Here is a 72,089-nt window from a genome sequence, read left to right as displayed (position 1 = left end):
TTGATCCTGTGCTCCAGCGCTACTAACCATGTCTTCCTCTGCACCGAACATTGACGAAATCCGTCTGAAGCAGGTAAAATTCACTCCTTCAACCGACCACTAAACCAAAGAGTAATGACAGGCTAACCCCCTTATCCTTTCCTTCTTATTTTGCCAGGCACAAGATAGTCCAGATAACAGTCTATTCTCCTTCCAGCTCGGAGTGACTGCTGCAGAGGATGAAACAACATCATCAGCAGAGAATCAGCGGCGCTGTCAGAGGATGTCAAGGCCAAGCATCAAGAAATTCTGCAATTTCTGAACCAGAGCATTGGCCAGCTCGTTAAGGATGCCAAGCCGATTTGCATCATCCTGAAGTCCTTGAAGGGCAACCTTCTAAAGTCACTTGAGGAAGAGCTGAATCCCGCCGCATATATCGAAAGTCGCCAGATACCAGTCCTCAAAGCTCAGAAACAACTTGCTGATCGGCTCCAGCAGGAGCAAATGATCAAACAGAGGGATGAATGGAAAGGCCTTATGGATGCAACCCGCGGGAAAATCGACTCTCTGACTCAGTCCAAAGCGGATATGGAGATGTCTAAAAGTGATTTGGAGGCCAAGCGCGAGCTCCTCATAAAAGAACTCGAGCAAGTGGATCAAGAAATTGCTGATGTGAACAATAGGCTGTCCCAGCTTGCATCGGCACTCAGGCAGCTCGAAGCAGAAAAACAAGAGCAAGCCCGTCAAGCCTACCAGCTTCATAAGAGTCTCCAATCGATCCCAGGTATAGTCAAAGCAGACAACAAGGAGGTCCAGGAGACTGATGATATTCGCCTGCGTGCAATGATGGTGATCCAAAATGCTCTTGGACCGTTTTAATGAACTTGATATTCTCTTTGCAACAATGTTGGAACTCTTCTATCGTGACGCAAACAATGTTAACTTTTGGCCTCACAACATTTGTCTTGTGACATACACTTCAACCTTCTCTTTGTATGTCTGGATTTTATCGCCCTAAGGTCGATACATATCATATCGGCCATTTGGTAATCAATGTTATCAAAGCACCATCAGTTTTCTTTTACACATGTTCAATTTTTTGCTCTAAAGGCGACAACTATCGTGTCGGCTATATCCTCAACACTAGCCGATGCCTACATCATCGGCCTTACATGTAGATGCTTCAGGATTCATCTGAAGATCTGACTGTCTAGCTTGATGGCAGCTCATAATCAGCATTTTTTAAGAACTCTGTTTCCCATGCTCCACCAGAGAAACAACTCACCCTCTCATAGCTCCATTCATAGGCTTCTACTGAGGCAATACTGAATGATGAATCGGCAGAAACAACTTCAATAACATCGCCGATCCATTATATAAGAAACTGATGCATAGTGGATGGTATGCAACAGTTGGCATGAATCCGATCTCTCCCTAGTAGCAAGCTATACGAGCCTTTGCCATTAATAACAAAGAAAGTAGTGGCAAGAGTCTTACTGCCGATCGTCAGGTCAACGCATAATGCTCCCACAATAGGAGACACAACACCCTCGAAGTCCTTGAGCATCATGTCTGTCTTGGTCAAATTCTCATTACTCTTCCCAATTTTGCATAGCATGGCATACGGCATTATGTTCACTACCGCACCTCCATCAACCAGCATCTTTGTAACAAGCTTGCCATCAACAAAACCTTTCAAGAATAGAGCTTTAAGGTGCTTGCACTTTTCATCCTCTGGCTTTTTGTTGACGCTCCTTAGCGCCCCAATTTATATACCGCAAGCACACGGGACCGTGTAGCTTTTCCCTTAGAGTATTCCCCCAAGGTTTATCAATCCGTGGATCGACAAAGAACTACCCAAGGTTTTCCATCTAATCTAACGGATCTATCCTAACATGAAGCATGAATTGCACATATAGAGTAACCTTTAATAGATATGAGTGTTGTGTAAAGGTTGATCTCATCCATGAGCATAGGCGTAACCATAGCAAAACCAAAGACATGACTAGGCCTATCGTCATCTAGTTGTAGTTCAAGCTAACGAGCAAATAAATCATGCATCTCAATCAATGGCATCTTTAAACCCAAAATCTCCAATCCGATCCTTCGATACCCCATCTACTTAAAGCAACGCCCTATCACGACGCCCCCCTTTGGACGAAAGCACCCTGAAGCAAGTCGAACCCCCTTTGGTAGTTCCGCCATGAACCTCTAGCCACCATGACTACAAGATCATGCTAAGCGATCTATCTCGATAATAGAAATAGGATGAAGCAAACCCAAAGAAAAGAACGAAATCGAAAGAGAGAACATGGTCGCTAAAAGATTCGGAAGACATGATTATCATTACTCACATAATAGATTTGTTTGGATCGTCACCACCGAGTACATACCATTGACGACTCCAACTAGCTCATGAACTCCACCATGGCACAACCATGCAGGGAGGCCATGGTGGCTAGGGGCGGCCTAAGCCATCTCCTAGACAACTTCGAAGACTTGCGGCGGCCGTCGTCTCCCTCCGGTCTTGGCCCTAGGTTTTCGTCGAGTTCTGGGCTGATGGATGCCGCGAGTTGAATAAGGTGTGAGCTATTTATAAGCTGAGGAAGCCACTGGTCGAAGGGGAGGCCGAACCGCCTCGGAAACAGGCTAGGCCGGCCGGCCCCATGGGCCTATGCCGGCCGGCCTACCCGCTTTCAGGCTCGCATTGGTCTCATCTTTCGCGTGTAGACTCCTCGCATCTTCTAGAGTTTATGTCCTTCACGATTGCACCCCTTTGGACGTCGTTATCTTGGAGATATCTTCGGGGAAAGGATAGGATAGGGAATCCTTCCTTAAATCTTCATTTCCTTTGCTTAATCCCGAAGTATCTTGATCTCATCTTGTGGGCTTGGTCCTTTGGGCTCTCTTGGAGGATGGATGTGCATGAATGGGCCTCGAATCAACATGGGCTTTGGTCCTTCCTTTGGGCTTTGGCCTTCATCTTTCTCCGTGTTAGCGCTCAATCACGGGCCTCGTCATTTCATGCTCCAAAATAGGCCAAAAACCTGCAAAAACAAAGTTCCTCCAAAATATATGTGCAAGTGTGAAAATGACCAATAATTAGGCCGGGGTTAGGACGGTTAGTGATTTTGATATTAAATTCATGCCATTATCAAGGATAAACAAGGGATAAAAGAGGTATTTAAGGAGCGCCAACATTCCCCCCATGCTTAAACCTTGCTCGTCCTCGAGTAAGTCCAGGAGCTTTGCTTATAAAGAAATCAGCGTTGCCCCTCAATGTCCTCTCTGCACTTAGTCATACATAACAAGACATATTGCTCTCTCAAGTATTTAGCATTTAAGTTCATGTTGTGACCGGCTACTTTTTCATTATGGAAGATAGACTAGCAATTAAAGAGCAAGCCACAATAATAAATAAATGCAATGCTCTCAAACTTAAGCGAACTTCAAACCTTTACTTGTTTCATCGTGAAGAGTTTTCAAAAGAATGCATATCAAACATAAGTGAGGTTCTCTTGCAAAAGATCATGGAAATACTCATCTCATCAAGTCTCTCAAGCCTACATTAGATTGTCTTCAACCTATTCTACTCATATATAAAAGTGGAAGGCTTATGTGGAGCTTGGTAGGTAAAAATAATCCTAGCAAAACATTATATCTGAAATATTGTCAAACTAAGAGAGAGATCTATTGGATTTACTGAGACTTGTCAAAAAGGCCATTGGAAAATAATGTTGGAGAGGGAGAAAGATGAAACACACACATTTAGATAGGTGGACATGTGCAAGTGGCAAATGGATGATCCCGAGACACAAATGAAGTTCTCTTTATCGGATTGCACATGGTTGGAAGATTTGAGTATGGAATAGTTCTTCAAAGTAACTTGGAAAATTAATGAAGCCAAAAAGAACTAAGGAGCATTTTATTCTTCTCTTTTTTCTTTCATTTTTCTTTTCTCCTCTTTTTTCATTTTTCTCTTTTTCTTTCTTTTTGCTCCTTAGAACTTTTGATAACATAGAATACTTACCCAGCCATCCCCCCATACTTGAACGAATGCTCGTCCTCGAGTATGAATAGTGGGAGAACCAACTAGCTAGGGTAAGTATGTCAAATTCACCTTCTTCTTCGTAGAACCTCTTGAATCTCTGGGGAGCCTTGTCTCCCAAAACTTTTCTTTATATGGTACCCTTGATTCTTTTGATTCCGTCGAAATGATAATCCATACTCAAATTGGGTTGTGGTCAAGGAGGTAATCACAAAAAGACATTTTTGGTTTAGGGTGGATATCCAGCGAGGTTTGCAAAATTCCCGAAGTAGAAACTCACAATGCATGGATAAATAGGCTAGCAGAAAGAAGGTTACACAAAAAAACGGAATGACCAACTTCTTAGTCTCATACCAAAGAAATCAATCTTAATCCAACTCATCAAAATATAAATTTGCAATCTAAAGGTTTCATCATGAAAGAATATGTATGTATAGGCTTTGGTAGGTAGAACTTTGTAAGAGATTCACAAATGTAGATAGCATAGGAATTAAGTTTTCAAATTAAACAACACAAGGTGTAAGGTCATCGGTAGACTTAAATCAAAGAGCAACATAGAATATGTGGATTTAGAATTTAGTCATTTAACCTCCACAAATAAAAGAGCCGGTATTTAATCATTTTAATTCCATTTAATTGAGAGCAAATGGTCAAGTCATACACAACATAGCGTAGGTAAAACAAAGCAGCAACTTTCATCATTTTTCCATAAGCAAAAGGCATTGCCAAAATGTATCAATGTGGTGAGCACAAATTATGGTGATCCTACACTTATGGAAAACAAAAACAAAACTAGGTTGTCCTCCTAGAAGCCATGTGATAGGTTGAGAGATATATACAAAGGTTGCATCTATGGTTGAAGGCATATATGTACAAGCATTTAGAAAAAGAGAGAGTTGAGGAAGAATTACCGTCCTTCTCGATGCTCGTAATAAAGTGTAGCGTGGCCTCCCCCATACTTAAGCATTGTGCTAAGCATGGAAGAAGAATCATGAGCATCTTGTGGCAACCGTGATTATCTTACTCCATGAGATCTTTCTTTCTTGTCCACGAAATCCTCCCCCATGCTTAGCATAATGCTAGGCGTGGAAGGAGAAGATGGACCATCTTGCAATTTTTGAAATCCTTCCCTCATGTGTATGAATATCATCTTCAATGTGTCTTCACTTTTGTTGCCTCAATTTCCTTCAACTTCTTCTTGTACTAAGTCATGGTCCCAATCATTGCTTCACATCGTCGTCGCCTCCTTCAATTCCTCATTGTCCCATTGCTACCTCATCTTCACGATTTTTTCTTTCAATTTCCAGAACAGAACATATACTGAAACATTGCTCCATTGCAAAGTGCACGAATTTTCCTTTCCAACGAGTCCTCATTCGCCCAAAATTGTTTCCGAACAAGAGAGTTATATCCATTTCATCCCAGCGCTGCAATCTGTCCCGACGAATTTCAGAACGCGCAACGTCCAATGTTCTTGCTATATCTCCTTATATGGGTCTTCAAATTCATTGATCTTAGATGCGTTGGAACGGGAATTTTATGAAGCTTCTGAATATCAATTTTTTCTTCCTTGTACGTCTCTGTCCATGTGCAAAATTTGATGAAAACAGCGGGGCTTACTCTCGAACTTTGGAGATGTTGATGAATTTGATTTCTTCTTTGATCACGAATTCATGGGGACGATTTGTCATGCCTGTAAAATAATCAAGTGCACACACTACCCCTGGGGTGACGGTCGGGAGTAGAGACAAATGAACAATGGAATTGATGCAAAGTACAGATGCAAAGTTAGCAAAAACAAGTGTTAGCAAGGTTGAAATGACCTTTTGATGTTGTTCCGCAACTAGCTTATTCAAAAACAATTGCTAAGAGTGACAAAAAGCCTTCGCGACACTTCATAAGAAGTGAGGCTTTTGTCAATGAAAAGGTTATTTATTGAAGAGGACCAAGCAACCGAGCTAACAAGGTTTTAGAAGTAGGTTTATGGGTTTCCTATATTTTTGGCTTAAAACAAAAATTTTGAAGAGAGAGTGCTGGGTATAGAAATTCTATCTAAGGTGGTTTTTTTAAAAAAAAACTAGAGAGAAACAAAAGTTAGATTTTTTTAAAGAAAAACATAACCTATGGTTTTAGGATTGCTCTATGAGTGGTTTTCCTAAGGGTTTTAGGATCTCAAAAGTGAGGCTAGTCAATGTTTTTAAAAAAAAAAGAGTTTTTTTTAAATACAACATGCAATGCAATGCAAGGGTGAGACGAACAACATGGTATGCAATGCAACACGGGGTGGGTGAACAAAATAATATGACATGATGAGGTGGTCTAAAACAAAACAAAAAGTTAGCCTAAGTTAACTAACCACAAGTTTAGAATCAAATGGTGGTGCAACACTTCATATTTCCCTCTAAAAGGACAAAAAGAAAAAGACTCAAAACACTAATAGGCACACAAAAAGGTCTATAAGTTTCCCAGGATCAAATAACAAAGTGCTCCCTCAATAACATTTAGAATGAACAACATGAAGTTGTGGTTTTTGTTAGAGCAATGGTACAATGTTACTTGATATTCCGATTAAAGAGTGCAATGTAGACGGTCATATTAATATATATAAAATAAAAGATCGGGTTGCCTCCCGCAAAGCGCTTCATTTAAAGTCATAGAGCTCGACTTTCTTACCTTCAAATTGATGCGAAGCCATGGTCCTTCATGCAAGAGGTGAAGGTGTTCCATGCAGCTCTTATTCCGCTTCACATATTGGACATGATCAATCACGCTTAATGGAAAACTTGCCCAATCGTCTCTCACATCATCGTCACCTCCTTCTTTGTTGTCCTTCGTCGCTACTTTTCTTTTCACGGATTTTCCTCTCTGTCTAGATTGGGAGTTGCGCCAACCAATTGATCCAATGAAATGTGTACAAAATCTTCTTTCCAACAAGTCTTCATTTGCCCAAAATGCATTCCAATTGAGGGAGTTATGCCCCTTTTTCCCGTCACTGCAATCTGCCCCGTGCTGATTTCAGCACGTGCATCTCCGATGTTTGAGACATAGCTCCTCCCGTGGGTCTTCAATTGTATCAATCATGGATGCGTTGAACCGAGGACTTGATGGAGATCCTGAATATTCTACTTTATTACATTGTAAATCTCTGGACTTGTGCACAAAATTGATGAGGCTTAGCGATGTCCGTTCTTGAAACTTGAAGATGTTGATGATGGTGTTCAAAATTTTGGGCATGGTTTCCCTCCTCATCATTTGAGTTTGATGTCCTGCATGGTTAGTGAAATTTGGGGCTTCTCCCGACATGTGATCTTTTAGGGTCATGAGCTTGACCAAGCGCAAAGCAAGATCGAAATTTGCAATTATTTGTAAACATATGCAACATAATCACATCCTCAATTAAATTTCATCAATAAGGCATGGTGTAATTAAATGCAGCATGTGTTTCTTGCATAGCGCGGAGCTCATTATTAGGCAGAGGTTCTTTAAGCATGAAATCAACATTCTCAAGAAACTCTAGCCTATCATCATGAAAAGAACAATGCATAGAATTTAAACTTTCATTCCGACTATCGGTTCGAGCATGAGATTTTTAAAAATTATCAACAAAACCAGTAGAAGCTTGAGAATTCAATGTATACCTTAGCCTCGAAGCTTTTTCATACTCATTGGAGTCGTGGTTCTTTGTGCGAGATGTCATCTTGATGCACTCTTCGTGGTCCGTCGTGGTTTGCTTCTCACGTCTCCATGTGTTGAATGTTGCGCTCTTGTAATCCGTCGTGGTTTGTTTGCAACATCTTCGTTTGTCGAAGGTCGACCGCTTGTGCCTTCATTTGCCAATGTCATTGGGGTTCTTCCTCTGCTCCAATCCTCTGAATTTTATCATGTACGCTTGATGAAAGCATCGCCCAAGCTCCCCTTCATTGTTGTCATCGTCATCTTCTCTATCTTGTTCTCATCGCATTGCTCCTGCCTCTTCTTTGTGGAATCTCTCCTGTATACTGAACAGAACATATACCAAAATATAGATCTATTGAAATTTTTATGAAATTACCTTTCCAACGAGTGGTCATTTATTTTAAACCGAGTCCAAACGAGGGAGTTATGCCCGTTTCACTTTTGGCGCTGCGTGCTGTCCAGAAATTTTCAGAGTGCACACCCTTCAATGTTTTGGCCATAACCGCTTGTAGGAATCTCTGATTGACTTGGTTCTTGATTCGTTGGAACGGGACCTTCGTGGAGCTTTTGAATATCCAAAAATATGCTGCTATTTTCTTCTGAGGTCGAGCTGGACATTGATGAGAACAATATCTTCTTGTGAATTCATCTGAAGATGTCAATGATCTCGATCATATGGTCTTTGGAACGTAGTGTCATGCGTCCCTAGGCTTCAAGTTCATCACCATTGATTACTAGCAAATATCACGGCTTCAATGATGTGTCTTCTCCATTGTTCTTTCTTTACCCAAGGTGTCGGGATTGGAAGATGCTCCTGTGCTTCGTGTTGATGATCCGAACGGTTTCCTTCCTTGATAGCATCACTCGATTAGAAGTATATCGAGCATCCCACTGGAGAAGATAGGTGGTGTCATGGTTCTTCTAATCTTGTTGCCTCCAGCTTTGGTCAACTTCAAATTATCATCTTTTGCGTACACAGCCTTCCAATCATCCTTTGACATCGTCATCACCTTCTTCGTCGGTTGCTACTGCCTCTGTCCTCATTGAATTCCCCTTCATCCAGTGTAGAACATGTACCAAACTTCTGCTCCATTGTAAGGTGCATCAAATTATCTTTCCAACAAGTGGTCATTCGCCCGAATTGGACTCCGGATAAAGAAGTTATGCTTGTTTTATTACGGCGCTGCAATCTGTCCAGAGGGATTTCAGAACGCGCAGCGTTGAAAGATTTTATCATAACTCTTCACACCGATCTCCAAAGTTGATGGTTCTTGATCCGTTGGAAAGAAGACTTGATGGAGCTTCAAAATAATCTATTATTTGCTCATGGTATTTCTCTAATCTTGGACGAAAAACTCATCACAACAGTAACACTTCATAGATGATGATGATCGCAAGATTTTATTCGCGGGCATGCTTCATACCTATTGCATGAACAAACAATTCTTCCCAAAAACATTAGTCTTTAAAATTAATTGACATGGCGGCGTACCTTATTTATCATCTTTTGCTTTGGGGAGTGGGGACTCGATAGCGGATGCTGGGCCACTAACAAAAGTTAGCACCTACCACTAAAGAGCGAATCTTGATGTTGTTGCCATCATGTCGATGTGGACGTTGTCGATGTTCCATGTCGAGGATCCTCGATCATCTTGTTGCCGATTGTTGAAATTTGTTGAAGTGGATTATGGACTTCTCGAAGTCCAAGTTTGGTGTCTAGCTTTTTCCACCTGCTTTCAAGGACACAAACAAGAAAACAAGGGTATATGCAATAATAAAAACTAGGGATAGTCCAAAAAACTAGATAGATCGCCCTAGGGTTCGAGTTGCCGATCCCCGGCAACGGTGCCAGAAAAGCTTGTTGACGCTCCTTAGCGCCCCAATTTATATACCGCAAGCGCACGGGATCGTGTAGCTTTTCCCTTAGAGTATTCCCCCAAGGTTTATCAATCCGTGGATCGACAAAGAACTACCCAAGGTTTTCCATCTAATCTAACGGATCTATCCTAACATGAAGCATGAATTGCACATATAGAGTAACCTTTAATAGATATGAATGTTGTGTAAAGGTTGATCTCATCGATGAGCATAGGCGTAACCATAGCAAAACCAAAGACATGACTAGGCCTATCGTCATCTAGTTGTAGTTCAAACTAACGAGCAAATAAATCATGCATCTCAATCAATGGCATCTTTAAACCCAAAATCTCGAATCCGATCCTTTGATACCCCATCTACTTAAAGCAATGCCCTGTCACGACACACCCCTTTGGACGTCGTTATCTTGGAGATATCTTCGGGGAAAGGATAGGATAGGGAATCCTTCCTTAAATCTTCATTTGCTTTGCTTAATCCCAAAGTATCTTGATCTCATCTTGTGGGCTTGGTCCTTTGGGCTCTCTTGGAGGATGGATGTGCATGAATGGGCCTCGAATCAACATGGGCTTTGGTCCTTCCTTTGGGCTTTGGCCTTCGTCTTTCTCCGTGTTAGCGCTCAATCACGGGCCTCGTCATTTCATGCTCCAAAATTGGCCAAAAACCTGCAAAAACAAAGTTCCTCCAAAATATATGTGCAAGTGTGAAAATGACCAATAATTAGGCCGGGGTTAGGACGGTTAGTGATTTTGATATTAAATTCACGCCATTATCAAGGATAAACAAGGGATAAAAGGGGTACTTAAGGAGCGCCAACACTTTTCAAAAGTAGCTGGCACAGGTTCCAAATTTAGTTGAGCCACAACTTTCTATAAACTTTGCCTTTCGTCACCATTGTCTGGTGCCATGAACTCACTGGGTAACATAAAAACCATGTTAGCACGCATAGCCGATGAATCAGGATCCTGCCGATCATCGGCCCTTGGCTTGACACGGCAAATTTCCGATTTGACTTCCTTTCTTTTGGGAGCCTCTTTTCTTTCCTCCTCCAGCAACTCTGTCTGATGAAGTCTCTGAACTCGCCCCTTCTGCGATCTGGTCAAACCCGCCGGACACCACTGAGGCTGATCAATATTGTCATGAACTGGCTCTCTCTCTCTGGATCCCTGCACATCGGCTAGTCATCTAGAACCCGATCGTTGGCCATCTACTCCAACTGCTCGTCTGCAGGAATCCTTCCTCCCGCAGCATCACGTAGCATGGTCCTGCCTCCCAGTCGATCATGCACTGAGACCTTGCCCCACAGCCGATCATGCAGAGGAGTGCGCCTCTCATCGCCTCTCTCCCTGATGATCAGCCCTCAAGGCCTTTGGTTGACATGTGGCTTCTTGTATGATCGGTCATCATGATAGAAACCGTTGCACTCAGGATAGTTATCCACTGTCGGCAGAGTCAACCTCTCCTCCCAATAGTACACAAAGAAAGGACACCTCCAATGCCCTTCATTGCGTCGTGCAATTTATTCTCTATACTGTCGCCTTTCGCGCTAATGCTGAAACTTGTTCAGCAGCGTTTGGGACGTGACCTTCTTTTTTGGTGCCGCAGATCCCTTAGCTTCTTCCTGTGACTTCTTGCCTTTGACTTCATCGATCGATACCTGAGCTTTAGGGTCAACAGCTCCAGATTCCTTGGCCGATTGCGATGTTAACACCTTTGTTTGCAACACATTCTTCTTTCCCCCAACATCTACCATGTTAGTAGGAAACGGGTGCCCATCTATTTTCATCGACTTCTTGGGAGCCTCAAACTTGAGTCTGCCCTACTCGATAGCCGATTGTATCTGCTGACGGAACACTTTGCACTCGTTTTGTGTCATGAGACGTTGCATTGTGCCACTTGCAGTACTTCGTGTTCTTTAGCTCTTGATCTGTGGGGATCTTGTGATATGGCTTCAACTTGATTTGCCCCTCTGACAGCAACAGATCAAAGATCTTGTCAGCCAGGGCCTAGGTGCTCCCCAACGGCTCTTTATTTTGAATGCCCAGTTGCTGGGTTCAAACTTGCTTCGAACGATGTTCAAAAATATTTTTCAAAGGATATTGATGCTAAGAAATATTTTTAGGATTTTTATAAAAGCAGAAAAGTGCTAGAAAAATTCCAGCATGCAAAAAGAGGTTTTGAAAAATTTGAACATGCAGCGGGAGAAATTCAAATTCAAGAAAAAAGCAAATTTGTGGAAGAATAAATATAAGATAAGTACCGATTTACCTTCAGCAAAGACTTATCGTTTTGAGTCTAACGAGCAGGACCTTTCTCCTGCATGACTTATCATTTGTCGTCCCGTCCTGGAGAAGTAGACGAAGACGCGCTCTCCACCTTATGCCACACCTTCTTAATTCTTTTCTTTTTAGATTGTGTGGTCAAAGGTTCTTCTGGCTGGGGTTCTGGTGTACCCTAGAGCGGACTCCCATCATGAGCATGTTGGATCACAAAATGTTGCTCTTTCCTGTAAAGAAATTTGAAGGATATATTGTCGACCCGATGCGGAATCGAATTTCTCCGGTTCCAACATCGATCCTTGCCCTGACGTCTCTCAGGAAGGGCCATCCAAGAATGATCTCTATGCCCAGGTCCCCCTCCATATCGAGGACAACGAAGTCAGCGAGGATGATGGAGTTTTTGTCTTGTATGAGCATGTTTTTGACTACCCCCTTGGGATGTCGGATCATAGAATCTGAAACCTGTACGAGCATACGAGTCTGGGAAACAGCTGGATATTGTAATTGCTCGAATATTACCTTGGGCATGATGTTCACGCTTGCCCCAAGGTCACAGAGGGCCCGATTGTAAAAATGTGTGGTTCCTCCTACATGATTAGTACATGGTGCCCGCCGGAAAGAGTTGCCCAATCTGGTAGACACCATGTTTGCATTTTCAATGGGAGATTTGGGTTGCCCCGGAATCTTCCCGGACTCAATAACAAGAATGAGGCAGCAATTTGAGCCATTTGTGTTTCAATCAGTTTATTGAAACTCAGTTGATTTTTCAGTGCAGAAGAAAGAGTTTCAAGTTTTATGTTTATATTTTCCAAAGTTTTATCATTGGCAGCAAGTTTTTTATTTAAATATTCATTAATTTTAGCTTGGCCAAAGATAAGTTCTTTCAAGGAGGGTTTTTTGAATTGAAATTTGAATTAAAGTTTGAGTTGTAGTTATTACCTCCTCCTTGATATGGTGGGCGTGACTTGAGCAGGGATGTGGACAGGTGGTACAGTTTCCATTTGCTTCAACTTGACTCCTCATGATGAACCAGCGGCTCCATTCTTCAGATGACTTGGACAAGCACTAGGATAGATGGCACAGATCATCCAAGTAATTTTGAATCAAAAGAGATACTTTGGAATCAAAAGTCAAGGGATGAATCTAAAGCAACATTTATTTGAAAGAAAGTATAGGCACAAAGGGGAAACTGGATACATTGAAAATAAAGCAAAAGGGAAGATATGTCCACAGGAGTAAGTTTTTTTAAAAAAAAATCAAGGAGCAATATCACCAGCAAATCAAAAGGAGGTGAGCTGGATGAAATTGAAAAATTATCCATCAAAGGAGATGTACGATTAAAATCAAGGAGTGATCCAGGAGAGAGAAAATAATAGACACGGGTTGAGGCTGTCAAGAAACAAGAAAGGGTAATTGACCAAGTCCGATTATCAATAAGAAAAATTATCAAAAAGAGAGTAGGCCAATATACAAAGATTGAGGATTACATTTGCAAAAAGATAGTGCAAATTAAAAGATGGTTAGGTGAGAAAGGTGAGCTATCAAGGTGGATTGAGAAATAAAAATAGTTAAGGAGTGAGAATATTCACCAAGAAGGTCAAGGATAAAGTAGGAATTGTTTTTATAATGAAATATACCTTAGAAAGCGACCATTGCCATCTAGGCTTACATCCTACAGTCAATACAACTCTTATATCACTTCTGTCACACCCGATTTAAGGAGAAAATCGAATGCATAACTATATGTATTACAGGTTCAAATTCCATACATATAGTGATATTACAAGTGAATAATCAGTAACAGTATCACGAAAAAGAGAATTACAAACGATTAAAAGACTATCAGAGTTATGCAGCTTATCCTGGAAATAAAGGCTTCAAACTTCACAGGCAATCGACCGGGGGTTGCGTACACTAAAAACTCAACATAATCTTCGAAAAACTTCACATCAACTTTCTCTTCTGAGCAGTAGTAAGCAAGGGTGAGTACACTTATGATTGGTACTCAGTAAGGCCACAAGAAATAACCAGAATATGATATAAATCCATCTTTAATTTTATTAATCATTTGAGGGTCCAAGCCGCTCTTGACCATGAGCATGACTGATCTTTCAGTTTTCACTCTGCAGAGGTTGTACACTTTCAACACAATTCGCGTAAAAATTTTGAAGGACTTTGGACCCAACCATGTTGTGCTAGCTAGGCATAATGCCACACTTATGAGGTGTGATTGCATAGGGATGCTACAAGACCTTTACATAGATTCCCTAACAAGTGACAATCTGCTAAGGTTTCAAGCCAAAGTGGTCGTAACTCTCCCTAATGAGGCGGTACCTTAGCCAAGGACCATAAAAAAAATCAAAACCTCAAGATGACCGAGCTATACCCCAACATTGCATCCCCTCTTGCCCTTTCGGTAAGACTGTCACAAGCTAGAGTTTCTAATTAATTAGTCAAGACCAGAGCCATATAGTATTGTGGTTGTACTATTTTCCTAGGTGGTTCTACATGTTCTCATTAAACAAAGTATTCTTGTCAATAAGCATTAATAGAAGGATGGTTAGGGTCACTTGCCTTTCTCCAATGAAAAGTTACTTTTACTGCTCTTCAGATTTTGCTCACCTGGAAAACTTGATTCTTCAATCTTCGAATAATAATCCTTCTACTCGAGGCAATCATCTGGCAACCATACAAAGCAAACAACAAGAACAACTAAGAACAGTACACCAAAACAAAAGAAAGTCTTTGAAAGAACGCACTAAAGGATAGGGCTCGCTGCAATGGTTATGAAAGCACAAGAAATGTGGAAAACAGAGCTAGGGTTGAAAAGAAACAACTATAGGAAGATTTATATATTATCAAAGAAACAAAAGAACTATAAACTTAATTTATTTTATTTAGGAAACAAATGTGAAGAACATTTAAGACATATCCTAATTTATTATTAACTCATTTTACATTCATGTTTGCAAAAGTGAAGTAGATCTTAGTCCAATTTTATTTATAACTGTCTATGTACACGTTACACTAATTAAACAATTGATATGAAACAAACATGTGAGAGCATCTAAATGCACAGCTTTATATGATCAATGTTGAACTAACAATTAAATCGAAATAAATTTGATTTGATATTAATCAAGTTAACATTAATTTATGAAATCAGGAGTAAAGACTTAATTATCTTATCATTAGAAAATCTAGATGACTGGATATTATTCAAATTAAATCTATATTTAATTTTAAAACAAGAACGACGATACAATGATACTACAAAATGGTAGCTTACGCTAATAGAAAACTAATCCAATGAGAACAAACGAAAACGAATCTAAAACGACGATTCTACGAGCTAAACGGTGATTCGGGGATCTAATTGTGATTACCTACAGATGTGAAGGACTACCAGGAAAGATTTGCAAGACACAAAAAACTATGCTCACAGATGATAACAAGGTGATAGTGCTACTGCACACATTACAAGGATCATATGAGCGCAAGAATTGATGAAAATTGAGTTAAAATGGAGAAGTTATGGCTAAAACATGGTTCTAGGAGTTTATTTGTAAAAGATTTGAAAGGAAAAGAACTCGGGTGAACAAACCGAGGGCTAAAACAAGATTAAACCTAACTTCGGGGGGTTAGCATGAAAACTGAGGGGATTGGACCACGGGTTCGATTTTGGAAAAGTTCAAGGCCTTAAAATGGAAATAGAAAGGACTAGTTTGCAATTATTTTTGAACTAGATTGGATTGAGTAAAGATCTTGGGAAAACAGAGGGGGATTTCTGCAAAATCGCCTAGGGTTGACAGGTATAGGTTTAGTTGACCAGTTTTAGATTTGACATAGGCCTTTGGATCTCGATCGGGCGGCTTGGAGTAGACTAGGAGTTGGGCGGCGGCGTTGGGTCGCCAGCGGCGACTTTGCGGCAGCGGGGCTGCTGGAGTTCACTGTTTTAGGTGCTTCGAGACTCGATTTTGTGTGCGTATTAGCCCAGGAGCAAGAATGCAACACAAGGAACACATAGGGTTTCGGTGTGAGGCTTTAGCGAGCAGAACTGGGTGCACCACGGTGGCGCATGGATGAGTCTCTCCGGGGAGCAATTCTGCGCGACGCAGAGGGAAAGGAAGGGGGGAAAGAGGATGGTGAGGGTCGTCACGAAAACGTGAAGCTCTGGGGCGGCTTGATGACAATGAGGAGGTATCGAAGCGGTGGCTAGGTGGCAGCTCTGAGGGCTCGGCAAAGGCAGCAGTGCGGCTAGGGTTTTGTGGCAAGACAGAGGCGGCGAAGACGATGGGGTTTAGGGGGCTGCAACACTATTTATGAGGCGGAAGGGTTGGCTTCGGCGTGCGGGTTGGGCATAGGGAGGTTGTTGGCGCCTACCAACGTCACCTAGCGATGACGCCCGCAGACGCCAATTTGGGACGGCAGTATTTCATGAACCACGAATAGATCCGCAAGCGCACGGAATACCGTTGTACCATTTTACCCGGAGTATACTGGGGTGTCATTTATATTTCCACAGGGAAGGCAATGAGTGAGAGAATATATAGATCAGTTGGTGAGCTCTATCTAGATTGGATATTCTCATGCATAAATAGGGGTAAGATAATAACATGGTAGGAGGTAGTGTGACACATACAAAAACTACTGTCTTGGATAAAAGAATAAAGGTTACTTTAGGCCGGGAGCAAGGTAAAAGTCAGAGCTTGAGTCAGCTATGCTAGGCTAAATATATCTACACTTTCTCATTAGTTAGCTCGTCAGAGATTAAACTACACAACAGGGAGATCGCTATCGAAGTAACGAGAGGAGCCCGTACACCCCGGCAACTTTAGGCACCTCCTACCCCCCATACAGAACGTGGAGGATTACTAAAAGGCACGGACAGAGCTGTCACCACCTGCCGGCTACCTCTACAAACCGTGGGTATAGTTGACATCCAGCAACTCTTAGCTAATCTAGACACCATGTCTACACTAGTAAGGGATACTCTAGTGTCCCGTGCGGAGCCCCCACCCTCCGGATGGACAGATATCACACTAGAGCAATCATACGAATACTGGAGCAGTTGATAGAGTTCTAAGAACAAAAGACTAACCATCTCCAGCACAGGGCGATCATGCAATGCAAGCATTGAATAATAACGCAACCATGACAAGAAGCATATACTCGATAACTCATAATATACTTCAAGCAGATATTGAGAACCATAGTCTAATTCTATTACAAACGACCGAATATTACAAGAGAGAGCAAGAGATGAACCCATACCAGACTCTTGAGCAACTCCGGCGACTCGATGACTCCTAGACTTCTCCTAAACTCCACTAAGCCTAAAGACTATGCAAGAGAGGTGAGTGAAGTGTGGTGTGTGTGTGTGTGTGTGTGTGTTCTATTATCTACCCTCCCCCCTTCTATTTATAGCAGGGAGCCACCAGCCGCAGCACCCCAAACCGATGTTGTGAGACAATAGGGAAGTGCCACGTACCTTGGTTGAGGCGGTGGGGCCCACGGGCCTGGCCGGCCGACCAGGTAGGTCGGTCGGCCTGCTCGGGCCGCCAAACGCCCCCAACTTCCTGGAGTGGGCTTGTCTTGGTCTCCCCTTGTCCTAAAGTTGAGGCACGGCCTGCCCCAGCTGGGTTTGCTTCAGTTCTTGGGCTTCACTTGGTCCATTTGAGCCTGAATCGGTACTTTGATATTTTTTGTGATTTTGTGTCGGGCCAAAGTGTACTTGTAACCTGCATATTAGCTTGAAAACACAACTTGCATATTCTAAAAGGTAAAGTGTGATTTAGGAACTTTATTGGATAAGGATGCGTGTAAGAAATGCAAACTCTCATGATTTTCTGATCAAGTTGACACCTGGAAATGGTCCTTAGTGAGCGTCAACAAGATCCCCCAAGCTGTCCTTTGCTCGTCCCGAGCAAAGTAGGACAAATCAGGTTATTGATCAGAAAATCACTTTGACTACCTTACCTGTCATGTCATAGTCTGAAGCAAAGAGATTCATCTATAAGCTTAAATAAGTTGGTTAGCATACTTTTGCTCAATTACCTTACTCCCTCATGGTGCTTTTTAGCTGTCTCCTTGTCTTGGGCTGTTGAGAGTTAGAATGGTGCATAAAACAGTACTTACTTGTTCATAGATCCTCAATCCATCTGGTGACACTTTTTTTTGAAAGATTTTTGAAAACATGGCAAAGCTCCAGGATAACTCTCTCGAGGCACTCATCTTGTATTTCCTTACCAGGGCAGTGTTTGCCTTTGATCTTCCCTACTACTACAAGCCTTTGTGGAGCTCAAGGTAGGATAAGAACAGGGCACACTTGTATTCTATTTATTGTAAAGTCAAAGAGAGGATCCATAGAGAAACAAGTCATGCAATCTCGATCAAAAGGTGCAAGTGTATGAATGGATGGATAGATGGATGAATATGGCTTACTCCTTGAGGTAATGGCTTTTCTCTCTCGAATCATCCCTGTCTCTCTCTGTTTTTCTTTTTTTTTCTTTTTTTTGAGACATGGTTACCCCCTTTTTCTCTCCTTTTTTTTGGGTTATGCTTCTTTGGCATGCCATCTTTTCTCTTCTTTTTAGGGCAACCATAATCTGACTTTATTTTATTTCAGGAATGTTCTACGAGAGAGTTCACCAAGATATGGAGCATTTATAGATGTGAAGTGGATGGTGGTGCTAATTCCCAGTGTAGGAATATAAGAAATGGATGGGACGTGTACGTGCTTATGATCGAGAAAGCATGAAGAGCATCTTACTTGGGTCACCCAATTTGACAAAACTCAACAGAATATCAAGCAGCATATGTATAAGGGTTTTTTTCATGGAATATGACATATGGCTCTGATAGGACATTGCATATCGCTGGGAAACTTGCCTTTTATTTTATTTTTTTTAAACAACTCCAGACTTCAAGCATCACTAGAACAAGCTTGCATAACCTTATTTACCATATCTAAACTCACAACAACTTAGACTCGGATCAAGCATATGCAACCCACGGAACTTTCAGGTTTATTGGCAAAATATTTGTATAACCAACGAATATAAACACAAGAAAACTCTTATTTTCAAACTAGGTACAACAGACATGATAGAGCAAAGCAAAACTCATCCTTTCAACTTATCAAAAGGGAGTTAAAACATTCTTACCGCGCATCATGGAAAAGGGAAATAAAGCAGTAAATTTTTATTTTGTTTTTGGAAGTTTTTATCAATTTTTATTGAAAGCAAATAAAGGGATACAGTTGACTTAGGGGAGGGAACCTCCCCCAAGCTAGCTCTTAGTTTAGGGTAAAAAAGCAGGACCTTTCTCCATACCTGATCAGGTTGAGGTCGTTTCGTCCGTACCTGGAGAATAGTAGCAGTCGATGAAGTCTTGTTCTTCTTGCGCCACACCTTCTTGGTCTTCTTTGGTGGCGTAGGCGGCGCAGGAACAGGATCCTCGGATGTTGGATAGACGATTTCCAGATCTTCCCATACTGTATTGGTGATGAAATCAGGGATCTTCTGATCATCTTCCACTGGCTCGGTTGGTGGAGTATGAATTTCCCAATCCTCCCAAGCTGGCTTGGAAGATGGGTGATAGCCTTGATCATCCCAACCGGGCTCTGCCCATAGCCCTTGTTTCTCACTATCCTCATGAATCAGGAATACCTCTTTCTTGTTTTGGAATTTAAATTTCATGGTCTTTCCCATGATACGGAGGCTGATTCTTCCTCTCCCCACATCAATTCTGGCATTTGCATCCTTGAGGAATGGTCGCCCAAGTATGAGCGGAATTCCAAGATCTCCTTCCATATCAAAGACTACGTAGTCCACCAATATTTAGGTATTCTTGACTTTTACCATTAACCTTTCTACAACTCCTTCTAGATATCTTATCGTGGAATCTGCTAGCTGAACACACATAGTGGTAGGGGAAATTGATGGATAGCCTAGCTTCTCAAAAGTCACCTTGGGCATGATGTTAACGCTGGCTCCAAGGTCACAAAGGGCATGATCAAATTCATAATCAAAGATTGAGCAGCTGATCACTGGGGTTCCGGGATCTTCTCTTATTGTGGCTGCCAACTCGCCCCACGCACCTCTTCTTGGGCGTGTGAGCTTCTTTGCATAGCTGAGGGATGTCCTGCTAAGGGGCTCTTTCCACATAGAATTGATGACATTCACACTTTCTAGAGTTGATTCGGGTTGCCCCGAAATCTTCCCTAGTTCAGCAGCAGGTGTAGCAACAGCTAGTTGATCCAATTGAGTTTCTAGCGCCTTATTGAAACTCAGCTGGTTTTTTATAGCAGTGGAGAATCCGTCCATCTTGGCATGGATGGTCTCCATAGATTTGTTTGTAGCGGCCAACTTCTTCTGAAGGGACTCATTGATCTTTGCTTGGCCGTAGACAAGATCTCTCAAGGTAGGCTGGTTAGGACCGAAAGAATTCAAATTCCCATTACCTCCTTGGTAATATGGGTGTGGTTGATTCCACCCATGACCTCCTTGTGGACGAAACCCATTGCCATTGAGGAATAGAGCTTCATCTTGGGTTTCTAGGCAATTGTCACCCGAATGTCCAACATTCCCATAGACCTCGCACGTCATGCGAGTTTTCAAGACTTGAAGTGTTTGCATCTGAGCCCTATCTTGGGAATAATCCTCAAATTTCTTGAGGAGGAGATTGATCTTCATAGCGAGCATGTCGGCCCCCTTGACAGAGTGCATACCTCGCTGGCGCGGTTGGAGGCGATCATCGCTCCAATCTTGGTTGGAAACCATCTTCTCGATCAATGATGTAGCTCTTTCAAGGGTCAGCGAGAAGAAAGCTCCACCCGCAGCGGCATCCACATGATCACGGAATGACTGTGTCAACCCGTTGTAGAAGTTCTGTAGAATGAGCCAATTATCCATTCCATGGTGCGGACATGCCAGAATATACTCCTGAAGCCTCTCCCAAGCTTTCGGAATTGACTCATTTGATGCCTGCTGGAAGTTCGAAATCCGACCACGAAGAGTATTGGTTTTGCCCGTCGGGAAGAACTTCGAGAGGAACGCCTTGGCACATTTGTCCCAAGTATCCACAGCAGCCTTGTTAGCATAAAACCATTGCTTCGCTCTCCCCAAGAGAGAAAACGGAAACAGACGGAACCAGATTGCATCTTGCGATACTCCCTTGATAACAAAAGTACTACAGAGCTCCAGAAACTGCTGGAGATGAGCGCTGGCATCCTCATTGGCCCTGCCACAAAATGGGCTGGCCTGCACCATCGTAATGAGACCCGTCTTGATCTCGAAATTTTCTCCTCCGATGTTAACCTCGGGTCTGGTCGGGACTTGGCTAGCAGACGGAGCAGAGTAATCACGGAGTGTCTTCTGGGCCATAGCTCTAGGAGCTGACGACGATGTGATGACTGAATCAACTGCCGAGAGTGATCTCCGAGGTGATATGAGACGAGCTCGCGTCCTCCTCAAAAGTGACTCTGGATCGGAATGAAAGTTTTGCGGCAAATCGAAACCAATCATACACTACCTTGTTTTCATATCAATGAAGATAAAAAACAAAGCCAAGTTAGCCTGTTTAGCAAGCGAATACCAATTTCAATTTTGTTCACAACTCTGTCTATATATTTCACTCTGTGTCTTCCCTAGCAACGGCGCCAAAAATGCTTGTTGGCGCCTACCAACGTCACCTAGCGATGACACCCGCAGACGCCAATTTGGGATGGCAGTATTTCATGAACCACGAATAGATCTGCAAGCGCACGGAATACCGCTGTAGCATTTTACCCGGGAGTATACCGGGGTGTCATTTATATTTCTGCAGGGAAGGCGATGAGTGAGAGAATATATAGATTAGTTGGTGAGCTCTATCTAGATTGGATATTCTCATGCATAAACAGGGGTAAGATAATAACATGGTAGGAGGTAGTGTGACACACACACAAAATAATCTCTTGGATAAAAGAATAAAGGTTACTTTAGGCCGGGAGCAAGGTAAAAGTCAGAGCTCGAGTCAGCTGTGCTAGGCTAGCTATATCTACACTTTCTCATTAGTTAGCTCGTCAGAGACTAAACTACACAACAGGGAGATCGCTATCGAAGCAACGGGAGGAGTCTGTACACCCCGGCGACTTTATGTACCTCCTACCCCCCCATACCGAACGTGGAGGATTACTAAAAGGCACGGACAGGGCTATCACCACCTGCCGGCTACCTCTACAAACTGTGGGTATAGTTGACATCCAGCAACTTTTAGCTAATCTAGACACCATGTCTACACTAGTAAGGGATACTCTAGTGTCCCGCGCGGAGCCCCCACCCTCCGGATGGACAGACATCACACTAGAGCAATCATATGAATACTGGAGCAGTTGATAGAGTTCTAAGAACAAAAGACTAACCATCTCCAGCACAGGGCGATCATGCAATGCAAGCATTGAATAATAACGCAACCATGACAAGAAGCATATACTCGATAACTCAGAATATACTTCAAGCAGTTATCAGTAACCATAGTCTAATTCTATTACAAATGACCAAATATTATAAGAGAGAGCTAGAGATGAACCCATACCAGACTCTCGAGCAACTCCGGCGACTCGATGACTCGTAGACTTCTCCTAAACTCCACGGGCCTGGCCGCCCGACCAGGTAGGTGGGTCGGCCTACCCGGGCCGCCAACTGCCCCCAACTTTCTAGAGTGGGCTTGTCTTGGTCTCCCCTTGTCCTAAAGTTAAGGCACGGCCTGCCCCAGCTAGGTTTGCTTCAGTTTTTGGGCTTCACTTGGTCCATTTGAGCCTGAATCGGTACTCTGATATTTCCTGTGATTTTGTGTCGGGCCAAAGTGTGTTTGTAACCTGCATATTAGCTTGAAAACACAACTTGCATATTCTAAAAGGTAAAGTGTGATTTAGAAACTTTATTGGATAAGGATGCGTGTAAGAAATACAAACTCTCATGATTTTCTGATCAAGTTGACGCCTGGAAATGGTCGTTTGTGAGCGTCAATAGAGGTGTCGGGTGGCGGCCGGACTCGGGTGCGAGGCCGAGCTAGGCTCGAGCTCGAGGACGATCCCGACACGGGGGGCCCGCCTGACGGTGAGAGCGGCTGAGAGGAAAAAGAGATAGAGCGGGCAGGGAGAGGAGCTGGGCCGACGGTTCGGCCGCGCACGGAGAAGAAAAAGAAAAGGGAAGGAAGGAAGAGGGAGAGAAGAACTGGGCTGGGCCAAAAGAGAGGGAAGGGGAGAGAGAAAAAGAAAAAGATTTTGAATTAAACAAGATCAAACACATTCACTTGAATTTAAATTTTGAGAATTTAAACTCAACTGAACCTAACAATAAAACAATGCAGTGCGGCAAAAATGCAAGACAAAAAGAACAACCTTATTTAATTTAGAAAGGAGCTAGTTATTATATTATTTTTTATAATAAATTTCCTGTAATGATAATAAATGTTGGGAACATTTTAAAATTGCAAGAAAATTGTTGCTTTAATTTTTTCTTATAATCACATCCTGAAATACAACAATTTCAGAGTGTGACAGAGGGGTAACAGAACAAGAAGTCAGTTAATGCTCATTCTTCCAACCAAACAGAAAATAGAGTCATCCATCCCTCCAACCAAATAGAGAGATAGGGTCATTCCATCCTTCTAATCCGGAATGGAACTGTTCCATCCTACTTTGCTCTTCAACCAAATGCACCTTAAATGAATCCGCACATATACCATGAATGATAGTGCAAAGTTAATTATCCCGGACCTAAATGCATGTTACTGTAGCAGCCTGCATGATACCTTTCAATTATTGGTGTTTCACTTTTGCAATATATAGAACACATGATGCAATAATGCATGATGAGCACAATTCGGAGAATACGAACCCAACCTAGCTAGTGTACTTTACATAGCTGCTATTTTGTTCTCAAAGTTCTAATTCCTTTGAAATCAAAGTCGAACTATCCTACTTCGTAGTCGTTGCTAACAGTGTTTCAAAAAGCGGGTTATAATAGCACAATATAGCTGTTTTATTATGGAGCTGCATCTATTGTAACATTTAAGATTTTCTTAATTTCTGCAACAATTTGTGTTTTCATAAATCTTGGGCAAGGTGTGTAATTGACTTAGATCACTAAAAGATTATCTCCTATGACCTTCCCAAATTAAATTCAAATTTTAAATTCAAATTGTCAGGATGATGTAAATGTAGATCGACTTGAATTTTTTTTTTGTGACTTGTATGTGAATTTCCGAAAGCTAACTATCCGGTACTAACTTGTCCATGATCTATCTTACCCAGACCACCAACAACAACACAGACATCTAAGCCCACGCGTGGTCCACGACCAGCAAGGTCTTGCTTCTGCACGCAAAGCCCAGCGGCTCTTGGCCTGCTTCAACAATTGGCAGCCCAGCAGGCAGCCACCGCCGATGCGCTGCTGCTGCCAGCATGCCCCTGTTCATCTTCTTCCTCAAGCCTCTCCGCTCCAACGTGGCCAGCGGGCTCCTCCTCTCCGCTCCACCTTACGCTCACGCCGTGGGAGTGCTAGAGGGCAAGCCCGTGCCATCCTTTCGCCACTCGCCGTTCCAGCTTGGCGTAGCGATCACGCTGCCCGCCGCGCTCGAGGCCGAGCACTGAAACGGTGAAACCTGCCCATTGAAACCGCATTGCACCGGTCTGGACCCTTCCGGGAAGCTTGCTTGCCTGCCACCGCCTGATCGCCTTTTGCTGCTGTGCGCTAGAGTGCTAGTCGCTAGCTGCTTCCTACGAAAACCCACCGGCAGCCTCCACGAGAGAGAAAAGACTGAGGAATAATTGAAGCCAGAGAGAGGGGAGGAACGCTGGAGCTTTCTTGACCTGCTTGCTGCTAGCCAGCCAGGTGTAGCAGGGTTGTGGGGATCGATCGAGCTGCTAGCTCCTGCGCGAGGAGACGAGAGAGATGGATGAGTGAAAGACAAGCGCAGGGGAGGGGCGGTTTTAGTAGCGGCTGCCTGGTGGTTGGACTGAGACAGCTGAGCTACCGGGACGCTGCCCCGGCAACGTCCTTCACGTCGTTGCCCGGCCTGTAGTCTCTCTGTGGCTAGCAGCAAGCAGGTCAAGAAAGCAGGAGAAGCAGGAGCCCGCGAGATCGGGGAGTAGCCGACGCCGACGCCGACGACAACCGACGACTGCCGCCGGGAGCTACTACGTCAACGACGGGTGAGCGCCACCACAAGCTACCGCCTTTTTTTACCTCGCCGCGTGCCGTTGCCCTTGTTTGCCTAGCTAACCGGCCTCGCTAACCCGGAGCCGGGTGCGCCTACGACGAGGGCGACGACACCGAGAGCGGCGAGGGCGCGGTGCCGGCGGCGGCACCGCAGCGGCCGGCGTTCTGGCGCGAAAGCAGGAACGGCGAGTGCGCGGCGGCTGCGGCGGAGGTGGGCGCGGCCGGGAGCAGGCCGAGGACCTTGCGCGCCTTGGCCATGCATGACGGTCTGGAGCAGCGCCTCCGGGCCGAAGGCGAGGCGTATCATCTCCTTCTCGGCGTGGTCCTGGATGAGCTGGAAGCCCATGATCTTGGCGGCGTGGTCCGGATCGAGCGCCTGGATCCGCGTACGTCGCGCTGTGGCGGGTGGGCCGTGGGCACGCGCGAACCGGTCATGCCCGCCGCCGGCCGGAGCACCTCACCTCTGCCGCTGTCCTCGATCGATCGCGCCCCTCTCGGGCACTAGCCGCGGACCAGTCGTCTCTCTTGACGCCGCTAGCAGGCAGCCTCTCGGGCAGTTTTTTTTTTACCCGCAAAAAAAAAATCTGTGTTCACAGTTTTTTCTTAAATTTTATTTCAGGCTGCACAACAATTAGCGTTGTTTTGGTCAGAGGATAGGCGGTAAAAGATGCAGGCAATGTAAGTGGATGGGGGTGCGCAGCAGGTGCCGCCAAATCCGCTGGCTTACCTGTCAGGGATGCCTGGGACGCGGTCTGACCTTGCCCTCCGCGTCGTGCAGTTTGTCAGCGCCACGTTGGCGGTTATCGCCATGACAAGGGCAGACGACTTCTCTGACGCCAGCGCATTCAGGTTAGTTTGCACTTTGCACTAGCACGTGCACTCCTCCATTCATCTTGTTCTTATTTTTCATCACACTATGAAAAGCTAATAAAGGTGAGGGGTTGCTTTTGCCACGCAGCTTCCTAGTTGCAGCATGTTCTCTGCAAACATTGTGGTCGTTTATGCTTGCCGTCTTGGACATAGTCGTGATGGTTAGCCATTACCCTTTACTGGTGGATCACTTGGTGGCATCTAAGGTTATATTTGGAGATGTGGTAAGTAATTTTTCTTATTGTGCTAGTTGTTTTGTTTGGCGCTCATGCATTGTCTCGGCACAATGTGCATGTGCCATCGTGTGTTATTTATATATATCTTATATGATTATTGTGCGTCCTGCAGAGGTTGCATTTTGACCCTAGAAATTGTTTACCTTGGTTTCCACAGATCACCGGTATGCTCACCTTCTGCTCATCGACTGCATCGTGCGGCATGGTCGTCTACCTCCATTACGACATTGAAACATGTGCGACGGAGCACTGCACCCAGTTCCAAAACGCAACAAAAATGGCCTTTATTAGCGTCGCAGCAGTTGTCCCGTCGTTGATAATTAATTACATTAGCCTTTGAGCAATGTGACTGACTGACTGCGTAGCTCGCTTTGATTTAACTACTAGTTGGACAAAACTGTACTGTCCTATTCTCCGGAATATATGCTAGCTCTATGCTGAGTCAATTTACGGAGCAGTTTTAGATGTACATGTACTGCTGATTGAAGCCAAGTCTAATAATTGTTATGTGAACAACTTTACATATTTAACTAGTGTTGACGCAAAAATCAACACACTAGAATCCGAGGGCAAGTGTTCGCCAAGCACGAAAAAGTCAACCAAGCGTGCCAGTCAATTTGACCTGAAATTGACAAGGGAGAAAACAAAGTCAAATACGAGAGCGTATCGGCTGGGATTCCGAATATCTCTCAGATGGGCATATCAGCAAGCTTTGCCGATACTATGGACGACAAAACGATATTAAATACAAACGCGTACTAAAAGAGCGCATCGGCAGGATCAGCCGATGCACTAAACGACAAAACCAGCTTTGAACAGTCGATTCCGTATGTATAACAAGATCTAAGCTACGAATGTGTAACTCAGATGATGTGAGCTAAAAACAGATCTAAACTGGCTCTTGAGATAACACAAGTGTTACTCCAAAACCTAAAGCCGATCTAGTATGTTTTTAGATGTGATAATGGCCAAAAAGCATAGGAAAATCTACAGATCTAGCCGATATCGATAATTGGTGAATAAATCTAGACGAGACGACAGCAATGCGCCCGGAAGTCAAAGCCTAGATAAACTCGATAACTTTTGAATAGATTTGAACGAAGCCACAGCGATGTGCCCGGTAGCTAAAGCTCAAATATACTCGGTAAAACGAAAACTCACCAGCAAAGCAGAGATACAGGTGGGGAAGTAAAATGTGCCTCTGGAATCTCGAAGAAAACCAACCTAGCATGGTCTATCTAGGTCCAATGGGTAATCCCGACCCCACTAGCATCATCAATTTGGAAACTAGCAGAATACCCCTCAAATCATCCACCATGAGCTCAGACTGGTCTCGGACTTTTAGATCTTGGCCTAGTATTACCCCTGGATGGAGAAATTGGTTTCGCAGGGTAGCCAATGCTCATAGAGTCCATTGGGAGGAAAATGACATTAGTCAATGTCTGAACTTGTCTCTCTCTGAAATGATCAGAAACGAGCCGATGCTCATATTGGCTTCTTTCTTCTGGGCCGATGCTATTAATGCGTTCATGTTCAACCACGAACCAATGACACCCACTTTGATGGATGTTATGATGCTGACGGGCCTGAATATTCAGGCTTCCGATAGACCTTTCCATCTCCTTGAAAAAAGTTTCTTTCATGATTGAAACCAAGAACATCGGCGGATGGAAGGATATATCAGCAAAAACATGAAAACAAGATCAGTGTCAATCATAGAGCACACTGACTTTCTCAACATGTGGCCCGAAAAATTCATCTTCTGTGGCAAAGCTGTCGGCCCGACCAATAATAATCTTAGGCTGGCCGAATTTTTGGCTGAAGGAGGTGCAGTCCCCCTTGGCAAACATCTCTTGGGATCGGTCTATCATTTACTTCACCAAGTAGCAACTAGACTTAGAAGGGATCAGCCGATCTCAAACGTCGGAGGCCCTTGGTGGTTCATTCAGTTATGGCTTCATATGTATATGCACAAGACTATGGTAGGTGATCTGCTAGAACTGAAATTTCCATCAGAAGAATTTGCTGAAGAGGAAGAGACAATCACCCGCCGATGCACGTCATTTGGTGAAGCAGCCATAATGATCGCCAACGATCCCAAGATTTTAGGTATTACTGATTTCTTCAGATGTTTTTATCAGGGATTTGCTGAAGAATCAACTATCTGGTTTGCATACCATGACGAAAGCACCAACTATGAGAATCCTTTTAAATTCCAACTCGATTCTTGGAAGACTGACGAAGAAGCCTCAAAGATTATGAAAGAAATAATATCTCCAAGAATTTTGCCAGCCAACTTCACATTCGGCAAAGATACTCCCAGCTTTGAACTCTACAATCCATCAGTAGCAGCCAGACAGCTGGGATTCAGTCAAGTGCCACCATTCCCTTTCTTCGCAGGAAAAGTTCAGTTCAGGGGAAATGTCGGTAGTGCTCTCTCATATGATCGACGGCAAAATCTAGGGCCAAATGTTGATATGGCACTTCTAGCCGATTGGCAAATTGTACCTTTTGCCACTACGCCCTTCGTCCAATGGTGGTCTGAGTGGCAAGAATATATTTTCTGCAAATCGGCCAATCTATACTGCATCGCCTTAAATGAAAATTATCATGCAGCCGATAATGAGGTACAAAATCAATCCTGTTTTCCATGTCGTATCATAACATTCTTTACTTGTGTTTAACATCTATCTGAACAGGGTAACGGTAATGATCCCCCAACGATCAGCAGAAGTGGTCAGCCGATCAACTATGCCTTGCCAGCCGATAAGCCAAACATCAGCTATGGCGCTCCAACTCTGACAGATGTGGCCACTAGGAGAAAACGCAAGGCACCTTACACCAAGGTGACAACTCGTAAGAAAAAGAAATCTCCAGGCCAATCTTCAGCAGCAGCAATACTTCAAACAGACAATCTGATCGACCTTGCCTCCTCTTCTTCAGAAGGTACAAGCCTGAACTCTTATGTCTTTACTTTATCTAAGTGCTGATCACATCCTTGCTTTATGATTAAGATGCCCCTGAACACCAATCCGAAGAAGAAGAAAATCTTCAGAACATACTTCCTCCTCCATCACCCATCATTCAGGTATGATTTTGTTTACTCAGTAGGTATCTAAATCTTTCCATGATTCTGAATCTGGTATTATTTCCTTTTGGTTTCATCAGATACAGCATTCACCTCCAACTCCCAGGAAATCTAGGGCGGACTCTCCATTGATACAGGTACGATTTCAGAACTTGCTCATGAATATATTCTGTATATTTCTGACAATTACCCTTCAGCTTACCGACCATGCACTATCTGAATTACCTGGCCAGCCAAACACTGCAATCCCGAGCTCTTCATCGCAACCCCTCGTCCCTACTAGCTCCAATATAGAGGAAACACGCCTGAAGCAAGTAAGCACTCCTTCTTCTGTTTTGGCCGATCCCATCACTCTTTTATTCCCATCGGCCATTCTAATTTTATTTTTTATTTCAGGCGCAAGAATCCCCAGACAATAGTCTATTCTCTTTCCAAATTGGAGCCACTTCTCAGGAAGAAGGAGAAGAAGCAACATCGGCCGATTCCATTGCACTATCGGATGAAATCAAGGCCAAAGTCCAAGAATCCCTCCAGTTATTGAATCAAGATATTGGTCAACTAATCAAGAATGCACAGCCAATCCGCACCATCTTGGAAGAACTGGAGGGTAAGCTTCCAGAACCGATCGAAGAGGCATTAATCCCTGCAGCCTTTATCAAGAGCCATCGTGCAGAATTCAACAAGGCCCAGAAACAACTTGCCGATCGTCTTCAGCAGGAAGAAATCATCAAGCAAAGAGATAATTTCAAAGCTTTAGCAGAATCGGCCATCGGCGAAATCAAATCTCTGAATGATACCCAAGCCTGCATTCTGAGAAACAAGGCTGCATTGGAGGCTAAACGTGATCGTCTTCTGCAGGAACTCAATCAAGTAAATCAAGGAATAGATACTGCAGATCACGATCTCTCTCAGATTCCACTGGCCATCACCAGACTCGAGGAAGATAAGCAAAAGTATGCTCGCCAGGCATATCAACTCCATAAGAGTCTGCGGCCGATTTCTAGCTCATCAGCAGACAACAATCAAGTAATCAAAAACATTGATCAAATCCGCCTGCGTGCGATAAAAGTAATCCGGGAAGCTTTAGGATTACTGTAAGAACACCTCATGTAATCTTTAAAATCAGCAGGCAACTTAATCTCAATCCAAAAATTTGTCTTTATGATTTATTGCTCTAAGGGCGACTCATATCGTGTCGGCCATGTCACAACCGATGCATTCAACTTGCGAATCGGCTTTTACATATTTTTTGCACTAAAGGCAATACTTCCTAGTATTGGCTATAACTTACAAAATCCAGCCGATACTACAATCGGCCATATCCCTCATTGCTCAAGATTCTTCAGAAGAATCTCCTAACTTTTCTGACGTAACTTCATAATCAGTCATCCAAAAGAAATCCTTCTCTCATGCATGACCAGAAAGACAATTCATCCGATCATAACTCACTATATGGGCTTCAGCCGATGCCACGCTGAATGACGAATCGGCCGATACTATTTCAACAGTATCGTCAACCCACTGAATCAAACATTGATGCATAGTAGATGGAATGCAACAATTGGCATGTATCCAATCCCGACCCAACAGCAAACTGTATGAACCTTTGCCATTAATAACGAAGAAAGTAGTGGGAAGGGTCTTACTGCCAATTGTGAGATCGACGCATAATACCCCCAAAGCAGGAGATACGACTCCTTCGAAATCCTTTAGCATCATATCAGTATTCATCAGATCATCTTGATTCTTCCCAAGCTTGCGTAACGTAACATAGGGCATTATATTCACGGCTGCACCTCCATCAACCAACATCTTCGTAACAGGATTGCCATCAACGAATCCCTTTAGGAACAGTGCCTTAAGATGCTGCCTCTTGCCGTCTTCTGGCTTTTCAAATGTTGCTGGCAATGGTTCTAAATTTAACTGTGCCATGGTTTGCTCTAATTCTGGTTCATGATCTTCATCACCTGGCGCCATAAACCCTTTCGGCATTATAAAAACCATATTAATTGGCGCAGCCGATAATCCAAAATCTTGATCACTATCGGTCCTGGGCTTAGCACGCCAAACTTGTGACCTGATCCCTTTCTTGCGCAGAATCTGTTCTCGCTCTTCTTCAATGATCTCCAGCTGGCGTAGCTTCTGAACACGTCACCTCTGAGACCTGGTCAAACCTCCTGGGCACCATTGAGATTGGTCCGTGCAATCAGGCTCGTGTTCTGGATCTCTTCGCATCGGCTGATCATCTTGTACTCTTTCATCAGCCATCTGCTTTAGCCGATCGTGTGTAGGCACTCTTCTCCCAACAGTATTACATAGCATTGTCCTGCCCCCCAGTCGATCATGCACCGATACCCTTTTTCCTAACCGATCATGTACAGGAGTGCGCTCACGCCGATAGGGCTCATGACGTGACCTTTCATATGATCGGCTGCCTTGACCATTGCATTCAGAACAATCATATGCCGATGGCAATGTCAACATTTCTTCCCAACAGTAGACAAAGAAAGGACACCTCCAATGACCTTGCTCGCGTCGCTCCTCTTCTTCTCTACGCTGTCGCCTTTCACGATCACGCTGAAACTTGTTCAACAGCATTTGAGACGTTACACGTCTATGTGGTGCCGATGAACGTTTAGCATCCTTCATCGGATCTTTTCCTTTGACCTCATCGGCTGCTATCTGCGCTTTAGGATTAGCAGCTCCAGATTTCCTGGCCGATGATGACGTCAGAATCTTGGCTTGAGAAGAACCATCATATCTGGCCACATCAACCATGTTCATGGCGAAAGGATGCCCGTCGATCTTCATCATCTTCTTGGGAGCCTCAAATTTCAATCTCCCTTGTTCGAAAGCCATCTGAATCTGCTGTCGGAAGACCTTGCACTCATTTGTATCATGTGATATGGTGTTGTGCCACTTGCAGTACTTCATATTCTTGAGCTCGTCCTCTGATGGAATTTTGTGATATGGCTTTAACTTGATCAACCCTTCCGACAATAACAAGTCAAAAATCTTGTTGGCTTTGGTGATGTCAAACCCATACGACTCAGGCTCTTTCTTCCCAAACGGACACGTCACCGGCTTTTTGCTGTTCTGTATCCACTTAGCTGATGCGCCCGTTTCTTGTTCCTCTTCAGATTCATCATTAGCAGAATACTCCACATAATTTATCTTTTTCTAAAAAGGCTTCTTGGACTCGTAGGATCGAGTCTCTCATGTCATCCGACTTGGATCTGGCTAATACTTTCAAACTCCTGCGATGCATATTTATCTTTAATGTGCTGCAAGAGCCCATTAAATGCTGCATCGGCCAACTGCTGATCGGACAGAACCAAACTGTAACATCGGTTCTTGACATCTCTGAACCTTTGGATAAAAGCAGTAACTGATTCATCATTTCGTTGTCTTAAGCCGGTCAAATCAGTCAACTTTAACTCAGTAAACCCAGAAAAAAAGAACTGATGAAATTGTCTCTCTAGATCGGCCCAATATAATATGGAATTTGCTGGCAAAGTAGTGAACCAAGCAAAGGCCGATCCAGACAAAGACAAGGAGAACAAACGAACTCTGACTGCATCCTGGTTGCCCGCTTCTCCCAACTGTAGAAGGAACCTGTTAACATGTTCCATTGTAGAAACTTCTCCCTGCCCTGAGAATTCTGTGAAGTCAGGCATCTTGTACTTGTGTGGGAGAGAAATCTGATCATAAGCCGGAGGATAGGGAATCTTGTACATAACAGATTGTTGTTTTGGCCTCAAACCAAACTGCTCCCTCATCACTTCAGCTATCTTTGTGCTCCAATCAACTTGCGGCTCAACTATTGGCATTTGCTGGGGGGGAAACCGTGCTCGCTGCATTGGTCATCATCGCAAGTTGCTGAGCTACATGATTCATCGGCTGTTGAGCCGATTGCATCTGCTGTGCTTGCTGGGACATCTGATTGAGTATCTGCTGAGTCATCGTCGGCTGTGGAGTTGATGGTTTAGCCGACTGTTGCCCAGTAGCCTACATGTATGGTACACTGACACACCGTATCTGTCCGGTTATTTGATTGTGGAATACCCAGTTGGTCCCTTCTGATGTGGAGATTGCCACAACAACACTTCTGAAGAAGACTGGGGTTGGAGCAGGATAGCAAGACACTGCTGTGGGGTCATCGGCGGTGGCGCCGATGCATTAGCTTGTGCCATCTGTTGTGAACTCCATGCGCCTTGTGCACTCAGCTGTGTTGCCGATGCATTCTGCTGTGCACCCATCGGCTGAATGGCCGAAGGATCAGGCTGAGAAGCTATCGGCTGAGGAGCCGACGCTTTAAACTGCATCTTGGGTGGTGTAGAAAAGAAATCCAGATACATACCATACCCAGTAGCAGGATTCCATCCTTTAGGAAATACAGACGCAGATCCATCTTGCACAGTTGTAGCAATCGGCGGCGTGGTTCAGTAGATAGGATCTGCTGTACCCGCCGATGCCGCAATAGCCATCTGGGGTAGAGTTTGACTGTTGCTTGTTCCTGCCTGGCTATCTTGAGCCGACAGGGCTGCTGCCATAGACACCTCCAAGGAAATATACTGCATCTGATCTGGTTGTATGTAGCAAGGACCCATGCACCATGGAAACGTGCCTTCAGCAAAAGTCTTGACCACTGCATTGTGCACCGTGTTGCCCATGACTGTTGCACTCCTGATGAAGGCTTGTGCCACGGCTTGGCCAACTGCATCTATCATTTTGCTTTCACGTTGAGCCTCTGTCAATGACTGGAAAGATGGAAGATTAAACTTTTTGATCACCTCACCAGATCTGTTGACGATGTACGACTTGAGGCATTCACGTTTGAACCTCTCCACCAGATCTTCACATTCCTTCTTTTGTTCTTTGAGCTGGTCTTCAAGAACAGAAATCTAGTTTTCTTCATTGACCGCAGATTTATCTTTAATGTCCACCATGTTGAAGCTTTCTGTCCCACCAGGCGTGCCAAAAGATGTGTTGACGCAAAAATCAACACACTAGAATCCGAGGGCAAGTGTTTGTCAAGCATGGAAAAGTCAACCAAGCGTGCCAGTCAATTTGACCTGAAATTGACAAGGGAGAAAACAAAGTCAAATTCGAGAACGTATCGGCTGGGATTCCGAATATCTCTCAGATGGGCGTATCGGTAAGTTTTGCCGATACTATAGACGACAAAAAGATATTAAATGCAAGCGCGTAGTAAAAGAGCGCATCGGCAAGATCAGCCGATGCACTAAACGATAAAACCGGCTTTGAACAGCCGATTCCATATGTATAACAAGATCTAACTACGAATGTGTAACTTAGATGATGTGAGCTAAAAACAGATCTAAACCGGCTCTTGAGATAACACAAGTGTTACTCCAAAACCTAAAACCAATCTAGTATATTTTTAGATGTGATAATGGCCAAAAAACATAGGAAAACCTACAGATTTAGCCGATATCGATAATTAGTGAATAAATCTAGACGAGACGACAGCGATGCGCCCGGAAGTCAAAGCCTAGATAAACTTGATAACTTTTGAATAGATTTGAACGAAACCACAGCGATGCGCCCGATAGCTAAAGCTTAAATATACTCGGTAAAACGAAAACTCACCAGCAAATCAAGTCGCTCGAATGTGAAGCGTTCTTGATCAACTTGAAAGAACTCATTGGAAAAAAAGAAAAGACGGAGTCGCCAAAAAAATGCAAAGGAATTATAAAGTTTGTTATATTGGATGTGTATCAAATTTTTCTGGTCCCTTACAACTGATATTTATAGCCTAGCGCTATCAAGTCATAGCCGATTACGGCAAACATTACTTGATTAAAAAAACCTTCTAAAAGATAAACTACTTAAAATATTACAACCGAATCATCAAAATTCTCGTAGAGTCCGGATCCTCTTCTCCTTCCTTGACTTCATCGGCAACTCTCCATCGGCCGAACACCAGAGCTAGTGGATTAGCATCTTCAAAGCATATTCTTCTGGTCCATCGGATAGATTTCCATCGGCCGATTCTAACCCTGTGTATCTTTTGATTTCTTTCAAATCGGCCACCTTCCCTTTATTAAAATCAGCTCCCTTGACACATGTCAAAAAACAGTGTCAACAACTAGTAATAGTTGAATGACTGTGCATTGCCATGGGTAATAAATTTTTCACATAATTTGATTGCATGGAGTAAACAAGGATCGAAAATAACAGAAAATTTAACACCCTACACTCCAAACTATTTCAATTAATGTTCAATATGCTTTAGCACATTGTCAAAATAGTCTATGAGAAGTAAAACTATTACCAACAAAAGACACTATGCCAGATTCCCTCATTGGAGACGCGGAAAAATTGTCATTGGAGACGAAAAAAATTAGCGTCACCAAATTTTCGTCACCGATGTGAATCACATTGGTGACGCGGATTTCCGCGTCTCCAATGACTCATTGGAGACGCGGGTTGACAAAAACGCCTCTCCAATAACCATTATCGGAGAGGCGAGTTCACAAAACACATCTCCAATGACCACTCATCTGTGACGCGGTTTAAAAAATGTGTCGCCAATGACCCTCTCATTGGTGACGCGTTTCAGACTCCAATGATGAATTAAAAAACAAAAAAAAAGAAAAAAGAGGATTTAAAATACACCTTAAATACATAAGAGATACACATGTTTTATCCATTACATAATTCTATAGGTGTTCCAACCTTCCTAAAAATGCAGCTGAAAAAGGAAGGAGAAAAAAACTGCATAACTTGGACTTCCTTCACTGCTTGCCATCACAACTAATTAAGTTCCACAAACTGTTTTACCAAGTGGAAATAGGTAAAAGACAGATAACTGAGATGCACAAGTTCAATCACATTGCATGTAGAAAGGATCAATAATGTTGAATCTCAACCACAAGAACAGTAACTACTTAAACCTCAACCACTAAAATTATCCATCAGAGATCATGGACAGAAACTAAAATCAATTGATATCTCCAGTTTCCCATTCTTAATCTCAATTAAAATTTGATGGGACTTCCACACGTTCATTCCTGAAGAGCTGGAACATAATAATAATAATATTATAATAGTGTTGTATTTCTTCACTACTGTTTGCAAGATGCACAGTTATACACCATGCTTGCAATGTGATTATACACAAGTAGAAAAATACCATGCTTGAGAGCAAAATGAGTACCTAGTGAAAATTTTCCATTGCCTTGAGGAGAAACTAATATGTTTCATGGATGTGGATCAACATGGACAAAACCATGTACGAATACCATTTCACCAAACAGTTCAATTAAAGCCTTAGCTACCTGGAAGGTAAATACAACATGCATGAGAAAATAAACCTGGAATAGAGGCAGGTGAACAAAATTCTGAGCTAAGTACAAACAGAACATAGTTTAGCAATAAGGTAGAGAAATATACAACGAAATATAAGAAACCATTATGGTGCATGGTTCAGAACTCCAAATGGTATCATGCTTTCAGGAAGCACAACCCTGATTAGTGACTATATGCATCTTTAACAACTCAGATTTTTGGGTTACTTAGTGCATGAAAGTATGAAACTTGACATGGTACTAGACTCAAGAAAGGACTCTGAGTTAACACAATTTTCATAGAAGGAACATTTGCAGACCACTTCTAGTCTATGCCAAAGGCCTGGAAGAGCTTAGTGGAAGAGTGCAGAAGTATATTGCTCATCCTTTCCTCAGCAGTTCAAGTTATTTGTGAACCAGCTTGTGTGTGACCTTAACGAACTTAATGAATGCTGAACAGCTTTCGGAAAGCCTGAATCTAGCAAGTTCTGTAACATTTTTGTCACATTTGTGATGTGTATACACATAAGAAAGCCTTCAGTGTTACTTTATGATCGAAAATATATTAGTGTCATAATTCAGCTGTGAACCTTTGTAGGACTAATATTTGCTCTCCTCTGGAAGTCCAAGTCATTAACCTGTCACAGCAGAAGAACAGAAGGAGTCAATGGTACTTCTCCTTATAGTAGTTGACTAATTTCTTTTCCATTATTATTTAGAGTATGTAAATAACTTGTATGAATAAGGCCTAAGGATTAATTATTTACCTTGTGCCCATAACAAAATTCCATCGTCAAAACCTCTCTGGTTGTCAATTGCTGCAATAGAGACTAACTATTGTCACAAATTACCATACATAAAGCTAGATAGTTCACATCATAATCAAATTTAAATATGTAAAAGCACAAGTGACACCCCTGACAGTCTCAGACAGACTTAAAGAGAATTTCGACAGATGATCTAAATGAGTGACACACAACAAAAAAGTTCAATCCAAAAGCATAGATAACTGCATGAAGAATAAGAACATAGTTTGACTTTCAAACTCATCCTGCAAAAAAGTACAGGAAAGGGAAAGCGCCAAAAATTACCTTTCTTTTTATAAGTATTGTCATGTTAACATATTTATCTGTACATAAGACTACTATTCTTTTATTTCAGGCTGAGGGTAAAAAAATCCCCTCGCTGGCCCCGTGTGCCAAAACACTGGTTGTGAGACGGCACAGGTCGGCCTGAGGACCCTTATATGGCCCAGGCACAGTTCCCAAGGGTTACGTCTCCCAGTGTCAGGGCGGGGCCAGGGTTCGGGGATTTTCTCGGTCGGGGAAGCCGAGGCTTCTTTTTAAGTCAATACCGGTGGGGTGGTCTTTCCCCACCCGGCCGAGTTTATGGTTCAAGAAAAAATAAATAAATGGCTTTCAGTAGTGCCTCCAGATTATATAAAAGGAAATAATCAAACAGATATACTACTACATAGGAGGCATCTCAGACTTTATTCCTCAAAATAATAGTTAACTTACACTGATTATACAAAAGAAAATAATCAAACAGATATACTACTACATATGAGGCATCTCAGAAATCATTCATCAAAATAATAGTTAAGTTACACTAAAGGAACAATGAAGCACTTACCAAGTTCCATTGACATGGATTTCTCAAATTCAGCTAGTAATCTTTCAAATCTATAATCTGGAAAAATCTGCAGACATGAAAAACAGCCTTTGATTATGCCAGACAATAAAGTATATTAGAACAGAAGGCTATTTACGTAAAGGTACCAATCAACAAAATTTCATTTTCATTTGAATCATGAAAGCATGTCCTTAAGGTACAGCAATATATCTCACTACAGCGGAGGACAGAACAGTGGAACATTGGGTACCACCAGTACTCAGTAAGTCCTGGCTGCTCACTAAGCAATAAATCTCACTCAAGCATGCCATTTTCCACAATAGTATAAACAAGCATTGGAGATTTATTAAACAAAATGAGAGTTATCACCCAATAGACAGCAAGTGAAAAATACTCGCTCAGACAATCTGGCAAACACCATGCGAGCACAATAAACTGAAGAGCAGACTCCATGGCAGGGCAGGCTCACCTGGAAGGGAAAGGGGTAAAGTGAAGTTTCCGAGTGAGGGCAGATTCCATGGCAGGGCAGGCTTAACGAGGGCGTCACCTGCAAGTAGAAGCCGCGGACGCCCAGCAGCACGAAGAGTGGCATCGCCGTTGCAGCCACGACGGGAGGAGAGCACGCCTAGGCTGGCCACCGCTGGCCATGGATCTGCATCGGGCATCTTCAAGTTCTAGGTGGATCTGAGCGGGAGGAGGAGGTAGGGCTGGGAGTGGTGAGGTGCTAGTGGTTGTGGCCCTGCTCCGGCGAGGTGCTCGCCGGAGGAGGAGGAGGGGGCGGGGGGGGGGGGGGGTGGCAGCACAGCAAATCTAGGGTGGGAGGAGGGGAAATAGGGGTTCGGGAGGAGGAACGGCAGCGGCGGTGGGGTGCAAGGTGGGTGTCGGTGCTGCAGCGGAGGAACCAAAGGTGATGAGGTCGAGACGGAAGGCGGAGACGAGGAGCAGGGCAGTGAGCGCGAAGGCTTACGGGAGGTGCCGCCGGCGCGGGTGGCGAAGACTCACGGCGGGCGGTTCCCACGCATGAGCGGGCGCGACGGCGCCATTGACGGGAGAGATTTGGATCGAGAGAGGACGGGAATGGAGATGGAGAGAGAAGGGGGTCGGGAGCCAGCGCCGGTGTGTACTCGGACGCGAGAGAAGTTCAACTGGATTGAATTAAAATTTCGGGTCCGGGATACCCATGACAACTGACACGTTTCGTTGGTCGCGTCTCCTATAACTCTCCTCTATAATTGGTGACGCGATTTGTAGACCTGTGTCTCCAAATTGGCTTGTTTGGCAGGGCTCCGGTTTCTCTAAAACGGCTCCGACTCCTCTGGTGGAGCGGTTTTTTTAGAGTTGGAGCCGTTTTCTGAAACATTTGGCAAAATAACTTCACTCGTTGGATTGAGATTGTAAAATGTCTAAATTGCCCTTCTCTATTTTTTTAATCTTTTTTCTTTCTCTCCATTTCTTTTTCTTTCTCTTTTCTTTTTTTCCCTCTTCTCTTCTTATCCATTCGCCCACCATCCCAGGCTCCTAGCGCCTCCCTCTCCCCTGCGCGCGGTGGAGCTCCCTCCCCGGCGGCCTCCATCCCCGGCGGCGGGCCGCGACGGCGGAGCTCAAGCTCCGGCCACCACCCTCCCTCCCTCCATCCTACCCACACGGGTCCTGCCCACCCACGCACGCCCACCCACCCACACCGAACCACGGCGGCATCCCCCAAATCCGACAGCGGCGGGCCTCCCTCTCCACTCCGCCGCAGTCCTCTCGCCCGTGCCCCCTCCTCCATCGCGCCGCCCGTGCCTCCTTCTCCACCCCAGGCTCCCACCGTCGCCCAGCCGCGCTGGGACCCATCCCGCCGCGGTGGCCTCCTGCCCGCCGTGCCTCGGGGCCCGCCGCCGCCCGGCCTTCCACGCGCGCCGCCTTGGCCCGCCGCCGCCCAGCCTCCCGCGCCGCCGCTGCCTCCACCGTGGCCCGTCGCCGCCCGGCCTCCCGCCCCGCTGCGCCATGGGCCACGGGTTCCCGCCCCGCCGGCCGCAGCGAGGATTCATCGCCTCTCTCTGGGAGCAGGGGAACGAGAGTAGGGAGCGCTCTTTTTTTTTCTCCCATCGGGCCTTGGAGGGTTGGGGGAGGGGCAATCGTGGAAATAAAGGGCGATGTCAGCTCCCGGAGGCGCGTGGAGCCTCGTTTCACTGGCTTCACGTCGCCTGTGGAAGCCGTCGGTGGCTCCAGCAGGGGCTTCACATGTGAAGCCAGTTCCCATTCGTCCGTTTGGCACGGCTCCTAGTGGAGCTGCTGGCGGAGCCGCGGGAAGAGCCGTGCCAAACGGGGCCTAAGTCTTCATCGGTGACGCCTTTTGTTCTTCATCGGGGTGGAGCAGATATATAGGTGACGCGAGTTGTTGTAACACATCGCCAATAATATATAAGAGACGCGGTTCCCTTCCACGTCACTAAAAATGGTGTCATCTTTGTTGGTTTTTGGCATAGTGAGATTGTCCAAATTTCTCTGGGGATCCTAACATAGGCCTGACAAAAATCAAGCACATGGCAAACGCAGCGAATGGCAAAAACACAATGTACCAAAATGCAGGAGGTCGAATTCTGTCTTGTTTTGACCCCTAAACCTACGCAAAAGATCCTTCTTGTGTTTCTTTATTCGGTTCCCGAGGCTCCAGAATTCTGTCACGTTTATGCCATATCGAGCACGATTGAAATACATAGCACTGTTTGGAATGGTGGTGGGAAATTAGGAATTGCTGAAAGCATCTAGGCCCGTAGATGCTAATCGGTAAGTTTCGGTTATTAGTGACGACGTTTGTGGCTAACGTGTGTTTTGTAGCAATTATCGTTTAACCGTTAAAATCGCAAATGAAAGGAGACCCCTCAAAATCAATATTCAAAGTCACGGACTCAAATTGTCAAGGCTAAGGACCTTTCTAGACTCAAGTGTCACAAGGAGATGAAGGACATTTGATTTAGTATAGATTTTATAGTTTTTAGTTCATGGCCGCACTATTAAGGGGGGTTCTAAGTGAGTAGCTTGACCATTCAAGAGTTGTCCTTAGATTTCATGCACACTTGCTCAAGACCAGCTCAAGACAACCAAATATACTCAGAAAAACACTTGGAAGCAGAGAAGATCGACGTTCGAATCAACCCCAAGTCAGAAATGCTGAAAATAGAAAACTCTATTGGTTCGGATAATCCGAATAGGTCACGTCGGATAAACACTCTAAAGAAGCCGGATTATCGGACCCTATGTAATTCAAGTCGGATTTTGAGTCAGAGTATTCTGCAGAGAGCATGTTTTGGGGGGCTGAAAAATGCTAGTGGGTTCGGATTATCCGACCTGGTCAAAAGACAACGTCGGACAAATCGTCGGGTGATTCTGCAGAGAACTTGTTTTTCAGCTGGTTTTTCACCCTGTTGATCCGGATGATCTGACGTGTTCAGTGTTAGCGTCGGACAAATGCTCAGTAGCAATGATCAAGTGAACGTTAAACTAGAATTCAAATCACAGTTGATCCGGATGATCCGAAGCTTTGATCAAGACTGATTCGGACTAATAGGCCAGACAAATGACATCAGCAAGTGTTTAAACTGTAACGGCTAAAATAAAAAGGCTAGTGGGATCGGATGATCCGACCCACCTGTTTCCGCTGCGTCGGTTTATCCGAATCTGTCAGCTTTTTTCAGAAAGTGGGCAACGGCCACTTGGTGATCTCTAGCCTATTTAAGGGGGTACCTCGGGTCTCTTCACTGCCTTTTGAACCCTTGGACATCAGAGGCCACCCCATGAGCTGAGAGAACACATCCACAACTTGAGATCAAGAAATTCAACAAGAAATCAATCTATTGCAAGAGTGCAAGTGTGCTAGAACCTTAGGGCCAACTGAGTGATGGTCAAGTGAAGACTTAGAGCTTGTTACTCTTAGTGTTTGACGACATCTAGCTGGTCTTGGTGATCGGAGGTTCTTGGTGAGCTCTTGGAGTTTGTGGGTGCCCCAAGAAGAAGTTGTACACGGTTTGAAGCCCACCGTTCCGGAGATGGAGAAAGGGTATTCTTAGTGGATACTTGCTCTTCGTGATGCAAGGGAGTGACACCCTTTGTGGGTGCTCCAACGTGGCCTAGGGGGGAGCGTCAACTCCTCGATACCACGGGAAAAAATCCGGTTGTCTCTTGTCCTTTCTCATTTACTTTCAAGCAATTTACTTAGTTGTTTTTCAGTTCTTGCTCTTTGCTTGTTTGTTGAGACTAGGACTTGCCTTGTTAGTTTGCTTCAATTGGGTTAGCCTTTGCATGTTAGTGTGATCCCTCTAAGGAAATGGCTTTGTTAGTGTGGTTACCTACTTAGCTCCTTCATGTTAGTGTGCTCTAGTTCTTAGGTCTTTGAACTATAGGCTTGGGCAACACCAGAAGTAGGTTAAGGACTTGGTAGAATTTTAAAAAGTCCCAATTCATCCTCCCTCCCTTCTTGGGCCACAATCCTTTCAATTGCGCGATGCGACATGGACCCTTGGTGTTTGGCTCACCGATTGCTGATTGATAGCTCTCTGGTATATCAAGAAGATACATGTTCTCCTGCAAGATACTAGTATATCATTAGTAGTATTATTTAAAAATGTTTAGCAACAGCTTGGCTTGCTGTGCTAATAATAATGAAGATAGTTTGGAAATGGAGACAGGCAGCCAGACATATCAGGCTATTCAAACTATCAGGTTGCCACTCAAAGTATCTCCAGAGGCACTTTAAAAAGCCAAAATAGTGTCAACCTTTGGGTATCCAGTTACTTGTCCAAAATTTTGACATCGTATGACAATTGATATAATCAGAAGTAATTCAGTGCAAACCTAGATCGCCAGGGTATCCTACCAATGCTTATGTGGACAATTTTCATGATGATAACATACCTTTGTGTTATCATCAAGTGAAATAGTTGAGATCAACTGGACGGCAAATAAAACTCCAATATCTAGTGTCTAGTTATCACATTAATCCTCCTCAAGATCCAAAGAAATATATAAATAAAAAGTTAACAAGCTGTCGGTTCAGTGTCAAAACCTTGTTAGGACTGTTTTGCATCCTGCAGCAGTGCGAAATCAGTGAGAGTTCGGGCATGACAGAATAATGCATATGCTTCTGCCCTTCTGCTACCAGAGTTATATATAACTTCGCCAAAAAGAAACATCTGCACAATTATTCAAAGTGAAACTTGTAAGGATAATCCAATGGGCATTGTATATAAGTTTTTTAGCGTATCAACTGAAACCTTGCTAACCAACAGAACGATTTATACAAATCGGGTGATTTGGAAAAGGAAAGTGTAAACTAACTATGCAAGTTATTTGCATTAAGCTCTTCGATAACCTGATTGTGTTTTGGTATATATAGATAATTGGTGAATAGCCCGCAACAAGGCATACAAACCAACATGTTAAAGGGTGAAAAACTCGCAACCAAAAAATACTTCAGGAACAGATTTATCACCAAAGGAGAGACAATTGATGCAAAGCAATCTGGTTGTTAAAGTGTTTGTTATCCTTGGGATAGAGTATTACAAACCTCGCAGCTCTGAAAGTCAAGCCTTTTAGCTCATACTCATGAATAAAAGAGTTCTCTTCATTTTTATTTCTACCAAAGTTAACAAAATCTGTCAAGTCCGTTGTATTTTGCAAAAAGGCAGTTTCCTACCAGCAAAAGCACACAAGTCCAGTAAAAAACGTGAGAGCATCTCAAAAGGGGAATTATAGAAAGCAAGCATACCTGAATAAGCAGATCATATAGCCGAAAAGGTTATTCTCTAGCTTTGTGATTCACTCATTTTTCTTATCTCGTTGCTTTGTAAAAACTTTTAGCAATGTTAACAAGTAACTGGTTACATTCTATAGTGCTCAATCCTAAAATAACACTAACGGTCTTATGGATATCATTCATCTCGTATATTCTCAGCATTGCCAGCAGGAGCCTACATTTGAAATTTATTAGTTAAAAAAACAGTAAGCATTGTACATCATATCTCTGGTATAAAATAGATTGTACAAAATATGACCAGTAAAAAAGATGTTCCATACCAGGTCATTGCAGATGCAGCTCCGAGCATCATGGTATGCAGATTGGATAGGCACACAAATTCGCCTTGACGAGGACTTGAACTTAGGTGATCTAGGCATACATTAACACCCTCAACCAATGATCCAACCTATTAGAAGTTAATCTTGAAGCCAAAGTCAGATAGCATATCTATTTTGAGACGCCTATTTGTATTCTGACATTGGTTGATGTCATATTGTTGGTAGTTGTACTTGGCTTAATATTTGGTACTCATAATGAATGACAGTTCATTCCAGGTACGTAGTAACATAAAGAAGCTTTAATTGGACATCATGTTGATTATTAGGGACTTTTATTTAGTCTCTAAAAGACAGGCAGAAGGTAAACATAGGAAAACATAAACAATTATCTGTTAGAAATGGTATGAGCCTTTAAATTTTCCATTTAGACCATATAAAGTTTATAAGGTAGAAAAAACTGAGCAAAATTCACCAAACCAAAAAGGCCACAAAATAGCGAGTATTTTTCTCCCCAATGCAATTATTCTGTATCAACAAGGACAAATTCAGAACATAAACAAAGCAAAAGCAATACCATCAAGCAGCAAGTGTAAGTACCATCCATCCACAATGGTGATCAAATCGAGCAACACATTTATCACATATTCTGCAGTGCTTTGCCCTGGCTTGTCTGCATATACATGGCTAATGAATCACTTTTAAGATATGAAATAAAGGTAACAGACATGATGAATATTTAAAGGAGAACGGAAGTTATTATCCTAGAGTGTTAACAAAATCAAAAGGACTTAAGTAGGATTGCTCATTGCAACTCATCTGTTAAATTCTACAGTTGTACTTAAGTAAACAGCTAATTATCATCTTACAGATTACTACTCCACTGTCTTCAGCAAGCAATAATTAGCTGACGTGTTAGTAAAATATACCTAGGAATCTTGCAAGTAGAGCATTCTTTCTCCACAAAGATAATGTTGTCATATGGGTAGGCTGATACACATTGAGAGACATTATCAGCAGTAACAGTCCCAGGATCAGAAAAGCTAGTGAGCATGAAGAGTATAGCACCAACAGCAACAGCAACGATGCTCAAATATCTGCACAATTAGACCTCTCATCATTAGAAATGGACAATGCAAACTATCCCAAATTAGTAATTGCAGTTGCAAGTTACCTCTGCCATCCACTAACATAATACCCAGTAATATACTCGAAAGATGTCTGCACTATTATAAAATATGTGACCCCAATTATGCAGTGTTACATGGACACGGGTGCGGGTGTCGGTGTCCGACTCAGGTGCGGGTGTCCGATTCATTAGAATTTTTGGGGACACGGCAAATAAGACTCGGAATCCGACACGGGTGCGGGGTATCCGACTCAGCAAAAAAATTAAGACACGGGTGTCCGGGTAACACAGCAATTATGGCAGCATAAAACACCTGCAGTTGAGAGAAGAAATGAAGTCACAAACTACTGATTTGGAGCTGCTGCAGACAAATGTTATATGCAGTCAGAAAACACATCAGGAGAAATATTGCAAGCTCAGTAGGGAATTTCATATAAGAGTGAGCTACAGATTTGCCAGGCCTTACAAAAATATCATTATAGATAGGAGTCCTCGCACACTCTGGTCTCTAGAAGATAGAAGAAAGAAAAAGACAAACTCTAACTCATGCGTTGGTCCAGACAAATACCCTCCCATCATGCAGCAGCCTCCTTTGGGTCCCTATCCAAGCTATTAGTCTAAGTTACCCCTCGTGGTCCCTAATGATGATCCCCACAGCCGTCAACATTAATTTTGAAAATATTCATAGCTTGTGGAATCCATCTCTGAACATGGCTTTTATGCTTATCATAGTTGGCACTTCAGTCCTAGGAGTAATTAGATTGCATTGCTTTTCTGCTTAAACAGTTGGCGGATTTGATATAATGATTCTATACAACATGTTAGAAAGACAACAGAACCATCTACTGAAATTTTTGCACCCAGCGGTGCAAGATAATATTTTTAACAATCCAAATTCTACATATAAGCATGAGGGAATTAGCAGTTATCTCAGCCTGATACTGATCAGTAAGAAGCATGGACCAGTATGAACCATATCCTCCTACTTAATAACCAGTTTTCCTTGTTTGAGAAAAAATAGATGTGGCATGCAGATAGCTAATGCAGGCATGAAAACAACCCTCAACTGGATAACTGCATAACTCACATAAGCTGTGCTGGTAAATGTGACAATAGCATTTGTTTGTAAACTATTGTTTGACTTTCACCTCCAAGTGTGGCTGTGCACTTCACCCCGGCCACAGACTGTTGGTGAATCTGTTACCATCAGAAGCACAGAAATTGGCCACCAACTATTAAAATCAGAGAATTTTAGAACACAGAAATTGTTTACCAAGGGATCGGCGGCGGGTGCGAACCCACGGTCAGCGGATGGGGCAGCGCGACGGAGAGGTGGAGTCCCGATGGAGAGCATGCCGGGATCGACGGGAGGCAGCACCCGAGCGCGAGGATGGGGGAGCCGGGGAGGACTGCCTCGCGCGGCGGCCGGACTCGCAACGGCGCGGTCGACCCGCGGTGGCGCGACCCGCGGGGCCTGCGCGGGCGACCCGTCGCGGCGCGAGCTGCGGGGCGGCTCGGGAGAGGGCCGGCGGCGAGGGTCGGCGAGGAGACTAACCGAGACGGAACTACGGAAGTGGGTGCGGGACGTGGGGACGTGGGTGTGCCGGTGGGGGTAGGTGTGTGCGGGGGCAACCAACAAAGCCTGCGCGGGAGCGCGTGACGAACGAACGAAACACATGAGGACTAAAAAAAGTGACACTTAGAGAATCTCTAAGAGTGCCCAAAATACACTTCTAAAAATCAGTTTAGGGATGAATGAGAAAAAATATAGCTCCAACAGTGCCCAAAACTGGTTGCTATTTATTCGCGTTGCCCAATCCTGGCGGCAACCGAGGTCAAATTTCCACCATTGTCTCGCGCTCCCAATATCATATCTCCGTCTATTTTTTTCTTTTCTATAGCCTACAATGTTCAAAATAGCCGGCTATAGCTCCGCTACAATTATTGGGAGAGAAGAAAGCTAGGATATCTATCTTTTAGCTGTAAAAGACTAAATCCATTAACAGCCCAGAGTAGCCGCTAAATTAAGAGTTATTTAGCCCGCTAAACTATATAATTAGTCTTTAATTATAGTTAGTTTAGTATTAGTTGACAAATTAGTGCCTCTAACTTGACATCGACTTTCGAGAAGTGGTACCAAAGTAGTGTAATACCACTTCTTCCGTGGACCCTATAACTACACTATTTTAAGAAGACCTTCACTTAGACATCAGTATGAGAAACCAACTCTATTTGAGGACTCAAATCTTTATTCACCATAACTAAGTACAACTTAAGACTCTTACACTCTTTATATAACTACCCTACCATAACACTTCTACTCTACGTGACAACATTGCCATCTTCTACTTGATACCTCTTATACCATAGTATAGCAAGAGGGCACGGGAGCACCCCTATTTATAGGACTACATGGCTCATATGGTTCTGCCATGTGTCCATATTGTACACATTTTCTACAAAATATCCAACTCTATAATTTTCCACATGCTTATCTGACCATATAGATATCTAGGTTCTAGAGTATTCCACATTTTACCATGGCGCATGGCAACCATGGTTCATGCATACTCTCTAATCTTTTAGAAGCTTCTCACAAGTATAGATCACAATTTTCAACAGTATTGAACTCCATCATTTAGAAAACTTAGTATTTTATCAGTGATGTAATGAGGGAATGAAACTCTAGACATACTTCAGTACATGATGTAATGAACTTTATGACCTTATTTGATTTGATGTTTTGAACATATAAATTATGAACTTAATTACTCAATTTGCGAAACCGCTAAATGAGGTTAGCCAGAGCTATAGCCCTCTCTTAGCCTTTGGAAAACCAATCGCTAAAAATCTTAGCCCGCTATTTTGAACATTGATAGCCTATCAGCATCTCAGCCCTCTCTGCTCTCACACCAAGCTGACGCCCCATCTCGCCGGCGGCCGGCGACATCCCCGGCAGTCATCGCTCCCGGACAGCCTGCTAGAGACCCAAGGTACATGGCTCATGCGCAAGCATCACAGGAGCCAGGAGAGGAAATTTGTTTCCCCAAATGCATCTAGCTCTTGTGCTAGTCTGGCACCAAGGACCCGATAGAGATGCAGCTCGAGGAGTCAGGGTCACTCGGTCGTAAAGAAGAACGCCGAGATGCACTTGAGTAGGCAGGGATGGTTGGTATGGTGGACCCATGTTATATGATAAGTCGGCAATAAAAATTTTGGGAACTGTTGGCTTGGGTGGTTTTTTTACCTCCCAATAGTTTTTGGTGTAGTCCTAAAATCAGTTTTTTTTTACTACTTTTGGGTACTCTTGGAGATGCTCTTAGGGTCTTTTTAGTAGTATAGATATAGAGATAGAGATAGAGAGAGATATGTTAATACTCCGATTATTTCTTTTGTTGTCTTGCTATATTCATCGACAGGATAGAGGCTCTCTATTATCTGATTATTATTATCTTAAACAAGACTTTCTTTTTTTATCTAGTCCGCCTATATATAGTCCATAATGGAAAAAATATTTCTAGTGGAAACAACATAAAAATCATAACAAAAAGTCTGCTAATTTTTTAGAACCTTTTGGAAAGACATTCAAGGGGTTATCTAGTCAAACCAAAAAGAAAAAGAAACTTCATTTTATGGAGGTTTTATGTCATGCAACCTTTTGGATGGTAATGTAAATGAACTATAACCATATGTAAACCTATTCCTAACAGACGGATGCAAAAATAGCATATCCAAATTATATAAGAAATGATATGGAAGCTACAAGTGCGGAATTCATACCCTTCCAATTTGGATTTTGTTTTCTACTAGATAAATATGTTACAAATATGGTCTCATTGATAAATGCCTAAGTTGTCTTAGGATCCCAATTCCAATAGGATCCACATGCCTCATTAGCCCATACTGCTCTAGAAAGAATAACTATGGTTAAAAGAGTAAGCTCTAGACTAATGACATGATAACTCCATGAATCCAAAAGCTTAATTATTGATTTTGTAATAATTGGGTAATGCGGTAGAGGTGGTGTTTTCTAAAGAACTTCTTTTTGCATATAAATTTGTAATGTGAGAGTAATCGTCCCTTTTTCATATAAATTTGCAATGTGAGAGTGATTGAGGCATCGAGCAACACCGACAGGAGGTTTCATGAATCAGGGGTGTTGGACATAAATAAGCTATATGAGAAAGCTTTTAGCCATTGTTTATGGAATGTATGGACATACCTAGAAGGGAAAACACAGGGAACTAAACACCATAGAATCTAATAATATATTATTAACAGGTAAGAGTAATAAGAGGATTGAATCATATATATGAAGAGAACTAGAGAAGAATAGTCTTTTTGACTTATATTCTTTATTAATTTTTGGAGGACTTTTTTTAACCTAAGGAAAGTCTAGAATACTGTAGCTCACTGGTCTGTATATATTGTATCTACCAGAAAGCATAAAGAAATTTGTAGCTAACTAGTGATTAGGGTCCAGGAAAGTTCAAGTTATTAGTAAATGAAAATGATATGAAACCCAAATCATGGCTAACTATATGTGGAAATTTTTTTTTAAGGAATCAACGGGCCGGGGGGCAACCTGCCCACCTGAAAGATGAATTACTCAAAAGTCATCTTGTTGTGACATCTAAACATCCATGTTAAAAATCAATGTATGAGCCTAACTACATAGTGTTACCTTAAAAAAACATTGTGCATCCATAGTATTTACTCTCCTCCGTGTTGACAATGTAGGCATCTTTTCCTATTTCACCTGCTGCAAAGTTCCATGAAGTCATGAACACATCTTAGTTAATCAATAGAAATATGGTTGCTAAATTAAACATGATGTTACACCTTGCAATTCGCAAAGCAATAGTTATGCGGATCATATAATCGCAAAAGGAGTGGACTAATATGACAGTTAGGCTCAGCAAAATAACGAGAACCGATGAAACATGAATGCCTTCTCTTAGATTCATATGGCACAGAAAATTGAAGCAAATGAGACTGGGAAGCAATCGGGACTGAATCAGTTGTTTTATTCAGGTGAAACAAATTAGTATCCTAGCTAATGCCTAAGGAAGCAAAGGCACATCTACACACATCAGTCACAAGCAGGTGTCTATATTATGGTAGTTGTGAAGGAAAAAAGTTGCCAAAGATTACCATTTTAATGTGCTAAGGTTATCCTATTATACCACGAATTTTTAATTTAGGGTGTGAATATCTTTTTAATTTATTTATCTATTATTTTCCCAGGAAGTTACCATTTTTTTACAAATTTATTATCAATTTTTAGAGCTAATTTACGGAAGCATCTAGATTTTTTTCACGAGTCTTGAAATATTTTATTTGATCTCCTTGTATCCTAAACTTTCTCAATGATTTTTTCTAGAATGTTTGAGATTAAAATTATTTTTCTTTTATTAAGAAACATTAATTTTTTTCTGACCCTATTTGTTTTTCCTTTCTACCTATTTTCTTTCTCTACTCCTTTTCTATTCCGGATCACAAATTCCTTTCTCTCCATAGCCGACCAGTTCCCCCGCCGGCCCATTCCGCGTCTTTCCTCCTGTTATGAAGAAATTAGAATTAGTGATCAATTTCTGTAATACTTAAATTAGATTTATGACATCATTAGGATGTCATTAGGCAGTTACTAATTGCATGAAGGGGTCAATCCTGAAGGGGTATGTCCCTTCGGGAATAGACACCCTTTGACCCTTTGGGCATGTATAAATATTGTGGTCATTGTCTTAATCTGTACACAGATTACAATCAATCATCCATTCCATTCACTTCTACTCCAACACGTTATCACGCACGCATAGACTCAACACTGAGCGACAGGAAGAGGGGCCGAACTCGCTCCCTGGGCATGGAGAACTCGACGAGTTCTTGTTCCCTGGGAGAACTCGACGAATTGCTTCTACTAGAACTCGACGCGACTCTCCACCGAGAGCCAAACGACGTCAGGTCTCACGGTTGTGTAAGAATGCTGGTACTAACTTACTTATCTTTGAATTGGGCACTGGATTTCTTGATTTTTTCCCCAATTGGTGGCCGCCGGCACGGCTCTGCACGATGCATCCATGGTAACCATGGCCGGCGCCGTCGAGGACGCACCCCAACTCCACCACTGGACCAAGGAAAACGGCCTGGCTCTTCGATGTCGATTGAAGCAGCGTTGAGGAGCACCATCGGTGCCTCTTCAGAGCACTCGCAGGGGGTCCTCCACGGTGCACAGAGGCAGCGTGCGGCGGCTAGGCACACACCGGCGTGCGGCCACACGCACCGATGGCGTGTTGGTGCACCGGAGCGGCAGCGGCCCTCCGCGACGCCAGGCGGCGGCAGCCCTCCGCGACGCCAGGCGGCGGCCAGCCCAAGGGGCAGCGGTGGCTCTCCAGGAGCCCTCCGGTGATGACCAGCAGTGGAGACACCTCCAGGCAATGGCGCATGGCGGACAGAGGAGGCGGCGCTCGGCAGCGGTGCTGCACGGCGCACGGCGGCGCGCATCGGGCAGAAGGCCCTGGCGAAAATTCTATTCATTGCGCGCGCGAAACGGCGCCGACGCGTCGCAGAAGAGAGTCGCCGGTCTTTGCAGGTGGGTCCGAGCGCACTGTGCTTCTTCCTCCTTGCAATTTTGGTGGCCGTCGGGTTACGGGAGGGGGTTGCAGGGGTCCGGGGGTGGTTGGTGGGGCGGTGGCCGCCGGCGAGGTCGCCGGCGGCCGGGTGGTGGCGGGAGGCGACGAAGCTTTAGGGTTTCAGGTTGCTGGGGGCTGCGGCGGGCTCCATGGCTGCCGAACTTAGAGGAGAGGGCCGGGGGCGGCGGCGGCGGCGGCGGTTCGGTACAGTCCAAGGCCAGCAGGCCGGGAGGCCATCAAGCCGTTCCTCTCCATTCTTGCACGAAGGCTCCCAGGTTTTCATCTATTCACATGTTAATTTATTCAGTGCAGCATTTTTATATTGAGAGCTTAGATTATTTTGTTTTAACCCCTAAACTAGATAAAGACTACAATATATTTCATTTATAATTGAAGATATAAATGCTAGTTTTAGACCTTAAGTTTAAATGCATTTTTTATGCAAATTATTTGCCTAGTTGTAAGCATCTAGGCCCTTAAGGTTTGTTTCGGTGATTAATGACAATCATTATTGTGACTAGTGAGTTTGTGCAGCTTAATGAAATATTATCGCTCATTGGATCATATGTTAAAGAGGCCCCTAAATTTCATCATTCAAAAAGGCAATCTTGGTGTTCAACTCAAGTATATAACAAGACTAAGGATCTTTCTAGTCCTAAGTGTCGCAAGGTTGAGAAGGACACTTAGGTTAGTATAGGTTTTATAGTTTTATAGAGATCTCACTATTAAGAGGGGTTAAGGCAAAGTAACTTGAGCATGGACATGGTCAATCAAAAATGGATGCACACATTGGTCACTCAGGTTCTTGGAAGCTCAAACAAGAGCTATTCGACTCATATCTCAAGAAAAATTGGATTTCATTCAAGACTCAAATCAAAACAGACAAAATCAGGAAAAAATCTTATCACCGGTTTAACCGATGACATCAATTTTCTATACGTCAGTTAAACGTAGTCACTGAAGCATGGACACTGAGTTCACCGGTTAAACCGATGATATTTGAAATTAACGTCGGTGCAGTTGTCCAGAACGTTGGTTTTTCCAGGGATTTCTAAGGTTATACTCACCGGTTAAACCGACAATATTTGAAATTAACGTCGGTGCAGTTGTCCAGAACGTTGGTTTTTCCAGGGATTTCTAAGGTTATACTCACCGGTTAAACCGACGATGGATTTGAGTTAGCATCGGTGCAGTTATCCAGAGAGTTGGTTTTTCAGTTGATCAGTGGACAACTACACTCACCGGTTAAACCGATGATACGCCGGTTAAATTGCCCGAGTTGTAACGGCTAGATTTCAAAATGGGCAGTTTACATTCATCGGTTAAACCGATGATGACTTTTGGAGGGCCGTCGGATTAACCGGCATTGAGTACTTTTCTGGCAGCTTTTCACCAACAGCTCTATCCGCGTGAGCTGCCTATATATACCCCTCCAATGGGTCATTTTGAAGTCTCTTGACACCAGGCAACATTCATACACTCATACTATTGTTGAGAGCCACTTTGAGCTTCATATTCCACTCATTTGATCATTCAATCATTCAAGAAGCAAGACTAAGAATTTGAGTAGAGAGAAGCTTGTGTGCATCCGTTCTTGGTGATCGGTTCTTGCTCAAGTGAAGGCCCTAACTTGTTACTCTTGGTGATTGGCAGCACCTAGGCGATCTTGGTGATTGAGGTGTTTCTTCTGGAGCTTGCCAGGTTGATTGTGGGAGCCCGAAGAAGTTTGTACGTGGCTTGAGCTCCACCATGCCGGGATGGTGAACGGAGACTCTTTGTGAGCACCCTCATCTCGGTGACTTGGGAGGTGACAAGACTCTTAGTGAGTGTCACAACGTTGATTAGGGGTGTGTGCCAACACATCGACACCACCGGAAAAAAATCCGGTCGTCTCTTGCCCACTCTTTACATTCAAGCACTTACTTTCATGCAATTATTCATGTGCTTGACCCTAGAGATAATAACTTAGCTCTACCTTGCTTAGTTTTATATCTTGTTGTATCCTTTATAGCTTGTGTAGTTTGCTTAGTCAGCCGGTTGGTGAATTGAGCCTTACTAGTATTGCATAGGTTAAGGTTGCTTTATTTTATTTTAGAAATTTGAAAAAGGCCCAATTCACCCCCCTCTTGGTCCATTGATCCTTACAATTAGTATCAGAGCCTCGTTGCTCATTTGGATCATTAGGCTTCACCACCTAGAGCTATGTCCAAGATGGGTGGATCGCCTCCTCACTTCGAGGGCAAGAACTTTGCTTATTGGAAAGTTCGCACGGCCGCATATCTTGATGCGATTGCCCCTGAAGTGTGGTTGGCAACAAAGACCGGGTTCACCGGAAATCTCACCCCCGAACAACTAAAGTGGAATGCTAAGGCTAGAAATGCAATTTTCGAAGCCATTAGTGAGGAAGTCTTTGCTAGAGTTAATGGCATGGACTTGGCAAGTGATATTTGGAAGGAGCTCATTGAAATTCATGATGGCTCCACCAAAGTTCGTGAGTAAAAATATCACTTGTTTAGAGCTAAGTATGATTCTTTAAAAATGATAGCTCATGAAAATTGCAATGATATGTATTCTCGCTTGAATGTCATTGTCAAGGACATTAATGCTCTTGAAGTATCTAAAATTGACAGTGGCTCCATCAATGCTATGCTTCAAAAGGAGAATCTTGATACGATGGAAGTGAGAGAGCTTGTGGGCGAAATTCGCGCTCATAAAATGGGTATTCTTGGTATGTCCGAAGAGCCAACTTCAAGCAAATCAATCGCTCTCAAAACCAAGGTCAACAAGCACCGCAAGCTCAAGATGATCAAGCAAGAATCAAGCTCAAGCAATGAAGAAGATGATCGTCATGAAAGCTCATCCGATGATGAAGATGATGGAGAACTTGCTCTCATGATGAGAAAGTTCACACGCTTGAGTGATAAGATCAACAAGAAGGGTTACAACTTTGACTCTAAAAGAAGAATGTTCCGGCCAAGGGAAGATGTCAAGAACAAAACATGCTACAATTGTGGAGAAAAAGGTCACATCTCTCCCGATTGCCCCAAGACGGACAAGAGAAAGAAGGATAACAAGAGCAAGCATCGCCATGATTCAAGCAATGATGATGAAGATGAAAAGAAGAACAAAAACAAGAAACTTGGGAAGAAGAAGAGCGATGACAAGAAGACCAAGCTCTTCCCAAAGAAGAAAGGCAACACCAAGAGAAGCTTCTTGGTGGAAAAACAAGAATGGGTGACCGATGTCTCATCAAGTGAAGAATTAAGTGATGAAGAAGACATCGTCACCATTGCTCTCACCAATGAAGAACCATCGCTACCTCCACCTCCTATGTGCCTCATGGCAAAAGGTAACACAAAGGTATGTGAAGAGGATAGTGATAGTGATAGTGATGATGATCTTGATCCTAATGAATTTGCTAATCTCATCAATGAGTATACATCCGTCATCAAGAGGGAAAAGGGCAAGGGCAAGCTTCTTGAGAGCACTCATGCCAAGTTAGAGCTAGCTCACTCCGATTTGCTTGGCAAGTACAATGAATTGCTCAAAAAGCACCATGAGTCACTTGCACTTGCTAAGCAAGTTGAAGAGAGTCACAAAAAGCTCAAGCAAGAGCATAGGGAGTTAGCTCACAAATATCAAGAGCTTGAGTTTACCTATGAAGCAATTGACCCGAGTCTTGAGAACTCTATCAATGAAAATATTGAAAAGGTCAATACTTCTACTTCATGTGATGACCTACTCAATGATGCAAATGCTACTAATATTGTGCCCGAGCTTGCTCCTTCTAGGGAAAAGGAATTGATGGACCAAGTGGCAAGCCTCAAGAGTAGTGTGGAGAAGCTCTCACAAGGAGAATACATCCACAAGGAAATTCTCTTCAACAATGCTCGTGACTATGGCAAGAGAGGTCTTGGTTCATTTCCGGAGCCAAACCAAGGCACTACTCCTTCCCCGGAGATCAAGACTAGCTTCATAAAAGAAGTTGGATCTTATTGTCAACATTGCCAAGTCACCGGGCACCACACTAGAGAGTGTCCCTTGCCATCATGTCCTTTCCCTACTTTATCTAAAAATTACTCATCTATGCATCAAAATAACCATTTTCTTTTGAGTAAGGTAAAGGGCAAGGTGAAGGCCAAATTTATTGGCAAGATTACAAAGGAAGCAAAGAAGAAGCTCCCCAAGCAACTTTGTGTTCCCAAAGCACTTGTCACACATGTGCAAGGCCCAAAGCTCGCTTGGGTTCCAAAAACTCAAAAATGATTCTCATTTGTGTAGGTGAACTACAAAGCCGGTGGAAAACATTGGGTACTTGATAGCGGTTGCTCTCAACACATGACCGGCAATGATAGCATGTTCACCTCTCTTGAAGACCCCGACGATCATGAATATGTCACCTATGGTAATAACTCAAGGGGGAAAGTTTTAGGTTTGGGTAGAATAGCAATTTCTAAAGATTTATCCATTTCTAATGTCTTGTTTGTAGAATCACTTAATTTTAATCTTATTTCAATTGCTCAATTATGTGATCTTGGACTAACGTGTACCTTTGACAAGAATGGTGTTGTAGTAACCTTTGAAGAAGACAAGTCATTGGTATTCATGGGATTTAGGCATGGCAACATTTACTTGGTGGATTTCACTTCAAAGGAAACAAGCTCCATGACATGCCTCTTCACCAAGTCATCTCTTGGGTGGCTTTGGCATAGAAGAATTGCTCATATTGGCATGAGCAACCTCAAGAAAGCCCAAAAGAGAGGGATAATCACCGGCTTGAAGGATGTCACCTTTGACAAGAACAAACTATGTCATGCATGTCAAGCCAGAAAGCAAGTTGCAATATATCATCCCATCAAGACGATGTTGTCTACCTCCAAGCCGCTCGAGCTACTTCACATGGATCTTTTTGGTCCAACCATATACAAGAGCATTGGTGGTAACCTCTATTGCCTAGTAATCGTTGATGATTTTTCACGTTATACTTGGGTCATGTTTCTAGGCGATAAGAGTGAAACTCCGGAAGTCTTCAAGACATTTGCAAGAAGAGCTCAAAGGGAGTACAACTCCCCAACTGTGAAGATCCGGAGTGACAACAGCACCGAGTTCAAGAATATGAAGATTGAAGAATGGTGCGATGAAGAGGGAATCAAGCATGAGTTCTCCTCCACCTACACGCCTCAACAAAATGGAGTGGTGGAAAGAAAGAACAAAACACTAATCACTCTAGCAAGAGCAATGTTGGATGATTATGGCACGTCCGAGAAGTTTTGAGCGGAAGCAATCAATACGGCTTGCCATGCATCCAACCGAGTGTATCGCCACCGACTCCACAAGAAAACGCTATATGAACTCATCACCGGGAAGAAACCAAACATATCCTACTTTCGAGTCTTTGGTTGCAAATGCTTCATTTATAAGAAGAAAAGACTCGGTAAGTTTGAGAGTAGATGTGATGAAGGATTCTTTCTTGGTTATGCATCAAACTCTAAAGCATATAGAGTATTCAATCAAACCTTTGGGTAAGTTGAAGAAACATGTGATGTGGAGTTTGATGAATCTAATTGCTCCCAAGAGGAGGTTATTGGCTATGACAATATATGTGATGAGGAGATTGAATAAGCTTTGAAGAAGATGTCCATTGGGGATATCAAGCCGGAAGAGGTGCATGAAGGCAATGATCAAGGGGGAGGACCTTCCTCGTCTACACCAAGCACCTCCATGGCACCCCAAGTGGATGAAGATAAAGAAAAAGATAATCTACACTTTCAAGAGAGTGTTCCAACGCCAACACCCCCAAGTGCAAGAACAAGAAGAGAAAAATATTCCACCACAAGCACAGGTCATCCATGATCCACCTCAACAAACATCCACGCATGTACCGCTAGTGAAGCATGGTCGTATCTCCAAGGATCATCCAATTGATCAAATCATTGGTAGTCCTTCCAAGGGAGTAAGAACTCGTTCTAAGCATGCTTCATATTGCGAATATTACTCGTTTGTTTCTTATATTGAACCCACTAGCATAGAGGAAGCGCTTGAAGACTCAGATTGGGTGATGGCCATGCAAGAAGAATTGAACAACTTCACCCGCAATGAAGTTTGGGTCCTCGAAGCTCCTCCGAAAAACAAGAACATCATCGGCACTAAGTGGGTCTTCCGAAACAAGCAAGATGAACATGGGGTGGTGCTACGCAATAAAGCAAGACTTGTGGCAAAAGGGTTTTCTCAAGTCGAAGGTTTGGATTTTGGTGAAACTTTTGCTCCGGTTGCAAGACTTGAAGCTATCAGCATCCTTCTTGCTTACTCTTCTCATCATAATATCAAATTATATCAAATGGATGTGAAAAGTGCATTCTTAAATAGCATTATTAACGAACTTGTTTATGTTGAGCAACCTCCCGGGTTTGAAGATCTGAGGAATCCTAACCATGTTTATAGGTTGCACAAGGCACTCTATGGACTCAAACAAGCTCCAAGGGCTTGGTATGAGAGGCTTCGTGACTTCCTAATCATGCAAGGCTTCAAGATCGGGAGGGTGGACACCACATTGTTCACAAAAGACGTCAACGTGGATCTTTTCATTTGTTAAATCTATGTTGACGATATTATCTTTGTCTCAACTAATGATTTACTAAGCCATGAATTTGCTACCATGATGTCTAGGGAATTCGAGATGTCCATGATCGGCGAATTGACCTTCTTCCTTGGTTTTCAAGTCAAACAATTGAAGGAAGGGACATTCATCCATCAAGAAAAATATACTAAAGATATCTTGAAGAAGGTCAAGATGGATGAATGCAAGCCGATCAAGACACCCATGGTAACCAATGGGCATCTCGACTTGGATGTGGACGGTAAACCGGTTGATCAATCCCTCTATCGTTCTATGATAGGGTCTTTGCTTTACCTTACCGCATCTAGGCCCGATATAATGTTTAGTGTGTGCCTGTGTGCCTGCTTTCAAGCAAACCCAAAGGAATCACACCTTTTGGCTGTGAATAGGATCCTTCGGTATCTCAAGCACACTCCAAGCATAGGCTTGTGGTACCCCAAAGGCGCTAGCTTAGATCTCTTGGGATACTCGGACTTGGATTTTGCCGGAAGCCGTGTGGATCGCAAGAGTACCTCCGGGGGTTGCCACTTGCTTGGGCGTTCTCTAGTTTCTTGGTCGAGTAAGAAGCAAAATTCCATGGCTTTGTCCACCGTGGAAACGGAATATATAGCGGCCGGTGCATGTTGTGCCCAAATCCTATATATGAAGCAAACCCTTTTGGACTTTGGTGTGAAACTAGATAGGATACCACTCCTTTGTGACAATGAAAGTGCCGTAAAAATTGCCAAAAATCCGGTTCAACACTCTCGCACAAAGCACATTGATATTCGCCATCACTTCTTGCGTGATCACGAAGCTAAAGGAGACATATCTCTTCAAGGTGTGAGATCCGAGGAGCAATTGGCGGATATATTCACAAAACCATTAGATGAGAGTACATTTGTTAGGCTAAGGAATGAGCTTAATGTATTAGATGCGGCAAATGTCATGTAAGTTGCCATGTCATATAGAAAAATGCATACATATAGGACACTTGTCTAACCATGGTAAAATAGTGATGAGCATGGATTTAATTAGAGGTGGTGGTCCACTTGTTTTCCTCTAGGCTTGTAGAAAGGCTCATCATGAAGAACCTTCTCATGGGTTCAAACTTGACAAGTAGAACTTAAATTCTTGTTATGCATTCCTTGTCATATAGATGTGCACTTCATGTTTACCCTTCTCTCGCATGTGGTTATAGCTTGCACCATCATTGCATGCGTAAGGGTCACAAGGGAGATCACTTGATGAAAATGAGACTTGTTTCATATGCAAGATCTCAATTCATGAGAAGTGAATAGAGCAAAGTGTTAGATGCGTTATTGCCTAGTGAGTCATGCCATGATGAGTTTGAAGCTCTCTATCTTCAATATTCCTATGACATGGCTCATACATTTTATTTGGCGCTTTGTCTCGCTTTGCGGCTTTTCCTTGTGTTTGAAAAGAAAACTATTAAGCTAGTATGCTATCCTAAATATTTTGAGGGGTAAAGTCGCCTATGCAAGTCCATTAACTTGAGTTTAGTTGAATTTTATAAGTTTATTGGACTTAGCATAGAAGAGTGAGTTGAGTGAAGGTTTTTCGGGTTCACCGGTTAAACCGACGTTTTTTGGACCTACTCCATCGGTTTAACCGGCGTTACTAAGTTCTGTCTCAGCTCAATCAAATCTAGGCGTTCAACCAGCGTATGCAAAAGTCACAGCATCGGATCAACCGGTGAACATAACACAGATCTGACCTAGCAATCAACTGATGACTTCAGTGTTCAACCGACGAGTTCAAACATCACATCATCGGTTCAACCGGCGTTCAGATGGGTTTCTGCTGAAGTCTCTGGACAACTGAACTGACGCATTTAACCGGCGTTCTAAACCTAAGCATCGGATCAACCGTCGTTAAGGAAAAAATGCGGGGCCCACATGTCATATATGTCTCTTGCCCGCGCCGCCGGACTCTCTTCCTCAGTTGTTTCCCAGCGCCTGCGCTCGCCTGTACACCGCCGGCCCGAGCCGCCACAACCGCGCCTCGCACCACCGCGTGCCATCCACGCCGCTCGCGCTCCACTCACGCGCAGCCTGCACCCGCGCCGGTCCGCTCGCGCACCGCCCGTGCGCCACCGCCGCCCACGCAGCATCGCCTTGCACGTCGAAGCCGCGTTCTCATTCTTGTTCACCGAGATGGGCCGCAAGAAGAGGAAAGGGAAGGATGTCATGGTCGAGAAGCCGGTCCGCAAGCGGACCCGTGCAGAGAGGGAGGCCAAGAGGGCTGAGATGGTGGCCAAGGCCGCCGAGGAGCAGGCTACGAGGCATGCTCGTCCGTTCAGTATCAGGGAGCAGCCCAGCAGGTGCAGAGGTAGAGGCAGAGGTATGGGCAGGGTCCGAGGTGCCAAGGCCACCAGGGCCACTACACAGCAGATAGAGGGAGATTCGTCTGAGGGGGAGCCGTCAGCTGAGTCAGAGGGACAGAGTTCTCCTTCTCCACAACGGTCTGGCCACTCTCGACAGTTGTCTGAGGGAGGTTCTCCGCCAGCGACCGAGCGTCGCACTAGACCGAGGACGCGAGGAGGTCACCATCCACAGGAGCCTCGCAGGTCCACAGCTGCAGCAGCAGCAGCTCGCAGAGCCGAGGCCCTAGAGGCCGAGTGCGCAGTGTTCAGGATGGATACTGTTGTGCGTCTGGAGCCAGGTGTGCTACTCCAAAACTTGACCAGAGCCAATGCGGCTAAGGTCAAGAGGCTCAGGTGGAGCGTTGAGGAGGAGGTCTGGTTCCCCGTGACCCGTGACAGCAGGGTTGACCGTAGGTTTTGGACGCTTCTTCAGGCCAGTTTCTACGAGATCTATCAAAGGCAGGGACATCGGATCTTTCCGCACAGGGGGAGCAAATGTCAGAGAGCACTTTGTACACTTCAGAGGGCTGCCCAGGCTACTTGAGATAGGGCAGAACAGATACATTGAGGACTGGGTCCGAGTGTTCTATTCCACAGCCTGGATTGCTCCCGAGCGTAGAGCCGTGCACTTCATGTTTGGAGGCCAGGTCTTTGGTTTTTCAAGGGCGACGATTGCAAGGATCCTTGGAGTCGACTTGGTCGATGTTTCACTGCAAGAGTATACGGAGACGCAGATCCACCTCGCAGGGCAATGATTGGCGGGATTGCACCTTCTCACGAGGTGATCTCTCAGTGCTTCCGCCAGCCATTTCCAGCCTCGTATGCCAGAGTCCCCAGCTTGCTGACCCCAGAGGCGTACGCAGTTCACATGGCACTCCGGAGGACCTTGTTACCGAGGAGTGGCTACCCAGAGGGGTTCACAGGTCTGCAGCAGTCACTACTTCTATACATCCTCTCTCACGAGCCATTTGACATAGGGGATTTTATTCTGGCTGAGATAGAGGATGTGATCACTGACGGGATGGGTGTTGTGTGCCAGTTTCCTTATGCTCACTGGATCAGTTTCATCTGCTCTATGATTGTGCCAGTTGAGTCACCCATCAGCGGTGTCTACCGTCAGGATGAGGCTCCCAGGTTCCCAGTCTACCATCCCACTGCACCACAGGACCGGAGGAGGGGCAGATAGGCAGACAGAGCTGCTATGGCACGACTGTCAGCTGAGGTGCAGGCCCGAGTGGCAGAGGAGGACGAAGCACTACTAGTAGCAAAGGCACAGCTTCCCGGAGGAGATGATGAGATTCACTAGTCTGAGATTGAGACAGACTCCTCCGAGGGTGACGAGTACTTTCCTGCAGCACCAACCAGTCACGACCACGAGGCAGGAGGGTCCAGAGAGCCACCTCCATCGTCACCAGCAGCTGCTACTGTCTCAGAGTCCCAGGTGACTCAGCCGTCCGAGCTCATCTCTCTCCTTCAGTAGCTTGTCACTCAGCAGAGAGAGGATCGGATCGCACATGAGGAGGCCAGGAGAGCCCATGAGGCTCAGCTTGCAGCTATTCAGAGGGAGGCTGCCCGAGAGCGTGCTGCAGCCGAGGAGCGTTTTGTCGGGCTCATTGACCGAGTCTCTCAGAGGACAGACGCTCAGTTCCAGCAAATGCAGCAGGGCATGATGGCGCTGTTCGGGATGATCACACAGCTTTACACTCACACCGGACTCGCCCCGCAGCAGCTAGGACTTCAGGGTGTTGGAGCACCTCAGCTTGCAGTCACTCCAGCTCCAGCCCCTACTGAAGCTCCATCTTCTTCGACGACACCGGAGACCACGTTCTCAATGTCCGCACTTCTTGGGTCTGCCGGTCGTCCGCTCTTCTCGCCACTGCCAGTGACTATGCTTTTTCAGGACTCACTGTCAGCGGTTCAGTCAGTCGCCCTCCCCATCATACCTCAGGTACCACCTTCAGGGGGAGGAGGAGGAGAGGAGTCTATACTTCCGCAGTCGACGCAGCCGGCAGCCTCAGCAGTCACGACTTCAGATGTTGACACCTCTTCTGCTAACCCGGTTACCACTTCTACGGACCCTCTCCCAGGCAGTGCTAGCACGAGAGCCTCCACGACAGCTACACCTCTAGTCAGCTCGGACCCGCAGCTCCCGTCCGTCACCGAGGGTTCTCCGTCCGATGATGACGACGACGACCTGGACCGCTTCCTCGCCGTGCCGCGACAGCAGGACCCGCAGCTCGCCTTTTTTTTTGGTGCTTTGATGCCAAAGGGGGAGAGAGTTAGGGGGAGTCACAGAGGAGTTGGAGTCAGGGGGAGGGTAGAGCTAGAGAGAGCTCGTAGTTGCAGGAGTTTGATGTTTTATATCTCATTTGATGTTAGTTCATGGATATGTACATTTGACTCTTGCGTATGCTGTGTTTTGAGACATATCTATGGATTCCGTTTGAGCCGTTGAGCTCTTTGGTTCTTTTTCGAGTTTGCTTGAGTTTCTCCTGTTTACCTTTCTCGCTCTCTCGTTATTTTTATGTTTGTGTTGTCATAAATCACCAAAAAGGGGGAGATTGTAAGCATCTAGGCCCTTAAGGTTTGTTTTGGTGATTAATGACAACCATTATTGTGACTAATGAGTTTGTGCAGCTTAATGAAATATTATCGCTCATTGGATCATATGTTAAAGAGGCCCCTAAATTTCATCATTCAAAAATGTGATCTTGGTATTCAACTCAAGTATATAACAAGACTAATGATCTTTCTAGTCCTAAGTGTCGCAAGGTTGAGAAGGACACTTAGATTAGTATAGGTTTTATAGTTTTATAGAGATCGCACTATTAAGAGGGGTTAAGGCCAAGTAACTTGAGCATGGACATGATCAATCAAAAATGGATGCACACATTGGTCACTCAGGTTCTTGGAAGCTCAAACAAGTGCTATTCAACTCATATCTCAAGAAGAATTGGATTTCATTCAAGACTCAAATCAAAACAGACAAAATTAGGAAAAAGTCTTATCACCGGTTTAACCGACGACATCAATTTTCTATACGTCGGTTAAACGCAGTCACTGAAGCATGGACACTGAGTTCACCGGTTAAACCGACAATATTTGAAATTAACATCAGTGCAGTTGTCTAGAACGTTGGTTTTTTCAGGGATTTCTAAGGTTATACTCACCGGTTAAACTGACGATATTTGAAATTAACGTCGGTGCAGTTGTCCAGAACGTTGATTTTTCTAGAGATTTCTAAGGTTATACTCACCGGTTAAACCGATTATGGATTTGAGTTAGCGTCGGTGCAGTTGTCCAGAGAGTTGGTTTTTCAGTTGATCAGTAGACAACTACACTCACCGGTTAAACCGATGATACGTCGGTTAAATTGCCCGAGTTGTAACGGCTAGTTTTCCAAATGGGCAGTTTACATTCATCGGTTAAACCGACGATGACTTTTGGAGGGCCGTCGGATTAACCGGCGTTGAGTATTTTTCTAGAAGCTTTTCTCCAACGGCTCTATCCGCGTGAGCTACCTATATATACCCCTCCAATGGGTCATTTTGAAGTCTCTTGACACCAGGCAACATTCATACACTCACACTATTGTTGAGAGCCACTTTGAGCTTCATATTCCACTCATTTGATCATTCAATCATTCAAGAAGCAAGACTAAGAACTTGAGTAGAGAGAAGCTTGTGTGCATCCGTTCTTGGTGATCGGTTCTTGCTGAAGCGAAGGCCCTAACTTGTTACTCTTGGTGATTGGCAGCACCTAGGCGATCTTGGTGATTGAGGTGTTTCTTCTGGAGCTTGCCAGGTTGATTGTGGGAGCCCGAAGAAGTTTGTACGTGGCTTGAGCTCCACCATGCCGGGATGGTGAACGGAGACTCTTTGTGAGCACCCTCATCTCGGTGACTTGGGAGGTGACAAGACTCTTAGTGAGTGTCACAACGTTGATTAGGGGTGTGTGCCAACACATCGACACCACCGGAAAAAAATCCGGTCGTCTCTTGCCCACTCTTTACATTCAAGCACTTACTTTCATGCAATTATTCATGTGCTTGACCCTAGAGATCATAACTTAGCTCTACCTTGCTTAGTTTGATATCTTGTTGTATCCTTTATAGCTTGTGTAGTTTGCTTAGATAGCCGGTTGGTGAATTGAGCCTTACTAGTATTGCATAGGTTAAGGTTACTTTATTTTGTTTTAGAAATTTGAAAAAGGCCCAATTCACCCCCCCTCTTGGTCCATCGATCCTTACACTAGTGCAAATAGATAAATTTTAAGACCTACGTGTCTTTATAAATTGCATCATAATATAATATATTGTAGTTATTTTACTATGTTAATATTTAGATATATTTTCTGTGTCTATGATTCTCTGTTTTAATCACTCTATAGAGTTTTATTGCTCTATATTATTTTGTTCTAATGACTAGAAAATTGTTTGTCTAAATATATATAATTTGTCGATTTTGATTGGCAAAAATTTTAGTTGCAACAAAATCGAAGCCTCTTAATTAATTGATAGTTAATTAAGGTTGGATAATTTTAGGCTCATGTGAGCCTAAATCCGAAAATGTCAAAATGGCAATCGAACCATTTTTGCTAGGAGGGCTAACACATGAAGTGGTTTTTGCTTTGATCATGTGTGATTTTGCATAAATTATACCACTACCCAACTATAGCACTTCGTGGTTTGTTGTTGCTTGGATATTGTCATTGTAATATATATTGTGGTTTGATTATATTATATTACAATGCCATCTTCATTCTATTATATTTTTGGAATATGTGGTGCACCCAATTTCCCTTTGCACCACATTTGTGACTCCATTAACTATTTTTGGCTATGTTGGTGCACCCAAACCCCCTATTTTGCCCCAACATATATGTTATATTTGTAATTTTATAATAGAATCGAGGTATTTTGGTGTACCTAAAACACATTTTTGCACCACATACAAGTTAAACTACTAGTAACTTAGTTGCAATTTAACTAAGACATGAATATCATTAAAGATTATTCATCTTTAATGGATTAAAAATTTGCAATATACATATCTTGATTATTTTGATTAACTAACACAAGGTAATGGAGACTATGGCATAGGCTGCGTTTAATTTCTTGTGAATTATCCTGCCTTGAGACCGTGCCATAGCATTGATCTAATCACCTGTTACTGAGAGGTCAACATCTTGTTTCTTTGAGACATGATGATTACCTACATTGTGTTTTTAATCAAAATAACAGTTTTGGATTGCTCTTTGTCATCATATAGTTTTATTATTACACAAGGTAGTAGAGCCCTAAGCAAAGGCTGCGTTTAATTCCTTTAAATTATTCTTCCCAGAGACCATGCTTAGGCCACAATTTAGATTGTCTACTATAAAGATCTACTCTATGTTTCTGACATAGAGATTATTTGTCTTGTGTATACCAAAATTTATGATGATTCGTTGTATGGTCTACATATTCTTATGGTTACCTACAATGAACCAAAACTATGATAAGATATAGAATTGTAAAATATTGCATTTGCGATTATAACATCACCATAGTGATTTTGAGTTTACCTTGGGCGTAAATTCATTAAATCAATGGCTTGTCACATGTTGTGTATATTGACTTCAGAGGAGTATGTTGAACTCGCTCTCGATGGCATCAATATTTCACATGGACAATGGACATTAACTAGTTTTTATCCCATAGACTAATAAAAGAATTTAATGACACTTAATTAGGGGTCATTTATTATAGATCAAAGAAAAATATGTCTTACTATTGTTAAACAGCAATATCCATAAAGATTATCGATAAGAATATCTTATGGAAGGAAAATTGATCTATATCAAACATCAATAAGGGATAAAACAGGAGCTACGACATAAGATTTGAAGGGTTTTCAATCTTAAATTTTCAAGCTCTCTAGGAAGTTGATTGTTTTTGCTGGATCTTCTAAGATTGCATGACAAACACTCCTATTTTTGTCCAAAGAGAACCTAAATTCGTGGCCAACAAGATCATCGAATATAATTCAAATGACTTGCTTCGAGATTTGGAATAATCTCATGGTCCATTGATATCAGTTAATATTGTCATTCGAAATATGTTTCAACACTTGTTGTCAATGCATAGCTATTGTGAATATCATATTGATGAATTTGATACTCGACAATATTTATGGTTTTCTATATATTTGACAAGAATTTCATTAATTTCTTGTCATATATAGATAGTACGGGAATCATTCCAATGTGGAATGATATATGCCTAGTGGACATTTGTACCACAAACTCTATAATAACGGAAATAAAATATTCCTGATTCTTATGATAAGAAGAGGAAATAATTTTATTCATCGCTGATGCGATGCATTGATAGTTTGGTCAATTCTATCACTATCATTCTTCCTATGGATATTGTGATATTTAATTATATCTTAATTAAACTCGTATCTAAACAAGTCATAGAGATATATATCCAAATGTGTTTTCATATGGAAACACAAGAAGACAACATTGGATATTGCATATAAGAAATGAGATAGGACTCATCTTTGTTGTATTATGCATACAACCATTCCCGTACAACATGTTGCGTATAAGAATTTTTCACATTGTTGATCCATTCAAAATTTGGAATGATCAACTTGGCCATCCAAAGGGATGTGTGAAAAATTATTGGCAATTCTTTTGGTCCTGATTTTTCCAAAGTGTGGATACTATAAGTACCACAGGGATACGGATTTTAAGACCCTCTTATCTTAAAATCAGGTTGACTTTGTTAGATTCCTTGATCATATTCAAAAGAATATGTATGGGTCCGATACAAAGATTGTATGGATAGTTCATGCATGTCATGGTTGTATAGATACATCTATGAGATGATCTAGAGTGTGTAAAATTTACACACTTAACCATGCATTTGGTAGATAATAGCTCTTGTTATGAGCATTATTCTGAACATTACTAAACATTTATACCTTCAATGACGATTGCTTGGTATAACAAGAGTTTAGTTACATATCCAAAAGCATAAATTGGAATCTATAAGTATAACATTAAAGTCATAATAGTATCATCATTATTGGATTGCTATCATCAACTTCGTATTGAAGTCAGGTAGATTTACACACTCCTGACTTATGAATAATTGCATATCTCCCATATGCATATAGTACGTGGAAATAGATGAAGATTTCCTATTTGCGTAAGATTGAGTTACGTTGTATACGTACCACTCTCACCACCGCAACATACATTGATGGGTTCACACAGGAAATTGGGGATCATCTGAGATTTCAAATCTCCGTTGATTGTTCAGTATCTAGATCTCTTAGAGAGGATCTATTTACAACCTGTATGCTGGATTTTAGTATAAATGAGTTTTTCTAAGCATTAGGGGGAGATTAGAAGTATCATATAAAATGCCCGGAAAACATTTGAATGCGTAAAGCATTTCAAGCTCAAAATTCCGTACTAAATTAACTGAACTTTGAGTTCAAAGAATTATTGACTTGCATAGTATTGCAAATAAACTGCCACTTGCATTTACTAATTATTAATCTAACGCAAGTATGTGCCAAAAAGAGTAGTGATAGTAAGTAAAACCACTCAACTCCCAATTGTAAATAAGAGGGGGAGTAGTATGGCCATAAAACAGGATTATTCATGCTAGCAATAGAAGACTTTACTTCTAAAGTAGTAAATGCAACTCAACCTTTAGTTGAAAGATACCTAGAGGACATTTTATGTCCTGTGGATATTTATAATCCACAACCCAGCTCAGAGGTGCACCAAAATACTGATGCTGGGATATCGGAAAGCCCTGACTCTCGTTTAAGGAAGTCACGATGAGTCATTCAGGGTTCATTTTGGATTTTGATAACTGGAGAATTATATCATATAAAGGCTACATGTATCGATACAAATTTCTCTAAATAAATTGTAAACATTATTCCAAGTTATCCAGTTAATAAGACCATGGCAGAGTGCTTTGTCACTCTTACTAGAACTTGACGAGTAAAGTTATACATACAGAGATAGTCTTGCTCACCAGAAGAGAGGTGTTTTTGGTAGTAAAGCCAACACCTAGACGTACCTTTACTATGGGTGCAAAAGTGTTTTCATCCTAAAATGGATTGAGAACAATGAGGTGGTGAGATTAAAGCAAGACTAGTAGCACAAGGGGTTTACGCAAAGCCCAGAGCATTGATTTTCAATGCAGGTTATTCTCCATAGTAAATTATAAAATTTTTGATATTAACTTTTGACTGGCAGTACAAAAACATCTATCTTTGCAGTTGATAGATGTAGTGATTACATATGATCACTTGATTTGGTACGTTGTGAAACTTCCGGGAAGGAGTTCATATATCCAATACTTATATATAAAATCGTAACATATACCGTGTATTGCTTAAGTCGATTTATGGTTTAAAGCAGTTAAGTCAAATGTGTTACAATTGACTTTGTATGTATTCCTTAAATTGAAGGGATACATGATTTATTACACATAGTGTTCATTTCATATTTCTTGATTAGATTTTCTAATATTATATGACTGTCAATAATCTTGACACCATTGGTGAAGAACACTTGTCAAGAACATGTTGTAGTCTAAAGACAGAGTTTAGAGATGGAAGATAACGATCTAAATCAAAATCTTATTTTGTGTTTAGGATCCAAGTATCTTCTCCCAGATTTTTATAGTAAAGCTATCTATATCCACATCATATTGAGTGATTCAATATGAAAGAAAATCCTATGGTGGCTCTACCTCGTGATAGAGAAAGACATGAGGGGAGATTGTTTTATGCCATAGTGATTGAATTAAGATAATAGGACATGCGGTCCATTATCCCTATGCTATTTATGCGCTAATACATATATTGCAAAAGTTTCCGGCCGGATATTGTCTTTGCAATAATTTGCTATATAATAGCAGCACTGTTCTACCTAAGGTTGGTAGATTGAAATTAAGAATATCTTTGATATCTTAAAATAGCACATACGGACTTGGTATAATCCTTGATCCGATTACGTGGATATCATGATTCTAGTTATCTATAAGATCCTCAAATTCCAAATCATTAAAATAAGCTTTACAGGAATATGGAAAGACCATTCTGTAATAGTCTTTAAGTAGACATTTAATGGTTAATTCCACTAATCATTCTGATATTGCATTGTACAAAGCTACACATGAAAGTGTATAGCTTGACAGAATGATATGTCACATACTGAAGTTATGTGGTTCTGATTCTATTGAATCAAAGGTCATTATCTATAAAGGTAATGCAGCTTGTGTTGTTTAGATGGAGACAAGTTATACTAAATGCAATATTTTGCATTAAGAAGGTTCTATTCCATAGATCATATGGACATATAAACATTGCAAACTGAGTACTTGTGATAATCTCAAAGAGATATTCACAAAACCTACTATACTTCACATTTCATATGTGTTGAATACATTGGTATGAAAAGTTTGCAAGTTTCAGGGGGGGAGTCTCTCGTCTCTTTGATTAATAACTTGTTGAAAATATCATATTGCACTCTTTTCTTTGTATGTGTTTTTCCCTTTGGGTTTCTCATATAAAGTTTTTAATGAGCCAATATAGACACAAGACTATGTCATATCATCCATTTTTTCCGAAGGGGTTTTTGGTGGATGATATTGGGACATATGATACATTGTACTCTTTTCTTTATGTGAGTTTTTCCTTTTTAAGGTTTCTCATATAAAGTTTTTGATGAGGCAATGTCAGCAAAGGTATATGCTATATCATCTAGTTTTCCCCACCAGGGTTTTGAAGATGATATGAAGCATATTGACCATAGGGTCAAGATGTTATTAGACTAAGACTTTGGATTTATCTCAAGGGTCTACTAACATTGATAATTGTATATTATGGTATTTCTCCTTATTTTTCCTACTGGGTTTTAAGGAGTTTTGCCTGGTATACCGGTATTACTTTGGTTTTTCCCACAGGGTTTTCCAAAGATTCTTCTCACATTTTTCCTGAAAGGTTTTTGGGGGAGATATTTTGTATTGCATCTCCTGATTTTCCCATAGGGTTTTCAAGGATTTATTCGATTGATTACAAAACCACAAGAAGAGCAAATTGATTACAAGACCACAAGAAGAAGAAAATTGATCAAGGGGGAGTGTTATCAAGAAATTAGAATTAGTGATCAATTTCTGTAATACTTAAATTAGATTTATGACATCATTAGGATGTCATTATGCAGTTACTAATTGCATGATGGGGTCAATCCTGAAGGGGTATGTCCTTTCGGGAATAGACACCCTTTGGCCCTTTGGGCATGTATAAATATTGTGGTCATTGTCTCAATCAGTACACAGATTACAATCAATCATTCATTCCATTCACTTCTACTCCAACACCTCCTACCCTGCGCAGTCCAGTGGGTTCCTGTCTGTCTTATGGAAGACGGCTAATATTTGTATCTTTAAACCGACTAACTGCCCAATAACAATAACAATAGTAGAAGCCCAACCCATCAGTTCGACTCTACCACATTCCAAAACACACATCGATGAAATCAGCAGGCTAGGCGCCTAGCGCACGCAGCGGCTACACGTCGCTCGTGCTACAAAATCGTACCCGTCGTCTGAAGAAATATAGTAGATCTTATGTTTCCCGTGGCCCAATATGAGCATCAGACCAAGATATTCAATCTCGCACGCTCGATGCCTAGAAACTTTCGTTTGCTGTTCTGCTGTTTTATTGACGGATGACCAGCCTCAAAATTTTCCGTTTCTTTTTACACTTTCTGTTTCTCATCCTTTCTTTTCTTCCGTTACTTGTTTGTTTTCTTCCATTCTTTTTTTTCCTACTATACCTTCACTTTCTCTCTCATTTCATTTTGCTAATCTATCTAGTTCATTTCTTTTTTCCATTCATTTCTTCCTCGTTTTCTCTTATTTACTTATCTAATTTTCCTTCTACTTCACGCGTACATTATTTTCTATTCTATACGCCAACAAGTAATTCGTCCCATTCCTCTTCATTTCTTATAATTGGATGCACATGAATTCGTACACTGTTTTCTTGGTAAAGGTCTATAAC

At 42.9% G+C, this 72,089-nt stretch overlaps 2 protein-coding genes, 1 long non-coding RNA gene, 1 other non-coding gene and 1 pseudogene across 10 annotated transcripts; 2 read left to right on the top strand and 3 right to left on the bottom strand.

Moving 5' to 3' along the window:
• The first annotated feature begins 20,769 nt into the window (after positions 1 to 20,769).
• On the top strand, positions 20,770 to 20,876 carry LOC120657819. The gene has a single exon (XR_005668354.1). It is a non-coding gene; the product is annotated as a small nucleolar RNA R71 (small nucleolar RNA).
• Positions 20,877 to 24,546: 3,670 nt separating this feature from the next.
• Positions 24,547 to 26,625, top strand: LOC120655162 (CASP-like protein 5A2). Its single transcript, XM_039932903.1, has 4 exons — positions 24,547 to 25,057; positions 25,684 to 25,913; positions 26,023 to 26,158; positions 26,328 to 26,625. The coding sequence occupies exons 2-4, from the start codon at positions 25,801 to 25,803 to the stop codon at positions 26,508 to 26,510; spliced, it is 432 nt and encodes a 143-aa protein (XP_039788837.1). The 5' UTR covers positions 24,547 to 25,057; positions 25,684 to 25,800; the 3' UTR covers positions 26,511 to 26,625.
• Positions 26,626 to 35,883: 9,258 nt separating this feature from the next.
• LOC120655161 lies at positions 35,884 to 39,362 on the bottom strand. Of its 7 annotated transcripts, none has more exons than XR_005667354.1 (7): positions 38,754 to 39,330; positions 38,576 to 38,675; positions 38,207 to 38,273; positions 37,339 to 37,389; positions 37,162 to 37,209; positions 36,442 to 36,562; positions 35,884 to 36,303 (listed from the first exon to the last, which is right to left on the bottom strand). XR_005667354.1 is itself a non-coding variant. In XM_039932902.1 (7 exons), exons 1-5 carry the CDS (start codon positions 38,796 to 38,798, stop codon positions 37,205 to 37,207), a joined length of 243 nt encoding a protein of 80 aa, XP_039788836.1. In that variant the 5' UTR covers positions 38,799 to 39,362; the 3' UTR covers positions 35,884 to 36,303; positions 36,442 to 36,562; positions 37,162 to 37,204. The 7 variants fall into 7 exon arrangements, 3 of the variants coding, with proteins under 3 accessions (XP_039788836.1, XP_039788834.1, XP_039788835.1); XM_039932902.1 differs by having other exon boundaries at positions 38,601 to 38,675; positions 38,754 to 39,362; XR_005667353.1 differs by having other exon boundaries at positions 38,576 to 39,321.
• A 1,364-nt stretch (positions 39,363 to 40,726) lies between these two features.
• LOC120653302 lies at positions 40,727 to 44,362 on the bottom strand (annotated as a pseudogene).
• Positions 44,363 to 44,689: 327 nt separating this feature from the next.
• Positions 44,690 to 45,262, bottom strand: LOC120653961. The gene is made up of 3 exons (XR_005666912.1): positions 45,190 to 45,262; positions 44,861 to 44,933; positions 44,690 to 44,788 (listed from the first exon to the last, which is right to left on the bottom strand). It is a non-coding gene; the product is annotated as an uncharacterized LOC120653961 (long non-coding RNA).
• Positions 45,263 to 72,089: the final 26,827 nt, after the last annotated feature.

Source organism: Panicum virgatum, chromosome 1N, assembly GCF_016808335.1.
Source record: "Panicum virgatum strain AP13 chromosome 1N, P.virgatum_v5, whole genome shotgun sequence".
Classification (NCBI taxonomy): domain Eukaryota; kingdom Viridiplantae; phylum Streptophyta; class Magnoliopsida; order Poales; family Poaceae; genus Panicum; species Panicum virgatum.
The sequence above is the reverse complement of the archived record's forward strand: the minus strand, read 5'-3'. Positions and strand labels throughout refer to the sequence as shown.

What these genes read in the sequence shown, in the direction of transcription:
- LOC120655162 (XM_039932903.1), top strand. Translation starts at nt 25,801, where the DNA reads ATGCCTGGGACGCGGTCTGACCTTGCCCTCCGCGTCGTGCAGTTTGTC. An exon ending in TCTGACGCCAGCGCATTCAG is followed by an intron (nt 25,914 to 26,022) that starts GTTAGTTTGCAC and finishes TTTGCCACGCAG; the next exon opens with CTTCCTAGTTGCAGCATGTT. An exon ending in AGGTTATATTTGGAGATGTG is followed by an intron (nt 26,159 to 26,327) that starts GTAAGTAATTTT and finishes TGGTTTCCACAG; the next exon opens with ATCACCGGTATGCTCACCTT.
- LOC120655161 (XM_039932900.1), bottom strand. Translation starts at nt 38,798, where the DNA reads ATGCCACTCTTCGTGCTGCTGGGCGTCCGCGGCTTCTACTTGCAGGTG. An exon ending in TTGCCAGATTGTCTGAGCGA is followed by an intron (nt 38,274 to 38,600) that starts GTATTTTTCACT and finishes TCATGTCTGCAG; the next exon opens with ATTTTTCCAGATTATAGATT. An exon ending in ATCCATGTCAATGGAACTTG is followed by an intron (nt 37,390 to 38,206) that starts GTAAGTGCTTCA and finishes TCTCTATTGCAG; the next exon opens with CAATTGACAACCAGAGAGGT.